Genomic DNA, 72,089 nt, shown 5'->3' with positions numbered 1-72,089 from the left:
TGAGGATAGTAATTTGAGTCCGACAAAGCTGAACTTGCAGAAATATTAAGATCCTATGCGCAAAAATTATCCGACCAATTGATGCAAATAAAACCGTTATGAGGCGCCCTTATAGGCTGAGTAACGATGAAATGTTGTTGCTGAGAAGAAAAATTCAGGAACTTTTAGCCTCAAACGTTATACGTCCAAGCTGCTCCCCATTTGCAAGTCCATTGCTGATAGTGAAGAAAATGGATGGTAGTGATCGTTTGTGCATAGACTACGGTGAACGGAATTCAAATACAATTTCCGATAAGTATCCTTTGCCCTTGATATCAGATCAAATTGATAGACTATTTGGAAGCAAGTATTTTTCTAGCCTTGATATCGCGAGCGGGTTCTATCATATACCAATAAAGCCAGAATCGATAGAGCGCACAGCCTTTATCACAACAGAAGGACAATATGAATTTGTAGCAATGACCTTTGGCTTGAAGAATGCTTCATCTGTGTTTCAGCGAGCTATATTGACAGCATTAGGTGGGGTGGCATATTCATATGCTGTTGTCTACATAGATGATGTTTTAGTCGTAGCTGACACAAAGGAGGAGGCTTTTGTTAGACTGAGGGACGTGCTGAACAGGTTATCTAGTGCGGGATTTTCGTTTAACATGAACAAATGCTCATTTCTAAAGACGAGTGTTGAATATCTTGGTTATAAAATTTAGAATGGCGAAATAAGGCCACACAAGATTCAAGTATTGGCTGCATTGCCGCCGCCACAAACAGTTACACAACTGAGATTGGTTTATCTTCATATTTTCGACAGTTTGTTTCTCGCTTTTCTGAGCTAATGAAACCATTATACTCACATACATCAAAAAATAGCCGATTTGAATGGCATGAAAGACATGAGCAGGTGCGTCAAGAGATAATATAAACTCTAGTTAGCGACAGCTTGCTAATTATACATATATGACCCACAGTACCCGGTTGAACTGCACACTAATGCTAGATCAAATGGTTATGGTGCCATATAGATCGAGGTGTAGAGTCGAGATACCACTCTTATGAGTTAGAAACACTGGCAGTAAAACATTTTCGCCGGTACCTACATGGCCGCCCGTTTGTGGTTTATACAGACTGCAACTCGCTTAAGACTAAACGCCATAAGGTCGATTTGTCACCAAGAGTCCATCGATGGTGGGCATATTTACAGTCGTATGAGTTTGAGATTGAATTTAGAAAAGGACAGAGTATGGCGCATGTAGACTTTCTGTCTAGAAACCCACTACCAGATCCTCATCTCTCTAACGTCGCTAAGGTAACTGAAGTTGGAGTAGAGTTGGCTGACATAACTGATAACTGGTTGCTTGCGGAACAGCGTAGAGATGAAGAAATTTCTGAACTAGTGACATAGCTACAAAACAACGAATTGCAACACGAATTAGCAGAGACATAGAAAAATACAGAGAAATGGCCGAAATAGGTGCCTGCCAGTAATACCACGCGCATTCAGTTGGTCCATAATAAACCATGTCCACGAAGCTGTAATGCATTTAGACTGGGAAAAGACCTTGGATAAGGTATACTCGTAGTATTGGTTTCAAAATATGCCCAAATATGTGAGAAAGTTTGTAGAGAATTGCATAACGTGCAAATTATCCAAGTCAACATCGGGCAAACCCCAGGAAGAATTGCACTTCATACCTAAAGTCTCCATAAAGTCTACCATGGCACACAGTGCATGTAGACATCGGTGGCAAATTATGTTGTAAAAATGACATCAAAGAATACGTGTAAAGTTCAAATAGATGCTTTCACTAAATATGTTCATGTGCATTACGCATTAAGCTTTGACACTAATAGCTTCATTGAGGCATTAAAGTCAACTATATCCATGTTTGGTGTGCCAAGTCGTTTGATAGATGATCAAGGTCGCAGTTTTACCAGTAATGATTTTAAATAGCTCTGTTTATTTCAAAAGATTAATTTACATTTAATTGCTACGGGAGCTAGCCGCGCAAACGGCGACGTAATGAGCACTTTAAAGGCTATGCTAACTGCTGTAGAGACGAGTAGTAAATCATGACAGGAAGCTTTAAAGGAAGTTGAGTTGGCTATGAACTACACAGCTAATCGAGTCACAAAGATTAGCCCTTTAGAACTATTGATTGGAAAGGAAGCGAGACCAATGGTCATGATGCCAATGATAGAAGAGGAAAAGATTGATGTAGAACATGTTAGGGATACGACCTTGCAGAATAAAAAGAAAAATGCTGAATATGACAAGCAAAGATTTAATGAGAATAAAGCTAAGATTGTTCGATTCAATGTAGGCGACCATATCTTGCTCAAGAGTGAAGAACGGCATCAAACAAAACTAGACCCAAGGGTCCATTTGTGAGAGCGGAAAAGCTTGACGGTGACCGATATGTGTTGAGATCTCCACGACCACGCCCAGTGCACTTAGATATAAAGGGAAGTGAACTGAGTTTAAGAACGGCATATCTGCAGCAAAGGCGAATGCATTCAAGGACCTGATTGCTTGCGTAGACGGCGACCCCTGGGAACTCGCTTACAAAGCCATAAAGAAAAAACTTAATGCCGCTGGTGCGGAGTTCCTGCACCCAGCCGCCCTGGCTAACATCGTGCCGGAGCTATTCCCAAGCCAACACACGTTATGGCAACCCGCATTTGACCCCCCTGCCTACGACTTCCTGTGTATCACAACATGTAAAGTCGTCGAAGCAGCAAAAAGAATCAGACCGAACAAAGCTCCAGGCATTGATGGTATCCCGGGCGTGATCGTCAAAGCAGCCGCCACCGCAAGACCTGAGGTCTTCAGGGACACATTCCAACAGTGTCTGCTGGAAGAAATCTTCCCCAAGCGCTGGAAAAAGATGAAGCTGGTCTTTCTGCCGAAAGGCAAGGGGCCAACAAATGCGCCTCGCAGCTACCGAGCTACTCCGGAAGGGGAAAAGTACGCTCGACGCTCTCACAGCCGTAACAGACGTTGCCAGGAAAGCACTCGACGGTAACCGATGGTTAGCCGTTGGTAAGGAGTACTGTGCCATCATCACGCTAGACGTCAAGAACGCATTTAATACAGCGAGATGGCCCAATATCCTCGGCGCTACGCTTAACTTGGGCATACCCGGTTACATACGAGGCGTAATTGGCAAATACTTCAGGGACCGTGTGTTATGGTATGTAACAGAAGCTGGTTCAAGAAGTCACCAAGTCTCCGCAGGTGTTCCCCAAGGGTCGGTACTAGGACCGATCTTGTGGAACATTATGTATGATGGAATACTGAGCATCAGTAAGCGCAGAGCTGCACTGCTTCGCCGACGACGTTGTGGTAACAGCGGTTGCCAAGCGGTTGCCGGAGCTCCAGGATAAAAGTAATGTGGCGATCAGGGCGGTCATAGAGTAGCTCGAGAAAGTCTTACTTGGAATAGCTGCGCATAAGACCGAAATAGTCCTGTTGAGCAGAAAGTTCCTGAGAAAGTCCGTTGAGTGTATGCAAATTAAAATTGTTACTCTTTATTTATTTAAAAAAATAAATTTTATTTTTTATTATTTAACATTTATTTGGTGATAAACTTTTTCACTTATACTATTACGAGACACTTGGTAACTTATGTTTAACTTCGAGCTGTTGACGATCTCGTCCCGATTCAGACTCCCGATTCAGACTGATCTTCAAATTCTAAGTCCTAATCCAATCAACCGCGGCCAGAAGCTTTTCTTTCGGAAAATGACCGAACTTTCGATAAAAGCTTTATGCTGGAAATTTTCCACTGCATTGTGAAGTTCAATTATGCTGATCGATGCAATTTTTGATTGATACGCAATAAGTCGGCCGTGGCTTGGTCTCCAAGCGGAAGCTGTGTTTACGTTAAGTTTGGGTTGCTTATGTTAGCGGGTAGCTGAGTGCTGGCAAAGGCAATGACAAAAACAAAGACAAGGGCGATTCCGACGAGATTGAGAATTGGAATTTGTTAATAAATTGTGGAAGGGAGCTATGTTCATGGGTTGGATAACTCTCCCCCTTCTAAAATGACGCGTCCCGCTTCATTATTAATTTCGTTCAAACGTTCATTTAATTCTGTTAAAAATTCTACATCATTATTTGGTTTTTCTGGTTCTGGCCGTTTTTGTTTGGTTACAAATATATAATACCTGATTTTTATTATTAATATAGTAATGAAATACAAAATGATTAAAATTAATAATATAAATGAAATTGAAATTTTCCAATTGTAAATTTCAATAAATGGGTTTAAAATATTAATGTTGTCAAGAGAAAGTTTTGAATTGTTGGATTTAATATATTCTGATATTTCTAGGTTTTTAAAGTGGTTGGTAGTTATGTACTCAAGTATTTTGTTTTCTGAATTGGTGTATGAAATATTATTTATTGTAGTTGTGCTGTTAAATGTTATTAAATATGACCCGTTTAAATGAGAATCGTTCACAATATTATTTCCATTTATTGGAATGGCACCTTCTTGAATGATATCTATATTCTTATTTTATTCTAGAATTTTAGTGCAAATTGATTTTTTTCCATTTAGTAAGCGGGTAAAACAAGTCTTATCTTTACATATAATACAATAGTTGTTAAAAAGTTCGTTCTTAAAATTAGATACTTCATAAAAGGTATTTTCGCATTTTGCGACCTGATTACTTATAAGTAATTTTCCATCATTATGTGAAATGGATCTGGCATAGTAAATTTCGCATCTGTTTGTTATAACGGGGTATTTTGTATAAATTATTAAGAGTTCTTTATGCAATACAATTTTGAATATGGCGATGTCCATTAAGTCTGCAATAAGTACAGGCTGTTGTTCGTGATCTAATATTTCTTTGATGTCTTCATTGTTTAAAATTTTTGTGTTGAATAAATCAATTTTGGCCAGTGTGATAGTATCAATAATGTTTTGTAAGTCAAATGTTAATAAACGTAGGCGATGTTTTCTTAATGGCAATTCTTGATCGATAAAAATGTTTTTAAAATGATCGGAAAGTGATTTTATCTCTTTAAACAATTTGGAATTAATAATAAATTGTTGGTTATTGTTTTCAATTAAATCATTTATTTTATTCTGTATTTTAATGAAATCATCGTGATCCGGAGTTCCAGCTAACCATTTCCAAACAGTGCCTAACTCATTTATTCCCCTTTTTGATCTAGTTGGTATCAGTTGTGACAAAATTAATTCTATTATCTGTATTTCGTAAGTAATTTCCCATTGTGTCCGTATATTTTTATCTTTTCTTACATATCCTGATTCTAGATTGATTATTTCTTTATAAAAACTTAAGTTAGTTACGTGGAATAAGTCAGCATATGATTCATAGGTAAGGACATCCTTTTTGTCTTTGAACAGGAAGAATTCGTGATTGGAGTAATCAATTATTTCTGAAGTGGTTATCATTACGAATGTTATTAAAAGTAATACGAAATGCATTTTCTGTAATTTAATAAAAAAAATATGGTATTTGTTAAAACTTAATGTTGTCTTTGTGAATAGTCCTGTTTCTATTATTGATTATAACTTTGTTAGGTAAGTTTTCCTTAACAACCTGTTTTTTGTATCTAGTTTTTAGCTTATTTCTTTCTCCGTGTTTCTTCTCATAAACAACTTGACCTACATGATATTCTTTTTCTCTGCGACCTTCATTGTGTGTTACTAACATTTTTTCTTGTGTGTTCTTTAGAATTCTTGAAATGTTTTCGTGATCAACTTTATTATATAGAATATCAAAAGGTTTTTGGTTTGTTGTAGAATGAATGCTTTGATTGAATTCTTTTGCGGCTCTAATAATTATTTCAGAATAGTCAGTGAGATTAAATTCTTCTTTTATACAACGAGCTAATTCAGTTAATGTTGAATGTGCTCTTTCTACTTGTCCGTTCGAGGTACTGTGTCTGGGGTCGGCGAAATGTAGAGTTAAACCACATCTTTGTGCAAAGGATTTAAATTGAGCAGAGGTGAAGCTCGGTTCATTATCTGTCATAATTACTTTGGCGTGGGGAATGTTGGAGTAATTCCATTACTTTATTCTCGATGTTTAGTTTATTTTGAATTTCTTTTACAACCAGGAATTTTGAATATGCGTCAATACAGGTTAAGAAAATAAGACTTTGCGCGTAAAAAATGTCGATGTGTAAATTCTCTCCTTCTTTAGTTGGAATAGGAGCTTCTCCAATAGGGATTTTAATAGGATGCCGGTTGTATTTATTTTCGTTGCAAATTGTACAACTTTTTATGTATTCCTTTAATTTGATATATAAATTTGGCCAATAAAATAATCTATTAATTTGTTTATAATTTTCGTCTAATCCTCTGTGAGCACGACTATGTGTTTCTTCTATTATGATAGCCTTATCTTCGTTATTTTCCACGTCTTGTAGAAATATTTTAGTATAAAGAAATTTGTTGTTAAAGTTATTTTTTAATGGTAATTGTATATGATAAAGATCTTCTAAAGTGCAATGAATTCCTACCGTTATGTTTGGTTTTAGATATTCCCTTAATATTTCTATTAAGTTTTCTGGCGTATCATATTCAATTATATGTCTTGTCTTATCAAAAACATTCAATGACTCATGTATTGTATATATTGTGGTACCTCCCCTTTGTTAATAACAGTTGTTGTTGAAACTGATTTAACGGTTTTCGGGTCTCTTGTATTACATTTTCAAAACTACTTTCGGCAGAATGCTGTGTATTTTGATCTGAGTTTGATTGTTCTAAGTCGCTGTTAGTAATATTATTTATTTTTATTCGAGATAATGCGTCGGCTACGACATTAGTTGTTCCGGGTTTATATATTATTTTCGGGGTGAAACTTTCTATAAAGGAGTACCATCTTTTCATTTCTACGTTCGGGTTTTTATCTGAGATTGTGAAAGATAAAGATTGAAGGTCTGTTTGTATTTCTATACCAATTACACCATATAAGTAATTCCTGAGATTTTTAAGAGCCCAAACTATTGCCAACAATTCTTTTTTATTTGTGGCATAAAGTTGTTCGGTTTTATTTAAAGTTTTGGATATGAAAGTAATTGGTTTATTATCCTGTGATAAAACTGCTCCGATAGCTACATCTGATGCGTCTGTTGTTAAAGTGAATTTTTTGTTATAATCTGGTTGAACTAATTCCACTTGTGCTATTAAATTATCTTTAAGTTCTTTAAAAGCTTTAACAGCTGGGTCGTCTAACTGTATTGTAATTTTTGTAGACATTCTCCTAGAAATTTGTCCATTATCTCCTCCTAGGTATTTGGTTAAAGGTTTGGCAATTTTTGCATAATTTCGGACAAATTTACGGTAATAGCCGGTGAGGCCTAGAAAACTACGAAGCTCTCTAATGTTTTGTGGGATTGGATACTTCATAATTGTGGAGATTTTCTCAGGATCTGTTTTAATTACATTGTGAGATACTATATAACCTAGAAATGCTGTTTCTAATTTAAAGAATTTGGATTTTTCTAGAGAAATTTTCATATTTGCTTGTTGTAAAATATTTATTATTTGAATTAAATCTGTGTAATGTTGTTCAATTGTATTAGAAAATATTATTATATCATCCATATAAACATGACAAGTTTTTCCGACTTGTTCTCTCAATATGTCATCCATTGCTCTTTGAAATATTCTAGGAAATTTTCCACTGCATTGTGAAGTTCAATTATGCTGATCGATGCAATTTTTGATTGATACGCAATAAGTCGGCCGTGGCTTGGTCTCCAAGCGGAAGCTGTGTTTACGTTAAGTTTGGGTTGCTTATGTAAATCTGTGTAATGTTGTTCAATTGTATTAGAAAATATTATTATATCATCCATATAAACATGACAAGTTTTTCCGACTTGTTCTCTCAATATGTCATCCATTGCTCTTTGAAATATTCTAGGGGCGTTTGTTAACCCAAATGGCATACGTAAGAATTCAAATTTTCCGTTATTTATAGAGAATGCTGTTTTTTCAATATCTGAATTTTTCATTAAAATTTGGTGGAATCCTGATTCCAGATCAATGGTTGAGAAATATTTTGACTTCTCTAAGTTAGATAATATTACAGACGGATCTTGCATCGGATATCTGTCAGGTATTGTGCCTTCATTTAATTTTTTGTAGTCAATAACTAATCGATGTTTTGGAGATCCATCTTCGTTTTGACCTCTTTTAGGCACTACTAAAACTGGTGAATTGTAGGGGCTTCTACTTGGTCTTATAATTTGTTCTTTTAACATTCTATCGATTTCATTATTAACGAAATCTGAGACCGACATGGCATAAGGATATTGTTTGCTATAAATTGCTCTGTCATTGACTGTATTTATTTCTCCTCGAATATCGGTACGAAAAGGAATTTGCGTATTTATTTTAGAATGCTCCTTTTCAATTTTATTCATAACTTTATTTTCAAATTCTTTTATTTGATTTGAAATAATATTTAGGTTATGAATTTTTTCTTTGTCGGAAAACTCAACGACTGCGTGCTCGGTATTTGTGGATTCCAAGCTATTTGATTTAAGACTGACGGAATTAACATCGTCGGCTTGTTCAGGATTTTTTAATCCCAAACTGATATATTTTTTATTAGCGGATAAATCTACGCTGGCGTGCTCAGGATTTTCAAATCCCGAACTATTAGTTTTATTAATGACGGATAATTCAACGTCGTTGTGCTCAGGATTTTTTGATCCCAAGCTATATAAACTGCCTTCAGCAATTACTGTTTCGGTTTTATATATCTTTTGCTCATCTAAATATTTTTTAATTATATATTCTTTTAATGGAAGAATATTTTTTTCCTCAATTAAACACAAATCGTTTTTATCCTCGTCAAAATATTGGAGTTTCTCTTTATTTCCCTTATACTCCATGATTCCTTTCTCGATATCTAATTTAGCTCCAATCTTTCTTAACAAATTGAATCCAATTAATAAATCAGATTCTAAACCCTCAATTTCATAGAATAAATGTTGTTCCCCAAATATATTTATCAAATGATAATATTTTATGATTGAATATCCATGAACTGTGGATACTCTTTTGTGTATTGATAATTCCCTTTTATTCTCATAAATACCCTTTTTTATATAACACGCGGTGGCTCCTGTGTCTATTAGTATTTTGAATTGTTTTTTAGTTTTTCTATCTACCCTTGTGATATGAGGCATCCCTCTGTAAGGTGCTGATCTAAAAAATGGCTCTCATTGATATTATTTACTCTCATTGTTTTTTGAGCTGGCTGGTTGACTGTTCCCGTTGATTCCCGTTTTATCGGGGGGTGTGTTTCGGACTGATTTACAAGACCTGCGCTTGTGTTGTGTTTTTGCGCTGGGTATTGATTATAATTATTTCTTTGGAAATTATTATTAAAATTGTATCGGTTATTATTATAATTCCACTGGTTGTTATTATTCCTAGGATGATTATAATTTTTATACGGACGATTTTGAACTCTTATGGAGTCGTCTACTTCCATAGGTTCTGGTGGTGTTTGAACTTTGGAATTATTATTAAAATTCCAATTGTTATTCGCTCCGAAGTTTCCGTTTTGCGGCCAATTATTATTTATCCTATTTGGTGTATTATTAATCTGTCTAGGGGCAAATCTAAAGTTGTTTCCTTGATTTCTGTTTTCACTCCTAAATCCATTATAACTATTTGCAAATTGAGCTCTAAAGTTGTTAGACTCTAATTCCTGAGACTTTGTCAAAGCATTTGGCAAATCTGGTGGGTTGAGAGAGAAGAGTGTTTCTGAGATTGAACCGTTTAATCCAGAAATAAAAATTCTTAGCGCGTTGCTCCTAATTGTTTTATTTGTTTCCTTGGTTATTAGGCTGTCCTTTCCATAAGTCATTATAGTTTTATTTATAAGTAACGTCATTTTCTTATTTACTTCGTTGTAGAATTCGGTAATGGTCATGCGTCCCTGTCTTAAGATGCTTAATTCTGATTCGAGTATATGGATTGGTCTTTTATCGCTATAGATAAAATACAATCTAGAAAGAATCGCTTGAAAGCATCATGTGCTGCTCCCATGATTTTATTACGTAAAATTGTTAAAGCGATAAAATATTGTTCACTTTCAATTTTATATAGACTCATTGCGGTTTCCGCCGCTTCTCTCCAGCCTACATATTGGGTTATTTCTCCTGTGAACTTTGGTAAGGATTTAATTACTTCTAATGTAGTTTCGCATTTTATGGTTCGGTCTATTGTTTGGATCTTATAGTCTTCTACCTCATTTTTGTTAGCGGCTAACTGCTCTTCTAACCCTTCAAGTTTTCTGGTTACTTCACTCAACTGTACATTTATTAATCTGTTTATTAATTCCATTGTCAGATTACTGGCGCTGGATATCCCGCCCGCAGAAAGGGTTGATACTGAACCTCCGGTTGCCATTGTTAAATTTAAATTATCAATACTATTTATCAAATCTTCCAGATTGTTTTAAATTAAATTGATATTGTAATATTTAATTTCAAAGTAGTATTCTCTGTATCTTAATCTTAATTTTTTTAAATTTTATTTAAAGACTTAGTGTTGTTTTTATCTGCTCACGATACTTTCCGTGGGAGTTCTTCCTTCAGCGTAGTTGGTGGAGGGTAGGGGTCTTCCTTCAATTGGTTGTTCCTTATAATTCTTTTTTGGTGTCTTCCTTCAATTGGTTGTTCTTAATAATTCTTTTTTGGAGTCTTCCTTCAATTGGGTCGTAATTATTTATTGGGGTCTTCCTTCAATTTTTTATATAGCCTTTTTATTTTTGAATTTGAATTTTGAAATTGAATTTGTTTGAATTTCTTTGGTTTCGTAGTTGAGTTCTGAATTTTTATTATTATGTTATATTTATGTTATGTTTATTATTATTATGTTCTCGTAATTTGTATTAAGTATTCAGTCCACTTTTTAATGTTAAATTCTTAATTGGATTGTTGCATTTATTGATTTCCAATTAAGTTTTTATCACGATCACTTTCACAGTAGTTAGGTGTCGTTGTATTGTTGTGGATGTTTTAATTTTTCCACTAAAAATATGGATTGTTGACGGCGCGAGTTCCGTTTTATTTTTAACTTATTATCGTTAATATTTATTTAGAACTTTTAAATACGCCGCCCCACGTTGGGCGCCAATTAAAATTGTTACTCTTTATTTATTTAAAAAAATAAATTTTATTTTTTATTATTTAACATTTATTTGGTGATAAACTTTTTCACTTATACTATTACGAGACACTTGGTAACTTATGTTTAACTTCGAGCTGTTGACGATCTCGTCCCGATTCAGACTCCCGATTCAGACTGATCTTCAAATTCTAAGTCCTAATCCAATCAACCGCGGCCAGAAGCTTTTCTTTCGGAAAATTACCGAACTTTCGATAAAAGCTTTATGCTGGAAATTTTCCACTGCATTGTGAAGTTCAATTATGCTGATCGATGCAATTTTTGATTGATACGCAATAAGTCGGCCGTGGCTTGGTCTCCAAGCGGAAGCTGTGTTTACGTTAAGTTTGGGTTGCTTATGTTAGCGGGTAGCTGAGTGCTGGCAAAGGCAATGACAAAAACAAAGACAAGGGCGATTCCGACGAGATTGAGAATTGGAATTTGTTTATAAATTGTGGAAGGGAGCTATGTTCATGGGTTGGATAACTTGCATGTGGAAGTCAAGGGACTTGAAATCGCCGCAGCAGAAACGCTGAAATACCTGGGAGTTCTAATAGACCAAAGGCTCTCGTTCAAGGCACTCATATGTATGCCAGCAAAAGCCTTGGCAAGAACCATGCCCAACGTGGGAGGGCCCAGATAGCCGGCTAGAAGACTGCTAGTGGCGGTTTCAAACGCAACGCTGCTATACGCTGCCCCTATCCACTATGGTTTTTTTTGCGTTTTTTTTGGCAGAAATTCGAAATGATGACCTATCTTCACCAAATTTGGTTTGTGATACTCTTTAGTTCCCCCAAGATGATTCACAAAGTTTCAAGTGATTTTGTCAACTTTCATATAGCTGCCATATAAACGATCTGGCCGATATGCCATAAAAATATTTACATTACCAAAAAAAAAAAAATTGTATCTATTTTTAATTATATTATATTATGATATTATATACAGAAAATTAAATAAAATAAAATCATATTAAGATGTATATGATGGTCCAAAACAGTTTGTCATGAAATTTAAAAATAAATTTATCATATGTCATTGTTATGCTATTATACTTACAAAATAATTAAACTTATTATTTATTAATTTAAAAAAACTCTTCGTCTGAGGCTATTACATCAAGTTCATGATCTTGCTGTAGAAGTTCTCTTTCATCGTCCTCCTCCCCCTCGTCGATGTCCTGGCAATCACCATGATCATCATGATCGCTTCCAACGCATGGTGATTTAAGTAGAGAAATTACCTCTTGCGGCATATTTTTGTTTTTATTTTTCCTTTTTCTTTCTTTTAGATAAATACTAGACAACAAAGGATCAGACGTATCTAGAGCTCTGTTAAAAATATCGGTCATAGTATCTAGGCGACTGCATTTTCTTGCATGTCTTCTCCGATCGCTCTTATAAAATTTGTTCCTCGATTCGGACGCATGCTCACCAAGACAGCCAACAGGCACCAAACAATTATCTATAATTTGATGCCCATGAACTAACACCTTGTGAACAGTAGGTGACATAGGATACCAAGGATATTTGTTGTGATAGGCCAAAAAAACATTTTTACAAAATGTTTTAAATTTTTCCGAGTCAATTTCGTATTCTGAGGAAATCGTTATTAAAATAATATAAAAGCTATAAAGAATGTCGTAATCAATATTTAATATTGACGACAGTAAGGCTGTATTAGAAAATGCCCTTCTGGCTGTATTGCCATCATTTGAATTTCCGCTTCCATTCGGTAACGGCTTGTCCACATTGAGACCCATTTTCTCCATCATTTGTTTTTGTATAAAATGCTTTCGTTCCACTAATTTAGGTTTATCAAAGTCCTTTACGTGCCAAGTTTTAAGATCAGCTCTGTATGCAAGTTTTAAAACAAATTCAAAGAAGCGAATCCACGCATGTAAAGGGCTTATTCCAAACTGAAGAGTTTGAAATTTAGCATCAAAAATATCTGAATTAAAATCATTCACATTCATTAAATGCGTTGGCTTTGCTCCGCAAATCGGGCAACATTGGCAAGAGTTACATCCTGTTAATATGTTTAAGACTTTACCGTCTATTAGTGTCATTTGACCGACATATTTTACAAATATTTTAATGTTGTTTATTTTATGCAAATATATGTACAGATTACGAATCTGGGTATCCAAGTCTTCTTTTTCTGCTAATATAAGCTCTCGAGTTTCCTTAATAAATTCAATTTTTAAAGGACGACAAAACCGTATAGATTGTGGCGATCTGTTGATCCAAATAATTTTTTGTTCATTGTCTACTAATTTTAATGGCACAATTGTAGTAACAAACAGCGATCCATCATATACAGCACCGATTTCCTCATAACGTTGCTTATAAATACTCTGACCAGTTGATCCATCATATCCATAGCTAAATATTAATTGGCATTCTATCGAGTTGGTATTTGCTTTGAAAGTTTCATACTGCATTTCAAGAATCCGCGAAGTTGTGTGGTTTAAGAGTTGTTGTAACTCAACTTGCGCTTTATTCTCCCATTTGGTGCCATTTGGTCTAAGCTTTAGTTTAGCGTTAAGAACATCAGGATATGATGGGTAAATATCAAAGCCGTGTACTTTTGTATTCCGTTTTAAATTGATGTATTGGCTTTTTGTAAATCCGTTTTCAAATAAAAAGGCTAATGCATTGTCGACGGACATTTGTGTGGGCTCAGAAGAGAACATTTTTCTTTTTATATTATTGATATTATCGCTGTTACCAGCTGCTTTTAATACAACTGCCATGTCCTTTTCATTTCCTTTTTTAGCCGAAACTGAAGCAGCATGCAAGAGTAATGGTACAGAATTATTATTTTCATCCGCAAGGTCCGAAGCTAATTTTCTTTTTAGTCTGTCACTAGCCTTTTCATAAACTAGTTTTGGACGACCAACTTTGTTTGGAGTTTTCCAATCAGCGATTATACAAATACTACATGCCAGCCATTTGAAGTGTTTTTTCTTCAACCTGTCCAGAGATCTATTGCAACCTGGCAAATGTTTCCTTATGTAATCAAAGAAGGACTTAACTTTTTTATTTATCAATGAAATACAACATTCATTTAAATTATTCTGACCAATTTTTTTTAATATATGCTGTCTAACTGCATCCTCAGAGCGACTATTGTTGCTCCAAATGTCTAGCAGCTCTGCATGCCCAAACCAGTATTCATCTACAAAAACGTAATTTTTTCAAAAAGGAACAAAAAGGTGCAAATGAAACCAGTTGTATAACACATGTTAGTTAATAACTTGCCGTTTAAATTCTTTTGCAGTGGTTTGCCATACAAAAGTTATATTCCACGAAACACAGCTACATTTGTTAAGTTGACTGTAAAAAAGGTACATAACAAAACACGATACAACTACACAAAAACATATAACATACACAAAAATTTTACTGAACTACAAATCTACATACCTGGCCTACTGTTTTCCATGACACCACCTTAAAATTTTTAATTCTCTGAGGAAATATTAACCACAAATGTTGCACAATGATTTGCCGCCAATTTTGTCTTACGCATGTTATCGACAATCAGCTGTCTTTGAGAGGTGGGCAATAAGGCAGTGTTGCAAAAAAAAGTAAAAATCGACTTTTTTTTTATCTAATTAGACTATCCTAAATATAAAAAAATAAAAATTTTTTTATTCCGTTCAAAAATTTTTTTGACTTTCTGCCAAAAAAAACGCATAAAAAACCATAGTGCTATCTGGGGCTGCGTTGCCACCAAAAAAACCTACCTGGATGGCGCCCGCGCAGTATTACGGACAATGGCTCTCAGACTAATCAGAGGCTTTAGAACCAAATCGGACGACGCAGCACACGCCCTTTCAGGAATTTCATCCACTGACCTGGACAGAAAGGGCAAATACCTAAAGAGAGAGGAGTTTACCCAGTTAGAGATCCGAGAGTGCATTCGAGGAGTTTGACAGACCAGGTGGCAAGAGTCGCAACGAGGACGCTGGACGTACGGAATGGGCTGATTGCGAGCACAAAACGGTGGACTACCACATGACCTATTTAGAATCCGCCACGTGGATACAGCCCAGTGCCTCTACTGCACAGACGCAGTGGAAACCGCAGAGCACATTCTACTGCACTGCTGCAGGTTCGTCGAGGAGAAGGCGCAACTTGAGGCGCTCGCTAGGTCACCTCTCAGCCCGAGAGGCCTGATTGCCGCTATGATGGCGGATAATGTCGTTTGGGATGGGTCTCACGTGATCATCGTCACCATGATGAAGCGTGTTCGTAAGGACGAGATGGCCAATCGAAACGATAGATGAGGAGTACTTCCGTGTGGTGGCGGGGCAAGAGTTCTACGACAGTACGCTCAGCTGGTCGTAAAAAGGCGACTAAAGAGACAAGGAAAGTGCGTCGCGCTGCTGTACATCGCAAAAGAAGATGGAGTGCGACTTGGCATCACATCGTGCTCACCGATGAAATACTTTGACTGGCAGTTTGACAAGGACAGGAGAGAGAGCGGAGGTTTTTGTTTAGTACGTAGGCATAGCCGGAGAGGCTGAGGGAGATTATTATTAACAATCGTGCATGCCATCTGCGGACCGTAGATGGTATCTCTAGAAGATTTCATTATATAAAATAATAATAAAAAAAAATATATAAAAAAACATAATACGTATCCCGCTTACTCTAGTGTTAGGATCGTGCTTAGGAACACTACTTCGTGTGGCCAAGAATGGAAAGAAATAAAAAGAATAAATAACTTTTCATTTGTGAAAAGAGAAGAGATCTGACGCATTTATCTCCTCCTACAAAAACAAGCGTAAGCTATTGCATTTTTCAGAGGTATTACAATTGGCTGTATTATAAAATGTTGACTAGAGTGCATAATTGGTAAATATTGTAACAAAAACCACCTTTCCTATCGTATGGACGGGATCGTGAACAACACACCTATCAAAAAATTCCACTCGGCTTTTCGTGCCGCAGTCGGTACACCCCAGGCCGACGAGGCGTTACAATATAGTTGCTGCAATATGGAATTGCACATTCGCCAACTAAACTTTCAATTCAGCAGAATATGCTTATGGTTCACGATATATCACGACTGACCGATTGAATTGTTATTTGATACTTCGTTTAACTGAGTAGCGTCCTGGATAAAAAGGCCTTCAATCAGAGTGATCAACTGGATGTAGGCTGAAAAAGGGGCGATAAGGGAGGTATCGGAGATTGCCTGGCATTCACTTGAGATTCGAAGTGACTTTGCTCACAGCGAAGTGCCAGTAGTCCTGCCCTGTTGGGTGACGGGTGCGTAGGTTATCTCACCAGCGATTAAATTCTGGTTGATTCCGCCCAGGGTCAGCTTTAGTTGGAGAGCTGCAGAAGGTGGTGTCCTCTAAAAGATACGCCGAAGAAGGACTCAATGTGGCACGGAACGCGGCCGAGAAGCCGAAGGTCGTCGCCTATGACGTCGACACAGCTATCGAAAGATATCGAAAGAATTCATGCAGGAGCTCCTTGAAAACAACTTCGATGATGAGATGACTCCATCGCAGTTTAAGAAGTCGGTGCACCTAGGGACCAATGCGTGGTCGGTGACTGACGGCGCCACGGTAAATGTGACGCTAAAAGTAGACGACCGGGCAATGGCGAAGCTGGATGTAGGTCTTGTGTACATCAAGTGATTTCGTTCCGATGCCGATCACAGGTGCCACAGATGCGTGGGTTTCGACCACAAGGTCAGCGAAAGCCGAAAAAAGTCAACGTCTGCTGCCAGTGCGGGCAACAAGGCTATACCGCGGCGAAGTGCCTAAACCTGGTGGACTGACGGAACTGACGGAACTCTCGTACGCATGATCGATATATGGCGCGGTGCTGGCGAGGGTACAAGCTAGATATTAATGTTTAGTTTCATTCAAGCCAACTGTGGGTGAGACCGACCTTCGAAAATCGAGCTCGGAGTCCGACTCAGGAGATCAGGAGATTCTGCAGGCCAGCAGAACCCCCGCCATGTTGGGCCTCGACGCGAATGCAGTGTCCTTCGTGACTCTCTAGTCATGCCAAGGGGCAAGCTAACTACACACGGGGTGAGCTGCTGTCAAAGTGGATGCTGGAGGCAAGAGTCCCCGCCAGTCAACAGACGTGTACACGTTCGATATCTACAGAGTTCGTAGTAATATTTACGTGACAATCGTCAACGAGGCAGCATGTACATATGTGGACCACATATGAGTGGACGAGTGGGAATTGAGTGACCACAACATCATTACTGTTGTGGCCGAATCAACTACCGAGAGCGCAGTTGTTCCGTCTTGGATCTTCTCCAATGCACGTTTGCAATTGTTCAAGGAGGAAATGGTGAGTAGAGCAGCCGAACTTCCGGAAATCTTCTTAGAATCGCCTTTGGACCAGCAAGTTTCGAACCTGCGCAGTAGAGTAAGTACACGTGTGTGCGATATTGCGCTGGGAAGAAAATCGTTTCGCCCAGCAGGATATCACGTTGGTGGAATGCCGACATCTGCGCTGCGAGGCGAGAAGTCCAGAGACTACTCCAAGATGGAAGGAGTCGTGATGACGGTGCTTCTGCAGAGCTCTTAGTGGACGAGCTGAGGCGTGCCTCAGCCAACTACAATAAGCTCATTATGGGGGCGAATATGGGTGACTGGAAAAGCTTCGTGGGAGATCATGACGATGACAAATGGAGGCGCGTCTACAAGATTTGCCGAGGCACGGAGATTGGGTGCCTCCTCGTGAATAGCGGGTTGATCACTGATTGGGGTGACTGTGCACAAGTGCTCAAGTGCAATTTTTTCAGTTGCGTAGGAAGAGGAGCGTTTAGCCAAACTTCTTCGCCGTGTGGTTGGCTAGCGAGAATACTACCACAGTCTGCTGTTCCTTGCTGTATGAGGCGACTAATACGGCAGTAGGATTCTCTAACCATGTTTGTCGGAGCAAAAGGAGGAGGCCAACAGAGCCTCTTTTTTCGACACCACGGGTTGAGGAGCTATCCCAGACTGATCATTAAGGTAGGCCCCCTGGTCGAAATGTACATAGCTATAGCTTCTAGTCAGATACGCTTGTCTGGCTTATCCAGACACATGCATCTATGCTCACTTTAGGTGTATAGGTTGTCGTGGTTGTAATCCCTTCAATGTGAAACTCGCCACGTAAAACAAGTTCGAAATGACCCGACATACCCCCACGCTGAATTCCACGCTGTCATGCGAAAGGATTAGCTCCTTACTCACCAAATTCGCTCCACCTCCGGGCATCCCTGGAGGAGCGTACTCACCGGGGCTGCATCTGGTGGGAATGCTGATGGGGATGCGGGTTTTAATGAGGGGGAGCCTGATGCAAGGGCTGTTGCTGCAACATTAAGCAGCACACGTTCTAGGCAATGCAGAGGCTTCATCGGCATGATGCGAGTCAGAGTCAATCTCAGATCTTTCATGTGGTGCAGGCAAGGACAAATTTTCCAGATGAAGTAGGAAGTTGCTGGAGTTGCACTGCCCCACTTGGTGTCCAGTCTTAGGGAAATTTCAACAATGAGCCAGTCTCTTCGCTTCTTGCAATCGACTTGCTGGCTTCAGGTTTTTAAAACTTTGGCAGTTATCAATTGAGTTCCCAAAATCCTTACAGAAGGCATGAGGCTTATGGCCAGAAGGGCGGACTTACGCAACTCAGGTGTACATCCCACCTGACTGCATGGCGCAAAGCTTGCCAAAACGAACTCCATGTTATCCAGCGTCCTGCATCGCTGCTCCAGAAACGCTAATCCGACAGTTCACTTAAGCACTCCGCACTGCCATTAGCCACAGAATTAAAGTAATGTGCCTCTCAGTAATGCCTGGAAAAATAAACTACGATTAGCAAATCTGCTTTGTAACAAATCTCCAAATGCTCCAAAATCCAAAATCCAAAGCATAGTTGCCATCTGATATTTCCGTGAGCGACTGGTTTCCAAGTTGATGCTGCAACTTTTCCATGTTTGTCAGGATGGCGACCTAAATATAGAATATAAGTCCATCCAGTTAGCATAGCCCTCCAGCGAATTCTTCCAAGCTCAAGAGGGGCAGCGTCGGTGCCATATGCCAGAGTGAACGCTGCTGATGGCCTCAATCACACGGAGAAAAATATTTGTGGGAGTTCAGTTGCGAGACGCTCTTTAAGATCTCCTCCCGAATAGAGGATATAAACGTTACGAGAATGTCCTCAAATCTCTCAGCCAAATCACTTTCGATTTCATTCAAATCAAGTTCTTGGAGCTCGTTAAAAATTGTTCTAAATGTTTGTTTGGGCTCAACGATCAGCTCCAACTTCACAAGAAGATCAAACTCATTACACAAAATAAACGCAGAACTTGACAAACAATCCGCTAATCTTTCCACTCGATTATTATTTGCAGACGCCATTAAAATGTCATCCTAAATTTTCAGCAGCCATGGCAACAGCAACAACAACAAAACGGCAGAAACAGCGACTTGAAATTCAGTTCAAGCGGGAAGATGAGTGCAAAGAAGAATTAGCGGCAGCTTCCTATACTTGGCTATGTACGCGCACAAATATTCTTTATGTATATTTAATCTTGCGTAACCAACGGAGTTACTTCCAATGGTCACTGCCTTTAACTTTGCCTTAATATTGCAGACACAAAATGACACAAAAACGCATACAGCAACAACCGTGAATTATTTAAAGTTAAAGCTTAAAAAGCTTTGTATCACGTCGTGGTCACCTAATGTTGATCTAATAAGATTTTTTGTTAGCTATTTTAAGCAATCAGGGACAATGTTTTTGTATAGAGATTTCGAACGATATACTTTATTGGTGATATACTTTATGATTCGAAAGCGAGGGATCCGAAAGTCATACACTATTCAAAGATAGGATAATGATAACAAACCCCTTAAGGCATATTGTGTGTATTGGATAAACATTTTGGTAAAACCAATGGCAACTAAACTGCTAAAGACATTGTTGACGTTACACGCTTTTTTTTTAGCTATTTTAAAGCAATTAAAAAGCGAGGTTATGTAGCGATTTCAAACGATATGTTTTTATTGATTTTAGTGAGTGAGATTCTGCATCGATGTTATATGTACAAGTAACGAAAGCGAATGACGACTTAATTACAGAACGAAAACCTGAACGCTAAGCGAGAATACCAGCGCGAGAGAACAAATGAATTTAGGTCTTGCTGGCTGAGTGACCCGAATAATATGTTTCCTTCACTAAAATGGAGAACTTCACCGGAAAACTGGAAAGGATACGAGGACTTTACGGTTGAATATCGAAGATTCGGACACATGAAACCAACCAGTGGTTTCAAGGCCAATTCGTTTTGAAAACTATTCATCCAACTTCATTCTGTGCATTACAACAAATCATAAAACGACATGTTGCATGCCAATTCCACTGTCCAAAATTAACTGTTTGCAATCATGCTCCGCATCCGAACGAACAAATACATGATCACATTGAAAATGTATCGAAATACGTACGTCGATCACCATTTTTATCGGGGAAAAAGAAAAAACCATCTTTTGGTCTCTGGTGCGGAAATGATGCAAAAAAAATTGCTCACGGAAATTCTCGATACAGAAATAGTCAAACAAGTCAACTAATAGTGACAGTGTTCCGACCTTAGATTTGTCTGGATGACACAAAAGGATCAGTTATAAGTTGGGACCGTCCATCCCAGAAAATTAAAACGTCAAATCCGCCCAGATATTTGATCTATACGGGCATTTTACCCCGTAGTAGTATGTGGGTGGGATCGACTGTTTGAGCTACAGCGCTGATCTGCAAACTTTAAATGCAATACATTTTCATAGGCTCATATCAAAAACTAAAACAAAAAAGGCACACATTCGTGAATGCATCCGAGGAAGCGTACGGATTAGCATTACGAATTAAAGCCAAGTACCATAAAGTTTTATAAAAAATTTCAAACATTAAAATATGTATATACCTCAGGAAGCAAATATGATCAATACAATAATTTATATTTGGCACTACTTTTACAATAGATTTTAAAATTTACTTGCTAAAATTAAAAAAGGTGAGGGGCAGAATACAAGTACACAATTTTAATGTGTTTATTTTAAATGGCCGATTAAATCTACGAAGTTTTTTTAATTTGTTTTGCTATTTGAAATTTTAATAAAACCATTTGTATTATTAAAACTGGGATATTCTTATTTTATTTATTAAATTATGTGATTAGTGCTCTAAATATTTTTTTAATATGATATTTTACAATTAAGTTGAGTAAATTTAGCAAAACCAATTTTGCTATTGGAATATAAGTTAATATTATTTAAACTTTGAATTCATTTATATATTTTTAAATACTTTAATAATAAAAAAACAACCAATTTTATAGTTGTTTTCTAACCATTTCGGAAAGCATTGCAGATTCATTAGACATAACGGCACCACTGGAATCGTTAGCACCATATAATGTGCTTGTTCCGCGTTGAATGGTTCTGTCCTCATAGCGAGTACGTCCCTGTGAAGCCATCGGTCTATTAAGTGTATTGTTTACGTTATTCGGTGAACTTGGTGGAGTATTATGTGCAGTAAAATGTTTACTAACAAAATCTTGCTCTTTCCATCCATTTTTTTTATAAACGTCTCGCAATTCATTATGTTGCCACATGGTGTATAAAACTTGACTTGCAAATTTCAACACACAAGAGGTATATTTTTCTTTCCGTTTTGTTATGTTCATAAGTCTATCTATCCCACCCGAATCCAATAGGGAACGGGAAAACTCTGGATTTTTTTTTATAACCTCATTAATTGTTGCTAATACAGCTGTGATTGTATCATCTGATGTATTTTGGTCATGTTGTACATTTCCAGATGGAAGTTTCTGAACTAAGTCGCGCATTGCGTACTTTCCAATTAGTTCTTTGTTGCGTTGATCTATAGCTAAATTGCGGAGTGCTGTGGCGACTGCACAAACTACGCGATCCACTTCCATCCTAAGAAGCTCAACAAGTATCGGTAGACCTTTCTCTTTACGCACTGTTGCGCGAATATCAATACTGGGTTGCCAATAGCATGCAGACAAATTTTGAATAGCTCCAGCAGCGGCTTCAAGTGTTTCTGGATTAGAACAACTTTGCAATAATGACAAATAGTATTGAACTACTTCAGGTTGCCATAATTGTTCATATCCCTTGTTTAACTTGTTATATGTTACAGAACTTTTAGAATAGTCAGCGGAAATGTTGTATTCGTTGAGAGCATCGGAATTATTAGCTTCTTTTTTTTTTTTATTTGTTCCAAAACAGCCCAAATTTTCTCCTAAAAATAAATAGGAAATATTTATATTTCAATAATATTATATTTAATAATATAATATAATATAATAATAATATATATAATATAATAATAATATAATATAATAATAATATATAATAATATAATATAATAATAATATATAATAATATAATATTTCAATAATTTTATGTAAGGAGTACAATTTTAAAATTGTATCATTTTTTATTTTGTAATTGTACATTTTTTATTTGTCAACCATTCACCATTTTTCTTATAGGTAAAAGCGACAAGCACTTAAAGATTGAAAGGTTAAACATGGAAAGGTTTCAGTTTTTGGGACGAAAGATGGTTATACCCGTTACTCGTAAAACAAAAGAGTACAGTAGTTTCTTTGTATGTAACAGGTAGAAGGAATCGTTTCGGACATCAAAACATATATTATATTGATCATATATTATTGATCAGGATCAACTGCCCTTTCCGTATGTCTGTCCGTCCATTTGAACGTCGAGTTTTCAGGAACTATAAAAGCTAGAAGGTTAAGATTAAGAATACAGATTCTAGAGACAAGCAAGCGCAAGTTTTTTGACACATGTTGCCACGCCCACAAACTGCCTAAAACTGCCAAGCCCAAAATTTTTGCAAAATGTTTTGATATTTTTTCATATTTTCATCGATTTTACATTTCCTTCATACGTTTCAACCAATCTTGGATACTGTTTTACTCTACGATTAACGAGAATACTTTTCCACCATTGCGGACGTGACAGCTTAGTCCGGCTTGCGGACGTTGTACTCGGACGTTGATACAGATTAGGACTATAAATACTTATATGGAGACAAATATCTCCTTTACTGCGCTGCCATTTCTGACTTAACCAAGCAAAAAGATAAGATATTTTTTTAAATATTTTTATTAGTCTTGTAAGTTTCTATTGATTTCATAAAAAAAACTTTTTGTCACTCTAACGCCCACAAGCCGCCCGTTTTTTGTCATTATATTCTCCAATATCTCCTGAAATATAAAATTTTGTGTTCTCACTTCCACTAGCTGAGTAACTACTAATCGGGGAACTTGACTATAGCATTCTCTATTGTTTTTCATTATTGACATGAAGTATCTATATTTTTCGCAAATTCGATTCATACATGAGTAACAGGCGGGAAATATAAACAAAAATAAACTTTTTTTATTTATTTACCTTTAGATGATGATGGAATAACTTTTTCTGGTGTTATAAAGGGATGTTTGTCGTAATTGGGATCATCAACTTCTTGACATCGGTATGAAAGATTCCGAAGTATACATACGCAATTTTCTACAGTTTTATTTCCAATATTATTTTTCTCAATTGATGTTCGCACAACATAAAGAAGGCATTCAACTAAGTGCTCACAATTTCGAAGACATCCTCTTGCATGTTCTCCAGCTGAACTGACATTTCGTAAAACTCCAGAAGCATTTCGAAATACTGTAGAAAAGCATGTTTCTCCACAACAAACTGCATCCCAACCAGAATGTGGCTTAATAACGCTACAAACTACAGCAATGAGCGCTTCATCAATAATTGACCGTTTCAAGTCTTCACAGGAAGACATATTCCACAAAACGCCAGTCACCAATTCTTTTACTTCTGTTTCTTGTGACCGACATAAAAGATGTACCAAAGCTGCTATTCCACCAGCGTTCTTTATTCCACGTTTGTTTTCATCATTTTGTCTTCCGTAAGATAAATTACGTAAAGCACCGCAGGCATTTCTGAAACAAAAAAAAAAAGTCTTAACTTCCGACATATATGAAAATTATAAACGTAATTTAAAACAATATAAAATCGACAATGTTTGACAATCTAAAATCGATAATCTTTTTCTAAAGTAAAAAAAATCGAACAATGTTTGTTGTTTCCCTACGTTGAGCTAATAAACTTCTTTATTAGCGATTTTAAAGCATTAAAAATACGAGATTTATTTAGCGATTTAAATGTTTTTATTGGTTTTAGCGAACGAGATTCTGCGTCGATGAGATATGTACAAGATAACTACAGCGAATGATACAGCGCGACTTAATTGCAGAGCGAACAGCAGAATGCTAAGCCAAAGGTGTAGGCGCGAGAGTACTAGAAAGAGAGCGAGAGGGGGGAGCTTAGATAAGGAAAGATATTGCTGCACAGCTGAGGTGCGGCAGAGTTTATCTATCTCCAAAGATGGCATATTTACAAAGTATAAAGTAAGGTATTGCTAGCGGCTGCGTGACCTGACATACTCCATCCGTTGAATGCGTGTCTTTCAACAGAAGTCTTGAGGGGTAGCATATGCAGCAGATCAGATCGCTGGGAGATAAACTTGATCCACAGGGCACGTCCGACTTCGTATGCCGCTTTCTTCTGTACAAGAGAGGCGTGGTGGGTTCCACTCTGACTTTACCAGCAGCGCTCCACCTCCGGGCATTCTTACAGGACCGTATCCACCGGGGGCTGTTTGATTGGTGCTGCGGGTCCTGATTGGAATAAGGGTGTTGAAGCGAGGGAGGCTACTGCTGCAAGGCTGTTGCTGCATTTCCTATCCGGGATCGGCGGTAGCTTTTGAGAGTCGCTGAGTGGTCCCTGGCCACTTGTTGACCCACAACACCTTAAAGGTGGCGGTGGCATTGCGTAAGGTGGTTTAACCATTTCACCGGGTCCTACTTGTGGCGCCATAATCTCAGGGGCATGCGCCTGGAGAACTAAACGTCAGCATAGTTGCCATCGGAAATTTCCAGTGAGGGAATGGTTTCCAGCGCAGTGTCCCACATCATGTCTGTCGTAGATGCTGCAGCTTTTTTATGTTGGTGAGGTCAGGAGGGCTATCTATTATCGCCGTAAACATGAAAAAAGTTCAGCCAGTTAGCAAAGCCAGTTGCAAGCTCAAGAGGGGGCAGCGATGGTGCGTTATTTCGGAGTGAACGCAGCTAAAGTCCACAATCACACGGACAAATGGCGTCAGTAAAGGCATTTGTTGCGCGGCGCACTTTAAAATCTCCCCCCGAACTGAGGACTAAAGCGTTAAAAGAAGATTAACAAATTTATCACTCAAATTAGTTTCAATTTCATCTAAATCAAGTTTTTCAAGTTCGCTCATCAGCCCCAACCTCTTAAGAAGAACAGAATGGTCAAACGAAGCTAACGTTCTGCATTGACAAAGAATCCGCTAGTCGTTCCACTATTTAATATATTGCAGTTGCCTTGCGCTTTAATAATGTCACCCTGTTTGCATCAGCGATAACGTTTCCAGAATGGAGACAGCAGCCAATGGAGACAACAACGAAACGGCAAAGACAGCGATTTGAAATTCGGTTCAAGCACGAAGATATGCGCAAAGCCGAATTAACGGAAGCTTCCGTTGATTGGCTATGAAAGCGTAGCCAACGGGTTTACTTCTAATGTTCACTGCCTTTAATTTTGTCTGAATATTACATACAGCAAAACGGCGAATTAATTAATCAGCTTTGCATGTACATTGTTTATGCATAAATCAGGTCGGAGTCACCAAGTGTTGAACTAATAAGCATTTAATTAGCTATTTTTGAGCAATGAAAAGATTTTTATGTGGCGATTTCAAACGGTTTTTGATTATTGATTTCAGCATACAAGATTCTGCATCGATGCGTATACGCATCAGGGACTAGAATTGAATTAATTGCAAAGCGAGCAGAAGAACGGTAAGCCAAAGGTGTAGGTGCGAGAGTACTAGAACGATAGCGAGAGAGGACAGCTTAGATAACGAAAGATATTGCTCAGGTGCCGCAGAGCTTAACTCCAAAGTTGGCATGTAAACGAATACTAAATTTAGGAATTGCTGGCCTTACCGCCAAGGTAATGTCTCTACCATTATTGAACATGGTATCATAATTTGAGAGCGTGAGAGGGCGTTGTCAAAATATTTATTCTCATCGATGTTTATTGGAAAAGAAAATATTTTTTTATTTGGGCAACCAATTAGGCGTCAGTTAATAGAATTTTTTATTTGCTACTTTCGGAGTTATATAAAAGCGATTTAGTGCACAACGATATTGAAGGTTTATTTGTTGTTTAATCGAGATGATACGCAACTTAATTATAAAGTGAAAGCTAATGTGGCAGCATATAAGCAATGAATTTAGGAACTATTAGCGGCAGCGAGGCCCCACAAAATCTATAATTTGGAACTATCGCTGCGAATATGGTTTCATGGGAGCAAGATACCCTGTTTTTCCACTCTTCATCTACCTTGAAAAATTCGTTAATTTCTTTGCGTTGATTATCGCATAATATCCACTCATTGTCACATGTATCGTTTCATACGTACACTGCGAGCTTTCCTTGTACTTTCCACGATTTAGCGAACTGGATCTTGCCCCCCGGCTTGAATTTTGAAAATTAAAGAAGCTCTGTTTTAAATGCCGCAGTCCCACGTATATGGTATCGTAAGCATTGCACGCTGGTTCATGGCTCAACGCATCCAAGAAAAGGGCTAATTATGTTTAAGGCATATAGCTGCTACTGCCTTTCAAATTCAGGAGGTAAATTTTCATATAAACCCAGAGGACTTTGTAGGGGTATAATAAGCCCTCTAATTTAAATAACACAGGAACACAGGATTTAGCCTCTTCAGTTTATTCGGTACTTTTCATTTCCAGCTTTAGCATTCGACTGACTCCCTCTCCGTTAGCGATCTGCATCTATGCTTGTTGCTACAGAGCCGATGTTGCGAAACAGAGAGAATGCCACCCGAAAGCGAACCATGACTTAATGTTTATACACTTAATGTTTATATACTATGTTGCTATACTACACTCTATACATGTACCTCTAGCCTACTACAATTCGACCATCCTGACATTTAAGATCACCTGATATTGTCGAAATTTTGAACTTATACTTATTACATTGTTCTTAGTCGCTATTTTTTTACTTTTCTTATCTTTAATTATACAAATTTACTTTCTACTCCCTATCCAATGTTTAATATTTTAATATTTTGACTACTCCAGACACCTTGATATGGATTGCGCGCCAATTGAAAACCTTCAACATCTTTAATTAAAAACCTATCATTTTTCAATACCTTCTCTATTACATATGGACCCTTATGTTTAGGTATTAGCTTTCTAGCAACTCCTCCTGTACTATCGAAATTCTTAACCATAATGTAATCTCCTACTTTGTACTGCGTACTTTCTTTTTTCTTATTATTATATCTTTTTTCATTATACCTCTGTGCTTTTAATTGCGATTCCGATCCTTTTCTTCTAATTTCTTTCAGGTCTCTAATTTCACTAACATTATCTAACTCTTCTAATTTTTGTCTTAATTCATCAACAACTTTTCCCTTTTGTTCAATTCCAAACAACATCTTGCTGGGAGATTCCGCTACACTTCTTTGTTTGGTATTATTCAGAGAAAATTCTACGTCTTCAATAACTGCATCCCAATGCAATCCCTTTTCAATGTCTGTTAATTTAGCTATCATAGGCCCTACTATTCTATTGACTCTTTCTACCTGTCCATTGGCCTGGGGTGAACCTGTCGCTATCTTTATGTGTTTAATATTATACTCTTCCATACATTTTGCAAAATCTTCGGATGTAAAACAGGTCCCCCTATCTGATACTATAACTTTCGGCCTGCTATATGATCTAAAATAATCCTTTAAAGCTAGAATTACTTCCTTTGTGTTCGTTGTTTTTGTTGCGTATAACCTAACATATTTTGTGAATCCATCTATTATTACAAACAGATGTTTCTTTATTCTACCGTTATCTACCGGTCCATAATGATCGATATGTATTATCTCAAACGGCACGTTTCCTTTTGGGATGCTATGCAGCATTCCTTCTTCTTTTCCCGACTTCGGTGAAAATGCCACATATCTCAAACAATTTCCTATATGCCTAACAACTTTTTCTTTCATATTCGAAAACCAATAAGTCTTAACAATAGCATCGATAACCTTATCTCTCCCTAAGTGACCTAATTCATTGTGATATTTATATAAAAATTTTTCTTCCATTTCTTCTGGTACACAAAACAACAATCTTCCACCATTTGCCTTCCTATAAAGTACACCATTTCTCATTTCAAAAATTTTATCTTCCGTTTTCTCTAACTTTTTCCTAATATCTTTCAACTTTTCATCTTTTGCTTGACAAATAATTAAATTATCTTCAAAACTATTAGTTTCTATCACTAATATGTTCGTATTTCTGCTCAATGCATCCACATGCTTTCCTGCTTTATGAACTAACTCAAAATCGTACTCTAATAGTTCTAATGCCCACCTTGCAATCCTAGGATTTAATTCTACTCTATTTAACGTTAGAGTTAATGCGTTGCAATCCGTAACAATTTTAAATCTCTTTCCCTGTACATAGAATCTAAATCTTCTTAATGCATACAGGATGGCCAATGTTTCAAGTTCAAAACTATGATATTTGGCCTCATCCTTTGTTTTGGCTTTCGAGTAATAAAATATAGGGTGCCATTTCATATCCTCTTTTTTTTTGCAATAACACTGCACCAAAGCCTTGTGCACTTGCATCTGTATGTAACTCTATTTCATCCTTATTACAATCAGAGAACTGCAAGGGTGGCACTTTTTTACCACTCGACTCACACCCTACAATTTTGTGTGCGGGTGCTACCCGCCACGCACATCGCGGGTACTTACAAACACACAGTATAAATCTGAACATGCAGACAAGACACCCCGTTGTGCGCGCACCCGAATCAATACGGTGCTCTGCGTCGCGGGTGCCGATCACACACTGCCTAAAAAGGGATGAGTGAGAAAAACACTTATGGGTTTACCGTTAAACACATGGGTGTTTCCAAAAATACTCGGGTGTTTCCAAAAATACTCGAGTGGTCTCGTAGGTAGTCGAGTCACAGACAAGATGCGTAACTCCATACGTTTTACACTCCATACGTTTACACACTATACTTTCGGCGTGGCTCTAGACTTTGTCGAATACTTTGTAAAATATGCCCTTCATCTTATTATTATATATTATTATAATTATATATTTTATTATATTTTATTATATTATATATTATTAATATATATATATATATATGTAATTTAATTATTATATATATATATTATTATATATTATATATATTTTATTAAATATTATTATATATTATTAACGTTATTATTATTTAAATATAGATTATAGTAAAAATAATAGTAATAGTAATAATGCTAATAGCCGAATCTATGTACATAATGTCACAAAATTCATTTCAAAAAAGACTTTATGTAAGAATATTTATCATTAGAGTATTCAGCTAGCGACGTTTGAAAAATTAATAAGCCCGTTCGAAACGGGTGGCACCCATTGAGTCCATCAAAGAGCAAAGACATGAGCACAAAAATTTTCTTGGGTATTCCCTTTTACCCTTCATTTCTTATACCCGTCACGCTTCCTCCCATACAAATTTTAGGCGTACAAAAAATGACCAGAGAACTGCAGCCCGCATACAAAAAATGACGTGCGGCCGATCGTTGACTGTGCGTCCACTCACCCAAATGGTTATTGCGCAGCAGGCCTCGGGTGGTTTTTTTACTCGTAACAATAACACCACGTTGGTAAAACACTCGAGTATTTTGTGTTGCCGCAAGTAGGGTGTCAAAAAACACGGGGTGCCTAGAGTACCGAGTGTTTATCGGGTGGACGTAGAGTGCGAGTGGCGGGCTGCAGTTCTCTGATTACAATATAACCCTAACACTGGAGCTTCCACTAACTTTTTCTTAAGTGTCTCAAAACATTCTAACTCTTTTTCTTCAAACGAAAATTCTTTGTCTTTCTTCAATAAGTCATATAAAGGTTTTGCTATCGTTGAAAAACCCTTAATGAATCTTCTAAAATATGAACACAATCCTAAAAAGCTTCTGACATCATGCACCTTATCTGGTACTGGAAAATCTCTAATTGCTTCTATTCCCTTGTCATTGGCCTGTATTCCCTTACTTGTTATTAAAAATCCTAAATATTGTACACTCGATTGCAGAAACTCACATTTATCCATTCTCAGCTCTAATTTGTTCCTCGTCAACCTGTCAAAAACTTCTCTAAGTACTTCCATATGTTCCTTAATTCCTTTGCTAGCTATCATAATGTCATCCATATATATAATAACTTTATCCTGCCTTATCATATCCTCAAAAATTCTATTAATAAATCTCTGAAAGACCGCCGGTGCATTTTTCAGCCCCATTGGCATCTTTAAAAATTCAAACTGTCCTAAGGGCGTCATAAAAGATTTTATATTTCATCGATTCCTTATTAACAAAAACATGAAAGTAGCCATGTTTAAGATCTAACTTCGAGAATATCGTTTTATTTACTAATCTATCCAACAAATCATCAATCAATGGTAAAGGATAATTATCTTTGACCATTGTTTTGTTAAGTTTTCTGTAATCAACACATAATCTTAGGTCTCCTGTTTTCTTTTTCACTAACACTATCGGAGATGCATACTCTGAATCACTCGGTTTAATAATTCCGTTTTTTAGATACTCATCTAAGATAATCTGCAGCTTTTCTTTATCAGTATATGCTAATCTTCTAGGAAAACAACTAAACGGTTTCGGGTCATTTAATCTTAATTGTATTTCACACCGAATCTCCGGTTCATTCGGTCTTTCTTTATTAACATAACAGTTTTCTACCAACTCAATAAATTGACATTTCATATTATGATCCACATGATCACCTATTTTGTAATCAATTGAGTCATCTATTACATTAATTTCAAGCATTTCCCTCTCCGCTGTGCTTATTTCAGCATTGACAGCTTTCTCTAATTTATTTTTAACCTTGTCACTAATCATTTGACTTTTACTACTACCTTGACTAACACTATCGCTAACTGTTTTACTATTGTTGTACATATTTGTTTCTTCTAGCATTTTATCCCTTTTCTTGTTACATCGACTTCCAATTTTATCCACTGTAATCATTTTCAAGGTGTCCAGATTCAAGCATAAGTTGCATGCTTCCATAAAGTCTCTTCCCAATACTACATCATGACTCATAGACTCGTTTGCCACTATTATTAGATTAAAGTGTATTTTATTCAAATTTTTCATAACGTAACACAATATTTTTCCATATGTTTTCAAGGAACTTTTGATTAATCCGTAAAATGAACTTAAAACTGGTACTTCAATAACATCTTTAGGTACTTTACTAATTTTGATGAACGAAATGGGGCTTCCCGTGTCTATGAGGCATGCTGTAATAAGTTTTGATTTAGAATTGTTCATAAAATTAATTTCAAAATATCTTACGTAATTGTTTTCATCCCCATTCTTGTTTTTCAGGCACTTTGCTGCAAAGTGCCCCATCTCACCACAGGCATAGCATGACCCTTTTTCGCGCTTTGGCTTCCTGCACTCTTTGGCCCAGTGTCCCTTCGAATTGCAATTGAAACAACGCAAGAGTGTGCTGTTATTATTGTTCACCGATGCCACCTTCTTGTCTGCTTCATCCATTTTCGGTAGTTTCACTTCCGCAAATGCCCGCTTTATGTGCTGAATATCTTCAAAGCATTGGATACGGGCTTGGTTACGTAGCATTTGATTCGGAATACCTTCAATGAGGAGCGCCACCAATTCTTCATCATCCATTTTTATTCCATGTGCAAGCATCACCTTATCGTCTGCATAAGCAACAAAGCTTTCGCCCGCTGTCCATTTTCGTTCCTCAAATTTTCGCCTTGCTTCTAACTTCGACTTCCTCTCACCAAACATTGATATAAGCTCAGCCGACAACTGCTCAGTTGGTAGCAATACACGTTCTGGATCTGCATGTAACCACATGCATGCTTTTCCTTTTATCTTACTGACGATCAAAATCTTTATATACGGTTCATGTATTCCATAAACGCTGGCTATATTTTTCACCTGTAAAATCCATTTGCGTGCACATGTATCTCCCGAAAATTCATTTACTGCATCGGTTGCCATACGCAATAATAAATCCATATTTTGCACAGCTTGTCCCACTGTATTTCGTTTATTCTCGCCAAATTCTTTGTTGCTGTTCTCACCGCTGCCATCTTTGTCGCCGTCTTCGCTGCCGCCAACTTCGTTTTCGTCGCTATTCCCGTCGCCTCTGTTTTTGTTGCGGGCGCCGTCTGCACTGTTGTTCTTGTAACTGCGTACCGCACTTCTGTCGTCATGTTCGCCGTTACTTTTGTTGCTGCGCACAGTGTTCTTCTCATCGCCGTCTTCGTTGCTATCTCCAGCTTCGCCGTCACTTTCGTCGTCTTTATGCTCTCCGTCTTTTGCGTTATTTCTTTTTCCTTTTTGAACATTATTATTGCTTCTTCCGTAGAAATCTTCTTCCTCGCTTTTTAATAATAATTTCAATTGATTTCGCTTTTCGTTTGTTAAATTATTCAAACGCAAAATCAATTCTCTTTTTGTTCCCGTGGTCGGTTCTTTTATTTCACTTAACCACCTTTTTAACTGCTCCGTCGATGCATTGCTTATATTCATTTTTTTTCTTTGGCTCGTGATCGGCCCACTTCTGATATTGTAGGGGTATAATAAGCCCTCTAATTTAAATAACACAGGAACACAGGATTTAGCCTCTTCAGTTTATTCGGTACTTTTCATTTCCAGCTTTAGCATTCGACTGACTCCCTCTCCGTTAGCGATCTGCATCTATGCTTGTTGCTACAGAGCCGATGTTGCGAAACAGAGAGAATGCCACCCGAAAGCGAACCATGACTTAATGTTTATACACTTAATGTTTATATACTATGTTGCTATACTACACTTATGTACCTCTAGCCTACTACAACTTTCCTATTGCTCTCAAGACAATTTTTGGTTGGGGGAAGTTGAAGGTTCGAACCCGCTTGTGATGCTCACCCTGTTTCAGCGGTTACTCATCAAGTGGAATTTGACATTCTGGCTCGGTCATTTATGACGATGGCCAGCATTGCCGAGGTCCGCGCCATTATAAAGGACTTCAAGGTGTCAGTCGTCGAATCCGCGCTGGTGAAGACGCAGGAGCTTTCCGCGGCTATCGCTACACACAAGGTGAAGGTACGAGCATTCGGCGAAGCTTCGCTGGGCACCAAACAGCCGTATTTAGCCTGCCCGTCCCCAAAGGGGAGACAGTCTCAAAACCCAGCGGCATTAAATTCTCTGTGCCGGATCCGCGAGATGAGTGTCCCGCCACGATGCTATAGCTGCCTAGAGATGGGCTGCATTGCAAGTGAATGCAAGAGCCCAACAGGCAGGAGTGTTAGGTGCAAATATTCGGTACACAAGACTTCAGGGTGCTCCAAGAAGCCCAGTTGCTTTGTTTTCGTCGCTTTCGACAAAAAGAACACGAAGCATAAAGCAGGTGGCAAATAATGCCCCTCGGAATGCGGGTACTCGCAGAAACCGTCTTCATGCAACTAATTAAATTTACATGAATCATTTCGGGGTGGTGCAGGAGCTGCTCACCTAGACCGTCTGCAATCTAAAGGCAGAGGTGGCTCTTCTTAGCGCGAGGTACAGGGTTAACCCTTGTGGCAAGTGGGTTTCAGACCGAAAAGGCAAAGCACCCATATGTGTATGCGGGGAGGTCGCAACGAAGGTAGTCTAAGTAATGGCAGATTTGTCTGTGAAAAGGCAGGATCTGGATCTATAGCTGCTACCTGGAACCAAGCCTCTGCCTTAATGCGCTCAACAGCGTCATGGACGACCAGCTGCAATATACGAGGACGCAGTAACGTCGTAGTCGGAGGGGACTTCAACGTGTGGGCACTGGAGTGAGGCTCACCACACACAACTCCTAGAGGCATCAATCCATAAAGCATTCGCTACGCTGAACGTTCCTGACCGAGGAATGTGACGAGGAAGACGTACCGAAGGCACCACACCGCCGTTTTCTGGTGGAGGGACGAGATTGCCGTATAGAGCATCATCTGCCTACGCGCTAGGACACTCGTCTCGTGGCACCTCTCGCCAGGTCACGAGGAGTATAAGGTCGTGAAAAGGGCATTCAAGAAGGCGATTAGAGCCAGCAAGCGCGAATGCTGTCTACAACTTGGTGAAGGGGGACGTGTCAAGTGGAGACGAATTGCGGCCGGTCACGGAGCCCGATGTCCTGGCGGTTGCGAGGAACCTTAAAGCCAAGGTACCAGTTCCTGATCGGATCCCAAACAAGGCAACCAAGCTGTTGTCAATACACTCATACAAGCGAGGGAAAGTTTCCCAAAGGATAGAAACTCCTAACCCCGGACAAGCCAGGCAAGCCCCCGGTAGAACCATATTCGTACAGACCCATTTGTCTGCTGAACACGATTGACAAGGTCTTTGAGAAGGCGATTGCGGCGTGGCTTGAGCAATAGCGGCAGCGGGGGGACTTCCTCCGAGCCAGTACGGATTCCGGAAGGGATAGTCGACGCTAGACGCGATCTCCACGGCTGTGAGCGGTGAGGACAGCCTTTGCCTTTCGCACAATATCGGACGATGCTGCTATAGTCATCGCTGGGCATGTTTACCTTGGAGAACTAGTGCGGGAAGCCAAGAGCTTCACCCACAAAGGACAGCGCCCCATAACGCAAAATCTGAGGCAAAAAAGGCCACTAGGCGTAGCCTAGACAACCGGCAAAACGCTTGGGACAACTCTTCCAAAGGACCATGGACCCACAGGCTGATCCCAAAAGTGGAGCCCTGGGTTAACAGGAAGCACGGCCAGATTGACTTCTACTTTACTTTAAGTGCTGAGTAGACACTGCTGCTTTCGGGGTACCTTAAACGCTTCGAGATGACGGCTGTCCGGAGTGCGGCGAAGGAATTGTATAGGATGCCTATCACGTCATCTTTGAATGTCATCGTTTTCACCACGAGCGGCTAGCGCTGGAGGCGGTTGCGGATAAGTGCCGAATCCCTAATTCTAAAAAACCTGGGGACAAGGGAGGCAGCTACCAAATAAGCAGCGACCGTTATTAATGTTTAAATAAAGGAATACAAAAAAAAAAAAAAAAAAACATAATAGGGGTCCAGTACGAGGGTTTTTTGGGCGACTATCTACACCGGGGCCATAAAGAACAGCTTACACCAGATCAGATACAGCAAGGTGGGACCGGATCCTAGAAGCATTAATTAGCTTCGGGGTGCCAGCCTACCTAGTCAGGATTATTCGCAGCTACTTCTCGGAACGGGTCCTACTCTGCGAGACGTCAGGAGTCTTCAGGCATCAGATCACCGGTGGAGTCCCGCAAGGCTCGGTTTTTGGCCCGCTTCTACGGAACGCCATGTATGACGGGACGCCATGTATGACGACGAGATCGTAGGCTTCGAGGACGACGTGGCTTTGCTCGTTGTTGACAAGCATCCCGGTAAGACTGAGGAAACGTGCAAAAAAAAAAACATCAGGGCCATTGAACAGTGGCTCAGCTCAATAGGGCAATTAGGTACCTGGGAGTCATGATAAACACCAGGCTTTCGTTCCGAGAACACCTAGCCTACTCTAGTTTGAAAGCAGCAGGAGTAAATCGGGCGTTATCAACCATAATGTTGAACACCCGAGGCCCAAAACAGGCGAGTAGACGGCTGCTGACGAGCGCCGGCCGCGCTACTATGCTATATGCCGACCTGGTGTGGGCAAAAGCGCTTGAAATAAATAGCTACGCTTAGGGCCTTCGGGTAACATTTAACCCATAGATTGACGGCACTACGTATCTGCTGCGCATTCAGAACAGTTTCCAAAGAGGTGGAATTGGTGATCACAGGAATACCGCCTCTAGACCTATTAGCGCAGGAAAACAAGCCTCTCCTTCTGCGCCAAGAGGTCAATACGAGCAGAAGCAAGGCAGCGCACTCTCGAGACATGCAGCACAGGTGGGGCAACGGTCTAAAGGGTCGCTGGACGCAGCAGTTTCTAATTCTCAAGCCGTGGATAGAACGAAATAACGTCCCATTTAACGCAGCTGATCAGTGGGCACGGTTCCTTTCGCAGCTATCTGCAGCGGTTTGGACACGATGAGGCGGTTGATTCCCCATGGTGCGGAAGTGGACGGAGTAAAACCCCAGGGCACAATCTCTTCTCGTGCGAAAAATATGCAAGCGAAAGGAGATCCCTGTAAACCGTACTTGGCAGCAGACTGAATGCGGATAATCTAGTCCTATTCATGCTGCAGGAGGAGGTGGAATAGCAAGCGGTGAAAAGCTTCGCCGCAGCGGTAACAACCGAGCTCAGCCGAGTGAGCCAGAAGGGTCCATGATTGAGCAAATCTTGATCGTCCGCGCGAAGCAATGCTTCAGGGCCATACCGTGGGGGGTTCTGTATTTGCCCTTCAAATTGTTATTCTGTTTACTTTTGTTCTAATAAATGTTAAACGTCTAATAAAAGAATTAAAAAAAAAACACCAGCTCAGATAGAGGAAAGCCCAGTTTTCTAATATTTTTTATTACACTAACCTTCAACGCATTGTTTGGCGCAAGAACGAGACCGACCCACTGCTTCATTTTCGCCTGTTGCCGTTCCCATTTCTGGCGGTTAGAGTTTTAAAACTACTGGCCGAGGACCGAATCATTCTCGGGAGGTGCTATTCTTGGGAAGAATCATTCTCCGGGGGGCTATTCTTGGGAAGTGTCATTCTCCGGAGGTGCTATTCTCGGGAGAATACCGTCTTAAGAGCTTTGAGAGATTTTGTCGTCAAGAGTCCAGAGAACCCAGAGAGGAGAGAGGATCTAATCCTGCGCAAAAGCCCAGGATTCCAAAATCATGGACTGGAAAGATCAGGGGCACGAAAAAGGGCTTCCCGTAAAGGAAGACCCACTCTTTTAAACGAACAGACAGGAAGTCAAGAGTGCGCCTCGTGAGAAAAGGCCTACAATCAAAAGGAATTTAAACAAATTCCCAAGCAGCAAGGGGTCCAAGGCCTCCGAGAATACAGCCAATATGATCAACACCGTGAAAGTAATCGACCACAAAAACGAGATCCTAGGTGTACTCAAAAGCCAATGTCATGAAACGATTTAATGAATTGCCCCTGGGCAGATAAATAAAGAAATATACATTTAAAACAAGAGAGAATACTATAGTCAAGTTCCCCGATACTCAGCTAGTGTGAATGTAATCGCTAAATTTCATATCCCAGTTTTCTGGGATATCGATGAGTATTGGGGAATAAAATGAGAAAACATTTAAAAATTGTTGAAAGAATGGGCGTGACCGGTTTGACAGCTTTATGGCTTTAGTGTGGACGTGGCAAAGATTTTTAACAAATCGATAAAAATTTACAAGACTAATCAAATTATGAAAAAATGTCGAAAAAATTTTTTAAAATGTGGGCGTGGCACTTTTGGGAAGTTTAGGGCGTTAGAGTGGGCGTGGGAACATTGGTCAACAAACTTTCGCAGCGTCTATATTTCTATCCGAGATCGAAACGTTCATACGGACAGACGGGCGAACGGACGGACAGATGGACATAGCCATATCGACTCGGCTATTAATCCTGATCGAGAATTTATAAAGATTATATAGTCGAAAACGCTTCCTTCTACCTGTTATATCCTTTTCAACGGGTATAATTACATAGCGGACGCTCTATCCCACCACTTGAGGAGACATACTTGAGTGAATAAGTTTTTATTTATTTATTTTATTATTATAACACATCACTTAAATCTATAACGATATTATGAGCAGAGAAAAAGCTGAACAATATTTGATAGACCGTTTTTGCGGAAAAAAAAGAGCGTTGTATATCGAGAGTGAAATCACCCGCACGCACACAAACTAACCATAAACACCAAATAAACAAACATTTTATGAAACTCGATTTTGTTGAAAAACATAACCAATTGTACAGAAAAATTGATCTTGACACAGAAATCTACAAAGCTTTTCAGGGAGACTTACTAGTTCTCTAATAGCCGGCTACTTATCCAGAGTATAAATGCAGTATTTGGAATCCGTCAAAAACAGAGCATATCCATTCTACACTCACAACTCCCCAACCATACACACTATTGTAAACAATCACACACACACATTAATGGCTAAGTACAAAATGTAATCAAAGACCGAGAGCCCTTCGAGCATCATGTTCCAAAGTCTAGACTCTGTGGCGAGACAACTTCCCCTAAACATCCGATACTTTGGCGAGCCAATTGAAATAACAATAACTTCCGCCCACACAATCGTCTCAGAATTCTCCAATTACTCCTATTTTTCGGGAGCTCCTATCTTTACGGGAGAATAGACTCCTCTCTTTTCGGGAGAATAGACGTTGATAACTTTATTCTCTTAAACTTCGCTCTTAAGCTATCCCAATCTGCCTATATAAGCCCAAACATGTCCCCATACAGTAGTTCAATTCTGAGTACGTTATCAATCGCGATAACCCTGCAAAGTTCACTTCAACTTCGAAGTCCATTATCCAACCTAGTGATAATCCAAAGGCTCTAGTTCTTCCTTTATTGAAATGAATATAAACTTTTAATAATACATAAAAAACCCAACTGTGTTCTTTTTTTATTAAACTCTCGGTCTGAATTCGTAAATGGCGCAGTCGGTAGCATAAATAGGAAAAATTGTGCGAGTTGTTTACAAATATAAATCTAGTGACAAAAGATCCTTGTACGACCAAGCGTATCTTTTAAGATTGAACCACGCGAATCGGCGCTAAAGTGAACATAAAATCGTAATACAATTAATTCTTTTTATCCGCAAAAGAACTACGTATAATCGGTGGTTGACACACAATAGTCAAACCTACTGAATACGGTTAATAAAAGTGTAAAAACAAAAATAAAAATAAAATCATCAACCATGGCAACTGAGCAAGTCAAACTGTTATCGAAATCCCATCTGAATCAATCCTTAAGCCAAATTAGGCACATACCAACATTCAGCGGTAATACCCAAGAACTCAGTGCCTTTTTCCGAAGGATCGAGTTCATACTTCAGCTCTATCCATCAACGGACACCAGGCAAAGGAATGTATTCTTCAGAGAAATTGAGTTGCAACTTGCAGGAGATGCTCAACGAGTATCCCACTTATCCGGAGCAACAACCTGGCCAACCCTAATGAATGCGCTCATCAGCGAATAAAAAACCCAAACACCATTTGAAGAATTACTCCGTCGTCTTTACAACACACTCTTCAGCGGAAGTATCCGTAAGATCGTCGAAGAGTTAGAAATGAAATCGTTCACAATATCGAATAAATTTATGCTAGAAAATGATATCAACAATACCGTATTATACACAAATGCATTAAATAATACAATCTAAGATGTAATCATGAGAAAATTGCCCGATAGGTTATTTATGACTCTTGCTAGATTTGACATTACGACAGTATCTAAACGCAAACAAAAGAAGGTGTATACGAAATAACTTTCAATGACAGAACAAGACCCCAAAATAATTCCAATTCTAACAAAATCCAACCCCAAACCTATAAGAATAAGGGAAACTATCCAAATTTCGTGAACAATGCTATGCATAACACAATTAAGTCAAATCCAAGCACTACTCCGAGACCCTGCGAACCAAATCCAAGGTTAGCAAGAGAGCTCGAACAAAAATTAAATACAGGTAGAGTCCAGAATCCATTAAATTTTCAACACAGAATTAATAGTGCCCCAAACCCTCCCGTCAAAAGACAGAGAGAAAATGATAGTGCCCAATACAGAATGGATACAGGATGCGAACATTTTCTTCAACCAGCCTCGGAATCAGAAAGCGATTCAGAGGAGGAGGAAACCCATTCTTAAAAATTACAATATAATATTACATTTAAATGCTTAGTAGACACTGGTTCGAAACAAAATTTCTTTAATTTCCCAATTAAGCCTTCTAAAGTAAATGTCCACACTATTAATGGCATTATAACATTGAACCAAAGCGTTTCATTGCAGTCAAGCAAACTTTGTTCCATTAAAAAAACATTCTATATTCACAACTTTTCAGAAAAATATGACTTACTTACTTTATGACTATTAGGCAGAAACTATTTAGAACCAACTAACACTCAAATTAATTATTCAACACAAACAGTATAAATGGCTACACATTTAAAATGCAGTACGACCACATCCAAACAGATGAGTCCAAGACTACCCATGAGTGTCCCAAGACTTCTAAATCTGAGGAAAATTCTCTTATTACCCCATACATAGAAGAAGCCCTTCTAGTAACATCCTCTAACTACGCCTTAGATGACGAGTTAAGAGAATCTAACGTATTCAGATTATAACATCTAAATACAGAAGAAAAAAGCAACTTTCCCACGTTTTGCTTGAATACCGTAATATTCAGTACAAAGATGATGAAACTTAGACCCTTACAAGTACGATTAAACATTATATTCATATAAAACACGAAGACCCTATCTATAAAAAACTATACAAATACCCCCAAGCGTTTGATCAAGAAGACAATGAGAAAATCAACAAAATGTTGTTCTCCAATTCGGATTGTGCCAAAGAAAAATGATGCTTCTGGTAAACCAAAATTTCGATTAGTCATAGACTATCGTAGTCTCAATGAAATAACCATTGACGACAAATTCCCTATTCCAGTAATGGACGAAATATTAGACAATCTTGGACGCTGTCAATACTTCACAACCATTGATCTAGCTAAAGGTTTCCATCAAATTCAAATGGACCAGCAATCAATATCCAAAACAGCATTTTCAACAAAACATGGACATTACGAACTCGTATGCCTTTTGGTCTGAAAAATGAACCAGCAACATTTCAACGCTGCATGAACAATCTCCTAGAAGACTTAATTTATAAAGCTTGTTTAGTTTATTTAGATGATATTATCATTTATTCCACTTCATTGGAAGAACAAATAATGTCACTAAAAAAGGTATTTGATAAGCTACAATCAGCTAATCTTAAATTGCAACTTGATAAATGTGAATTTCTGAAGTAAGAAACACAATTTCTCGGTCACATTATCACAACAGACGGTATAAAACCAAAACCTAACAAAAAAAAGCAATTATTAATTTTCCTATTCCTAAAACCACAAAAGGAATAAAATCATTCCTTGCACTCTGCGGTAACAAAATATTTCAGGTCCAACCTATTCGGTAGAAAGTTCGACATATTAAGCGAATAGGCCACTTGTATGGCTAAGTAACATAAAAGACCCCAATATGAAATTACAGAGATGGAAGATAAAACTTAACGAATACGATTATAATATTCAATATCTACCCGGTAAAGAAAACCATGTAGCTGACGCTCTATCTAGAGTTCAAATTAAAAAACTTCCTAGGAGAAGATGACCCAGCTTCCCTGTTCACAACAGCTACTGTGCATAGTGCACAAGAAGACAACCAAAATCACATTTCAATAACAGAAAGACCTCTTAATTACGACGTCCAAATAATAAAATATTTTCATAAAACCAGAATTAAAATCAATTATAAAGAAATGACTGATACCCTTGCAAAGATATCATTAAATAATACTTCTGCACTAAGAAAAGTGTTATTTACTTCCCTAATGAAATCGACCTTCAAATATTTCAAAATGCGTATATTCAAATAACAAGTCCCGACAGTTTCACTAAAACTATGAAAACCAGTAGTAAACTAATAGACATTTAAACATATGCCAAATTCAAGGAAATCATTCTCAAAACACATAAAGAATTATTACATCCTGGTATAGAAACACTTACACTTCAGTTCAAAGAATTTTACTATTACCCTGATTATCAAAAACTTATCCAAAACATCATAAACGAATGTGAAATCTGTAACATCGCTAAAACTGAACAAAAAAACACAAAATTAACCCCTGAAACAACCCCAGAAACATTTAGTCCCAGAGACAAGTATTTCAAGGATTTTTACTTTGTAAACAATAAACAATTCCTATAATATATTGACATTTATTCTAAATAGCCTCCCTGATAGAAGTTAGCAGTAGAGAGCATGATACTCATGTTATGCCTACTATCGACAATTAGCACACAATACCTAGACGTAACCCCTATCCAGGCCAAAAACGGCTACTTAATCTTAATCTTTCAAACCGGATCAATAGATTTACCGATAAAGCACGAATATCATTACTTATCTATTAACTTAACTAAAGCCGAAAATACTTATGAAAAACTTAATAAATTAACTCAACCTTTTAATACCTCACCATTAATACAGTATCTAGTAGAAAAACTTAACAAAGAAATGAACGGTATACGAATTGTAAAACGTAGTAAACGCGATCTTGTTAACTTTATGGGAACAATTTACAAATGCTTATTCGGTACTTTAGATCAAGAAGATAAAGAAGAATTATAACAAAAAATAGCCGACATCTCTAAAAATAATGTACCATCAAGCGAACTTAACCACGTAATAGATGTCATTAACCAAGGAATCGAATTGACCATTAATTTAAATAATAACTTTGAAGGAGAACAAATGATAAATTTAATCATTTTCAACTTACAACAAGTCACTGAATACATGGAAGACATAGGGCTTGGTTTGCAACTGACACGCTTAGGTATCTTTAATCCAAAACTTTTAAAACACGATTCATTAATCCACATCAATTCTGAAAAACTTCTTAATATTAAAACTTCAGCTTGGCTTAAATCTGATACGAACGAAATTCTGATAATATCCCACATTCCAAGAGAAATAACCAAAACACCCGTTTTTAAAATAATACCCTACCCAGACGGAAAAAGTAACATACTAACCGAAACAATACATGACAAATATTTTTCACACAATAATCAAAATTACACTGCAAGTTCTCAAAGCTTAGTTGTAAATAAATATATAACTGGTATACTAAACCAGGTCCCAACGCAATCTAGATACAGTAGAACATATTCTAATTTTGAAATAAAATATGTAGAACCTAATATAATCACAACTTGGAACCTTCCCAAGACTATCCTAAACCAAAACTGTAACAATGGAGAAACTATAATATAAGGCAATAACATGATAAAAATTTTATCTTAATTGTAAAATTTTAAAATCAAACCCTAAAAAATGAAAATCTTATAAGTCTTGAAACAGACAATACTGCACCCCCAATACCCCCGTATTGTACCCTAATCTAAACGCCTGAGGACAGGCTTTTTCTTAAGGATGGGGAAGTAACATATCCATTCTACACCCACAACTCCCCAACCACACACACTATTGTAAACAATGACACACACACATCAATGTCTAAGTACGAGATGTAATCAAAGATCGAGAGCCCTTCGATTAAGCTTAGCTTTCATTTACGCACAGCAAAGTGCAAAAGTCCGAAATCTAGACTCTGTGGCGAGCCAACGTCCACGTCCCCTAAACATTCGATCACTTGGCGAGGCGACTGAAATAACAAAAACTTCCACCCACACAATCGTCTCAGGATTCTCAAATTACTCCTATTTTTCGGGAGCTCCTCTCTTAACGGGAGAATATACACCTCTCTTTACGGGAGAATAGACGTTGATAACTTTATTCTCTTAAGCTTCGCTCTTAACCTATCCCAATCTGCCTATATAAACTGAAACATCTCCATAAAGTAGTTCAGTTCTGAGTACGCTATCAATTGCGAAATCCCAGCTAAGTCCACTTTAATTTCGAAGTCTATTCCTAGTGATAATCCAAAGGCTCTGAATTCGTATATATAGTAGCATAATATGCTTCACATATTACGCTTACATAAGCATTGTACATAAAATCTTGCACCGCACATACAATGCATAAACACACGAAACAAGAAACCAATTCACATTTTTGCTTACACCTAAGCGCATGATTTGTTGTGCAACCATATCGTTCTTTTTGTACACATATAAAAAAACCAAACCCCACAAATATGCTGACTAGACATTTCCGTTTCTCACAACTCACTTCGAGCCGATCAAAACTCTGTACATTTAGTCTTAAGCTGAGATTTCTTAAATAAAGACGTTCACCGAAATTGTTCGTGTTTTCGATTTAAAGTTGGTTCAGCGTTGATCTTTGTCTTTGTTATTGACGGATCATTTATTCGACTGACAAATTAATAACTACGTAAGTATATATATATTAGAGAAAAATCAAAAGTTGTAACATAGCCGTATTTTTGGAGTCTTCTTGTTGTAAGATCTCACACCCGCAATTAAAATAAATCTTTCCTTAATCATCACAAGACAATAATATTTATATAATATCATTTTTTAAAAGTTAATGGTGAAGTATTATATACATAACTTCTTGTTAGAAAGACCATTTTATATTGCTGTAATCATGACTGCGGACAACAACTTACAAATGCTCTAAATTGATAGTCAGGAAAAACTTCTATGAATTTTTAAGACAGTGATATTTATTACATTTCTTGTATTTAAAGATTTGTACTTACTTATGTATTTCTGGAGAATCATAAGATAGCAGTCGAACTAATGGTGGTATACCTCCCAAAGATCTTGTACGTTGCTTGTTTGGATCATCCATGTAGCACAAATGCTGTAGATAGGCTGCTGCATTAGCTTTTATAGCACTACTCGGGTTGCTTAAAAAGCTTATTACTTCTGAAAGATTTGGATCCCGCCATCTCATTGTAGAACAAATATCATTTTCTGATCCTTCTATGTAATCACCCTTTTCTTCCAATCTCTGCGGCACAGTATTTATAGAGCTCATGGCGAATTGAGGTAATTTAAATTCAGCTGAACTTTTAAAGGTTCTACATTGGGTGTCCGCAACAGCTTCTGCTCCATTTAGGTTATCATTAAAAGGCCTTCCAGAAAATGGTTTAATATTTGAAGTCGTGTTTTGAATTCCTGTATAGTTTGCATCCGACGTATAGCAGTAAGGTACGACAGCTTCAGCGGTGTACTCAGAGTCTATTCCACAAGTTAAACCAGCTACACCATATTCGGATGTATCCTCATATTGACCACCTTGTACATATCTCACTGTTGTAGCTAATGGATGGTTCTCTATGTCTGGAATGGAATTGTCTGTAGAGGTCGTCTCAATCTTATTTTGAGAGCAGTGCGGCGGAACTTTTGTTATTGCACCTATTCCTGTGGGCTTTGTTATATATAACGGAGTGCTTGAATATCCTGATGCCGAAAATTGATCATAATTTGGAAAAGACGCAAATTGGGATTGCATGTTTGCAGACTCATGCGTCAATGAAAGGTCCATGTTTATGTGAGTTGAATTCATATTTAAACTGAAAAGGGAGTTAAATTTCATTAATATACGAACTCTTGGCATATTTAAAGACTGTCAGTACAATCTAGATGTAATTTCGATTGGTTCGGAGTTCAAACCAAATGATTACCTGCCAGTACTTACAATATGAATTGCAAAATTTTTTTGTACTGGCTACAGATCTGGCTCCAGGCTCTCTCAAATTTTTGTTCAAAAGCCAAAGAGCGGAGAGCTCTACAACCAGGAACAGACTCCTGGTCATGTATGTAGTCCCACGGGAAACGGACTTCAGGGGGATCTTTGATTCATGAAGGGGTAGTACAATAGATCCGACTGGGTCGCAGTACACCTACAAACCCATTAAATAATAATAAATTAAAAAAATTTAATGAACCTTCTGCATCTTTTAACCTTCTTCCCTGATTATAACACCGCTTTAAATTCGAATAAGTGAATATCCGATTATGGCTTATTTTAAACAACTTTGATTTGGATTTATAAAAAATTTGTCTTATCAATGAAATACGTACATATTTAGAGAATTTCATACAAGACGCGGAACAGGGACTTTATTTTTTGACTTAGATAAATCGTATACCTGAACATTTTAAAAGACATTTTGAGATAATACTGCTTTTAAAACAACTGAACAAATGAGGAACTTAAACGAACAATGTATAATTAGCGCAGCCGCACCAGAATTAATTTATTTAAAGATGCTTTGTATTGGCAAAACACGAAAATGCAGTTCCTAAGATTTATGTGTGCAAGTTATCCAACCCAACAACGTAAATATAGGACTCTGCCCCAGTTGATAATTGCAAACTCCAATCTCAGCAGTATCTCAATTATCCAACCCGTTAATATACCAATCTGAAATCCGGAGATCGCGAACAGTTTCAAATCAAAGATAAGCTATTAAAAAGTGCCTTGTAATAGTATAAGTGAAAAAGTCTATCACCGATGAAATACTAAATAACAATAAAAAAAAAAATATTTTTTAAATAATTATATTGTTACAATTTTAACTGACGCCCAACGTCAAATATTAATAAATAAAATATATTAATAAGTTAAATATAAAACGGAATTCGCGCCGCCTAGAGCTCACATTTGTAGTGGAAAAATTAAAACATCCACATTAATCCAACGACATCTAACTACTGTAACAGTGATCGTGGAAAAACGTAATTGGAAATTAATTAATGCAATAATCCAATTAAGAAATGAATATTTAAAAAGGTGGACTGAATACTTAATACAAATAACAAGAACACAAGAATAATAAATATCAGACTCAACAAGAAACACAAATAAAACCAAACCAAAATCTATAACCAAAAATAAAAAAAAATCAATACCAAGGAGGAAGGAATAACTGAGGGCAATCCCTCGCTACAAAAGGACTCCAACGGAAAATATCATGAACAGAAAATAATATTAAGTCTTTAAAAGATATTAATAAAATAAGAGCAAGATACAGGGAATACTATAAAGTTTAAAATTAAACATTATAACATCAATTTTAACAATTAATTAAAGAAAACAATCTAAAAAACTTAATAAATAGTTTTGAAAATTTAAATTTAACAATGGCAACCGGAGGTTCAGCACCAACCTTTTCTGCGGGCGGGCGCTGGATACCACCAATCTAAAAATTAAATTTATTAACTGTAATATGTTAACAATATTTGAAACCAAACATCTATGTTATGGAATAGAAGGTTTAGAATCCGACTTATTAATTGAGTACAATATATTAAGGAAAATTGGAGCTTTGATATTGGATATATGCAGAAAAAAGTATCATGGAATATAATGGGAAAAAAGAAAGCTGGAATATTATGACAATGAGTTGTTTGGTTATGCATCCCGCAGCCATCAGCAGCTCATCATAAATTTTAGTTATTTTATTTTATCGCTCTTATACATTTCTCTGTGCAGCAATGTGTCTTGCATTCCCCATTGTGCTACGTTCCTCTCTCTTTCAATATAGAGCGAGCACAACTGTTTAAATCTTTATTCTGTAAAACTAATTTCTTTGCTGACCTCCTGATCACTGATTTGGGTAAATTTTCAAGGTTGCGGTAATCTGAAAGTTTGGTTATACACCCGCAGCCAGCAGCAGCTCATTATTTGAGTTATTTTATTTAGACGTGATATGTAACATTTCTTTATCATGAACTCAAAAACAGTTTAATTAATTTCGGTGCACTTTTGTGTGTACATAAGTGGCTGCACTTTTCGCCGTAGCTACTTTTCGCTTATCGCAAGCTTTTTCGCATAGCGGCACATCATTGCTATTGTGCGTGCAGTTTGGGTGCCGGTGTAAATACGCTCGGCCGTGGTTTCGGTTTCTTCTTTGAATGCCGCCAAAGTCGTGTCGTTTTGGCTGTGCATAAACACACAACAAATTTTTTATATTCATTAGTTTATTTTTTCATTAGTTTATTTTATATTATTATTATTTAAGATTAAGATTAATTAAAGTGATAACAATGTAACAGTAAGGAGGGCAAAACCAGAACCCCCCGCGGTATGGCCGTGCCATTACTTAAATTTTGCTCAAGATTTGCTCACTCGTGGACCCTCCTGGCTCTCTCAGCTCCTCTGAGCTCGGTAGATTATCGCTGCGGCGAAACTGTTGACCGCTTGCCATTCCGCCTCCCCTAGATTATCCACATTCAGTCCGCTGCCAAGTACGGTTTCCAGAGAGCTCCGTTCCCTTACATATTTTTCGCACGAGAAGAGAACGTGCTGTGGGGCACCATGGGCAATCATCCGCCTCCTCATATCCGAAGTCTTTTAGATAGCTGCGAAAGCAACCGTCCCCACTGATCAGCTGCGTTAGATGGAACGTTGTTTCGCAATGCGTCCGTTCTATCCACGGCTTGAGATTAGGAATCAGCTGCTGCGTCCAGCGACCCTTTAGACCCTGTGCTACCATGTCTCCAGGGTATGCTGCCTTGCTTCTGCTCGTATTGACCTCTTGGCGCAGGGGGAGAGGCTTTTACCGTATGTTTGTTCCTAGGCTAATAGGTCTAGAGGCGGTGTGCCAGCGATCACCAATGCCGCCTCGTTGGACACTGTTCTGAAGGCGTAGCAGATACGTAGTGCCGAAAGTCTATGGGTAGCATTGTAGCCTGAGCGTAGCTTTCTGTTTCAAGCGCTTTTGCTTACACCGGTACGGCATACAGCATGGTCGCGCGGGTGACGCTCGTCAGCAGCCGCCTACTCGCCTCTTTTGGGCCTCGGGTGTTCAACATTATGGTTGATATCAGAGGCTTCGTTCAACTTGGCTCACGATTCCCTGGAGGCACTGCGTCAAGATCCAGGAACTGAATGGTCTTCTGGTTCTCTTTTTCGACAACCTAATGTGCCTGACCTGAAGCTACCAACCTCTAGTGGAAATTTACTGTATACACAGATTTTATGTCGATGTTTTCCACTGTCATCGATAAAAACCCAAAAAGCTGAGTGAACTGTCCGACCAAATTAATTTGCGTTTATGGGCACTTCACAAAATGGGCACCCCTGTGGAAATATCCGAGTGTATTCTCATTTATTGTCTTCTCCAAAAGGTCGACCGTGAAACACAGCTATTATGTGAGGATGCTGCTTCCACTGAAAGGCTTCCAATATATAATGAATTTGTTAAGTTTTTGGAGACAAGATGTCAGAAGGTTGAAAACATCGAACGTACCAATTTTGCACTTGGAATCATGCCAAAGGTTGTAAAACCTAGGAAAGCCATCCACAACTATAGAAATTCATTTGTCGCCACTACCCCAGCTTGCTGCTCTGTCTGCAATTCTGTAGACCACATCATTTTTGATTGCTCAAAATTCAAAAAACTGTCGCTTCAAAATCGCTAACAGGCGGCAAAAAGGTTGGCTTTATGCCAAAACTGCCTTAAAGATGGACATCACCTACGACATTGTAATGCCGATCGATGTCGTATTCGTGGAAGTAAGCACAACAAATTACTACATTTTGGCTCAAGGTCTTCGTCATCTCTCTCCCAGCCTGCTCAACCTCAGCTAGCTTCTGATGCTTATTCCAACGGATTGTAAGTACTTGCACTGTAATCATCACCTGGTCAATCTTCTTCCTTAGTGGCTTAAAACCGTTCTTCATCACCGTTATTCAGGCCCAAAAAAATTGACTTGCTGATAGGCGCTAGTCTTTTCTTTGATCTGCTGTGTGTAGGCCAAATTCTCGAAAAAACTCGTTTTGGATGGATTGACACTGGTGGTGGCTAACAAGACTTCATTATTGGCCGTTCAATCAAGTGCGCCTCAAATGCCTAATGAGGGCATCTGTCTGTGGAAACTGGTGCGCAAATTTTGGGAGACAGAAACCATTGCAAATATTATTTGCCGCATCACTGCGTTTTAAAGGAAACAAGGGTCGAAGGTCGCCAGGCCATCAGCCAGGGGGGGCAGTAAGTAGAATTAATCTTCCACTACTGGAAACTCTTAAACTCTTCTTCCAAACAGCTTATGTATGGAAAGCATATCGATAGAATTGGAGGCAGATTGACTAAGAGAATAAGAACAGTACATAGTGTAAATAAACAACGGGAAGTTACGTGATAGGCGGCAAATTATGAAATTTCTCGATCATTCCTTTAAGGAACCGGACAGCTAATTACAATGCATTTTGTGACACAACCCAGGAAAAAGTACGTATTTAAGCTTGATACTGTCACCTACGCAACAAAGCCAGCTTCATTTCTATCTGTCAGCGCCATGCAGCAGCTAGCAGAAGACGAAAAAACGTCGTTTCCAATAACTCAACCGAAAAAGTCTTGGAGATCATGCCACAGACCATGGGATTCCTGGATAAAGGTCCTTTTAAATTAAGAAAATGGTGCTCAAATGATCCAGATTCCCGATTCAGAAAAGAATTTCTTTCTTAAATTTTATGATGGCAGCGACAATCTCGGATATTCTGCTATTCTGCACATCGCCCATGAAAGCAGTTCTAAAATCCTGCAAGCGCTCTGTCCTGCCTACAATTGCTCGCTTTTACGACCCTCTTGGCTCAACTATTGCGGGAAGTCCTGGAGCTTGGCTTAATTTCATGCCCTGTTTATTACTGGTCAGATTCTGCTGTGTTGCTGTCCTGGATTCAAGATGAGTCTTCACGCTTTCAAACTTTTATTTCTAATCGCATCTCTTTAATCTAGTCTGTCAAATGCCATAGAATGGCATTATGTTTCTACTGCCTGCAAATCCATCGGACATACTTTCCAGAGAGGCACTTCCTAGTGAGCTGATCGAGTCCAGTCTTTGGTCGCACGGTCCTGACTATCTTCAAGAAGACAAATCGCACTGGCCAGAATCTTGTCTCGCTCCAAAGGTTCTCCCTGAGCTAAGGAAGAAGGCCCTCATCACTCTCAAGACCCCTGCCGACATCGACATCCCAACTAGTTGTAAATTTGTCAACTCCTGGCAAAAATTGAAGCATGTTTTTGGATACATCTTCAAATTTTGTTATCGTACCCCCGGCCTAACTGTTAATCATCTCACCGGAGGCATGAAGGTTATCATTCGTTCCATGCAGATGGCACACCATACCGAGGACTATATTGCCCTGCTCAACAGTCGACAAGTAAAATCATCGAGCTCAATTTCATCCCTCGCACCCATCATTGACAACTCTGGACTTATGAGAGTTGGTGGCAGACTGAAGCACTCATCGTTGGACTATGACACACAGCATCCATTAATATTACCACGTCAGCACCCAGTCACTCGTGCCATTATACTCGACTATAATCGTCGCAATCTGCATTCTAGCACAACTCGCTTCCATTCGACTGCAGTTCTGGGCCATTGGCGGTCGCAAGACCACTGCATGTGCAGTCAGCAAATGCATAATATGTTTTCGAGTCAAGCCACACATAGGGTTGATTTTCCTGAGGACCGCGTAACAGCTTCACATTCCTTCAAGGTCACTGATCTGGACTTTGCGGCACATTTTATTACAAAAATCCTGTTCGGAACAAAGCACCCATCAAGTTCTATATCGAAATCTTTATCTTCTTTTCTACAAAGTCTGTTCACCTTGAGCTGGTTCAGGATCTGTCCACTTCTGCATTTCTTAATGCATTGCGTCGATTTATACTGGCTCGTGGAAAGCCTGCACACATATGGTTGAACAACGCCACAAATTTTGTCGGCGCTCGGAATTAGCTGATGGATCTTAAGCGTTTGTTCCTAAACACATCATATCAAACTGCAGTACATGAATTCTGCATGACTGATAGCATTGAATGGCGACTCATCCCTCCTCGATCGCCGCATTTTGGAGGCCTCTGGGAGGCGGCTGTCAAAACAGCAAAGCATAATTTTTACCGAGCTGTTGGCCCTGCCGTTTTGCCCGCTGATGACCTACGCTCATTTGCCACATTGCGGCAATAATTAATTCAAGACTTTTTGTTCCTCTTTCAGAACACCCTGACGACCTTGATGTACTAACGCCAGCGCACTTCTTAGGCACGGCCCCCTTTGCCTTGTTTGCTAAGCCTGATCTAACAAAATTAAATCTCAACCGATTGGATCGCTGGCAGCGAATCACCTACTACCATCAAATATTCTGGAGCCGGTGGAGACGTGAACATCTAACGCTCATCAGCAACGTTCCAAATAGCGAACACAGAAGACGTTCAAATCGATGATGTCGTTTTAGTAAAAGACGAAAACCTGACACTTCTCAAATGTCCACTAGATCGAGTAATCAATCTGATCCCTAGACCCGATGGCGTCGCACGAGTTGCTGTTCTTAAAACTGCCACTAGAATCTTCAATAGAGCTGTCGCTAAACTTTGCGTTCTACCCAAACAGGTTGATGTTGTCAACCCGTGTCCTCCAACGAGGGGAGGATGTTTGGTTATGCAGCCAGCAGCAGTTCATCATTATTTTTGAGTTATTTTATTTTATCACTCATATACATTGCTCTGTGTAGCAATATATTTTGCATTCCCCTTTGTGCCATGTTCCTCTCTCTCTCTCAATAGAGAGCGAGCACAACTGTTTAAATCTTTGTTTTGTGAAACTTGCTCATTTGCCTTCTGCATAGCAAAGTCAGTTACAAATCGCACCGGTACTGCTGTGATGCACTTTAACTCTTAATCGGTTCGGTACGGGCACTTCAGCCGTTCGTTTTATACCTTACAGTCCTGCGTGGCAAAATATATTGAAATAAAACTGAAATATTAATTGAAACATTAACTTTACCGTGTTTATAAATTGCCTCAGCACTTCTCCTAGTCCATGAAAAAGCTCATTGCCTCAAAAAACGATTTGTGTTTAATTGGGAAAGAAAAGGCTCTTCCATTAAAAGATTATATTATAAAAAAAATACTTTGATGAACAAACAGTATTTCAAACAGAAACGGTAATGGGTGAAGGAAGTTTATGAGCACGCCGACGTTGAATTTTCTGACAAAGAAAAAAATTCATAATCTAAAAATAATTTCAAATCAAATTCAAGAATTCGAAAATAAAATGATGAATATAATTGAAAAGGAGCATTCTAAAAGAAATATGCAACTTTCTTTTCGAACATATACTCGAAGAGAAATAAATACTGCGTAATTTTTACCAAACAATATCCATATGCTATGTCAATCTCTGATTTCGTTAATAATGAAATCGATAAAATGCTAAAGGAACAAATTATAAGACCAAGAAGCCCTTATAATTCACCAGTCCTTGTAGTACCCAAAAAGGGTCAAAATGATGATAAATTTCTAAAACATCGACTAGTTATTGACTATACAAAATTAAACGAAAACACAATACCGGACAGATAATCGATGCAAGACCCGTCCATAATATTATCTAACTTAGAAAATTCAAAATATTTCTCAACAATTTATTAGGAATCAGGATTTCACCAAATTTTAATGAAAGAGTCGTATATTGAAAAAACCGCTATTTGGGTTAACAAACGCACATAGAATATTCCAAAGAGCAATGGATGCTATACTAAGAAAACAAGTCGGAAAAACTGGCCGCGCTATATTTCACAACAAGCTAATATGAAAATCCAAATACTTTAAATTAGAAACAGCGTTCCTTGGTTATGTTTCTCACAATAATTAAAACAGATCCTGAAAAAATTCCACAATTATGAAGTATCCGACTCCATTATACATTAGAGAGCTTCGAAGTTGTTTAGGCCTCACTGGATATTACCGAAAATTTTTCCAAAATTGTGCAAAAATTGCCAAACCTATAACCAAAGAAGATAATGCTTTTTTTTAAATTAATTTATTTATTAAGACATACGGGGAAGTCTTTAAGCCCCTTTATGTCCTTCTTATCTATTAATTCAGCCCATTTGGGCTCGCCGGCTAACTATAGTTAGCTTTTTCAAATTTACACTAATTTTACTACAATTACATAACAATCACATATAACAAATAGGATTTATGATAAGCGTCAGCTTCTGCTGACCCTTGTCAAAGGAGATCGGGTAATGAGATCCCTCGGTTGCCTTCTATTGAGCCTCCTTGGTGGGCGAGATCTGTTTAGAGCGCTGGCCAGCCGATTTCTGTGATTTTCATATCATATTTCATATTATTTTCATATCTAAAACTTTAAATAAAACCGAACAACTTTACGCCACAAAAAAAACCCCGAACGTAGAAATGAAAAGATGGTATTCTTTCATAGAAAGTTTCACTCTAAAAATAATATATAAGCCCGAAACATCAAATGTCGTAGCTGACGCATTATCTCGAAAAAAAAAAACTTGCGGTGCGTCTTTGTTTCTAGAATTTGTATCCTAAATCGCAACCCTTAGTTACTTTAGCTTAAATAATTCCTGAGATCTCGACGTTCATACGGACAGATGGACATGGCTATATCGACTCGGATATTGATCCTGATCAAAAATATATATATACTTTGTATAGTCGGAAAGGCTTACTTTTGCCTGTCACATACGAATCTAGTATACCCTTTTAATCTCCGAGTAACGGGTATTATGACTGTATTGGATTTATTGTTATAAGAGTATTCAGCTTGCGACGTGTGAAAAATTGAAGAAGACAATGATTCTTAGGTGCCTATTTTCGCACGTCGTGCCTCAAGAAACTAATTTTGCAATGAACAGGTCATTTTTTTATTTGAATTTTTTTAGTTATTTGAAAGCAACATTTTTGGTGATAAATACTGATGAACTATAGTTGAAGTTTAAAAAATATTTAGAAACATGTATTTGCAGCCATTGAATAAAAATCATAGTGAGCACAAATCTCATCAGGATTGCGGATAATTGCTGTAGTTGTCCTATCATAGTTCTACAACAATAGCGCTTAAAATAGATCAGGAGTAAATGGGATGATTAAGAACGAATCACTTGTTCTCAGACAAATTTTCCATATGCCTCAAGCTATCGCGGCTAGCATACGAATTTCTCCCGAACAAGGAATCCTTTACGATAAACAAGGGGACTAACATACAAACTCAAATTTCCATTGGAATGTTCATAAATTGCTGACTGGTGATGGTAAAATAATAGTATGTATACAGAATATTATATATATATTATATGTATATAAATTAAAAATATATAATATATATAATTTTGTTATATATTCTCTTAATGGAAGGCATGTGTGGATAGACAAAAAACTATATTGTGATATTTTTCAAATAAATCATGGGAACATTATTGTAATTCTTTCGGAATTATGGGCGAAACTGTAAGCCACTTTAATACCGAGCCACTCCCTCATAGTTATGTATTCAAAGGAGTCTGGTATATAATTTTTTGTTATTGTTATTGGAAAATATTATTGGTAATGCATATTCGCTTGCATATTAATTTATATGTCATGTATACACACACTAATTCCTTCTTTTTTCATACAGTGATTGATTAGTCCGAATTGAATTATCGGTTTTTCTTGTTTTATTATGTTACACAAAATTAAAAAATTAAAATATTTTTTTGATTTCATTAAAACGAGCATTCCTGTAATTTTGTTAACACCCTTTTTGCTCTTCTTAAATGCGAATTCCAACATACGTACGTTTAAATAAATATCACATACCCGATTAGGCTGTGTTTGAGAGATCGCGCTTCAATAGGTGTCCAACTACATATTCACAAAACTCGAATCAAATCCGTTTTTCAAGATATTAAAGCCTATGGTACAACATCATACACAAAAAAAGAAAATTCTGTAATGGTTGTGACAAAAGAACTAGTTCATTATTAAGTTGTTCGATAATGTAAGCACAATCGAATACTTTATGTGAAAACAAGATATACTTAATACATTCAGGTATGCTCCGGCAATCGTAATTTGTTTTCAATTTCGATTTGGGCAAAATCTTTCGATTTCGTTTTTAGGTGCACTGGTTTTCTCAAAATTTTTAGTTGAAGCTGTTTTCAAGACAATAGAGTGGCCACCTTATTCACAGTTTAAATTCTGATGTTAGCAATGGTTTTTTCACCGCACTTTGTCCATTTAAGTAATTAAATGAAATACCATTATTAACGAACAACACTTTTTGTTAAAAAATTTACCAAATATTAATAAATATTTTATATTTTATAAGTATTTATACCTGCCTGTTTCGTTTCGCCAACAGAATGGCACCCTTTGCGATAACTTTTGGGGACTTATTTATCGACCCCTTGCCAAATCGACAATTTTTTTGCAGACGACTGTGTCTGCTATATCTGAGGTGGGGTCAGAAATTTTTTTATAAAATAACAGAGTAACATAATGATCTTGTGGTGCTGTGAAATAAACAACTATGTTATTCCCTTAGTAAAAGATCTGTTTTGATATAAAATAGGCATTGACTTTTCAGTTCCGCCAGACGAAAGTGAACGTTTTACAATTCGAAAAATCGAAAATTCGAAAACCCGAGAAATGATATCGATTTTTCAAATTGAAAAATTATTTACGAATTCAATTACCTGAGCCTGCCTGAATATAACGAACTAAGAAAATACGCCTTTTTATTAGAAATAATAGAAAAGATAATATTTAAAATTAATATATTTGAAATAAATTAATATCTTTACACCAAAATTTTTGAAATGTAACTTGGTAACAATTACCTTTGCTGTTCAAAACGGCTAAAAGTCATGTGATTTCATTTTATATTACATTCTGAGCGATAACGTATAATATATCGTTTAGACATAATATTTTTTCGACCTAACTAAACATTTAAAAATTTGTACAAGGAAATATAAATGCAAATAGTAACAATGATAATAATTTTTGTATAATACTGGTTACTTGTAAATTACCGCTGGACATTTATTATTTTTAATATGCCTAATTTTATTAATATTGATTTCCAAAAACCTTAGTCCTGTTTAACCTAAAAAGTATTTGTATAACAAAGAAAAAAATTTATTTGAACTATTTACATAAATACATGATTTACATAATATAAAATTACATATTTTACATGAAATAGTAAATACTTTATTTATTTTCTTAAATACTGATACTAAAATTCACGACAGCGTCTATCTAAAATCTTATTTCTTTACAAAAAAAATTAATGTCTTTCATAAAACTGGTCATTACATAACATAAATTTAATGAAATTGAATAACAAGATGCGTACGGCCTTACATTGGTTATTGTTTATTCAGCATAATTAAAATTTAGAGCGTACAAATCTAGAAGTAGAATGCGCATGCTTGTGTAAGTTTTAATTGAAATCAATCTATACCCAAAGAACGAACTTGCACTTTTAGAGTCTTGGCCAATTTTCTCGTTATATGATCTAATCTAATATTATATAAAAATGTATTCCCTGTAATTATTAAAATATTTTTCATATTCATATGAATTTGAAATTTTTTAATGTTAAACAATATTCTATGTTTCCCATTGAGAGTAATGGATCTACATTCTTTTATGCACTGTTGATTTTTATTATTCTTAAAAATATTTTATAAAAGTGTAATGTGTATGCGGGGCTTAAAATGTATTTTACTGATATAAAACCGAGTCAAACGAGTAGTTTTTTCAAGCTTCTTTTGATACGAGTATCAATTATCTGCCCTTATCGCAACTGGGTCCTTAACAATATACATATGTACATATCTATTGAATTATCTGCTCGAAGTTAGTTCAATATGTTCATATGTACATAGTACATCATTGCACATATTATGGTGATAGTACCTCTCGTTTGCCTCTGCACAAGTGTGACTAAAATCTAAGTTTCTAAAATGCCAGTTATTCCCGTTATGGATTCCATGATGTAACTCTTGGACCTCTTTAACGGCATCAAAATCAACTGGTCCGTCAGGGGTCCGTCAGAAGATGATTCCGTATTGACTTGAAAGGATGCGGAATTTCATAAAGTATTTAATGTTTTTATTATTAAAGGTAACGTATGGTTTCTCATTGCTGAATCCCGACATACTTCCTTCGATGGAACCGTGGCATTCAACATGATATCTAAGGTGCAGCAGACGCAGCTCATCCTCTGCTCGCTTCGTCGATCCTGCAGCTGTATGAATCTTCGGACCGATGATCTCGTTTCGGCCACTGAATCCAACGAAGACTTCTCCAGATGACCATATACTGGACGAGGGCCATCTTGATCAACAAAGGGTGAAAGCTAGGCAGGTGATCAGATTGGTGTTCCAGTCTTCTAGTGTACGAAGATTTTCCAAGCAAGACTTCGACGAAATTCCTGTACTGGCATCTGCGTTAATGCTGTAGGTTGCCAATCAGTTATGGTGTTCGTGCTATCCAAGCGACTGCAACCTCCAGAAACAACCAAGCCTAACCGAGTCTTTTGCATTAGGGGCAATCCTAATGCAACTTGGCCGACGCACAGCAGTTCCTAAAAAAGACTGGCGGCCACTAATATATCTATGGAATGAAAACAATGAAAATCTGGGTCCGCAAGCTTAAGATTTTGGGGAGTCGAGAAGGGCATGCCAAGCCACAAAGGTTCCTGAACAATTTTTTACTAGAACGGTGGCATTGGCTAGGAGCACAACGTGTTGACTAAGATGCTGCGTAAGAAGCGCATTACACTTTCCAGGCAATACAGAGGGTTCTACCAAAGACACTAGAATAACAAGATGCGTAACGGCCATACATTCGTTTGGCACTATGCAGCCACTTTTTTGGTGAAGGCCAAATTAGCTCTCTTTCCGCTCGCTCACGTTGAGAGCGTAAGAAATATAAAAATAGAATTTGCTTGCTTGTGTGAGTAAAAACAAGAGACGAGAACGCAAATATATGTGTGCGTGTTGTGCTAGAAGACGATTTTCGGACCGAAATCAATTCTGATCGAAGAAACGAATTTACATATTTGGAGTTGTGGCCAATTTCGTAGCAATATGATGAAATAAAATAAAAATTCCCTGACTATTATAATAATTATTATAATAATAATTAAAGCAAATACAAAGGAAATTATTATAACTACTGTAATTTGAAACATAAATTTTCCAAAAAGAAGACATAACATTGAGAAATAAATATTTCATAAAAATAATAATTATTTTTTAATTTCATAAAAAAATAATAATTTTTTTAATAAATAATAAAAATAATAATTTTATTAATAAATAATAAAAATAATAATATTTCATAATAATATTTCATAAAAAATAATAATACGTAGTAGAAAATAAAAATTAATAAAATAAATAAAAATATGAAAACAGTTCGTTGCAAAAGTCATATCGTCAGGCACGAAGTGCGGACACAAGCACTCAACAATCATTGTCTTATTAATTTTTCTCACGCCGCAAGCTGAATACCCTAATGACAAGTATTCTAATATAAAGTCATTTTCGAAATTTATTTTGTGATGTACATAGATCCGGCTATTACTATTTCTAAGCTTTATTTAAAAATTAATAACGTTAAGGCAATGCAAAACAAGAATTTTTCGCATGGTGCCAATTGTTAAAAAATAATATAGATTTAAAGTCAACAAACTTCTAAGGTGAAGGGCATATTTTGTCAAATTTACAATACATGAGCATACGTGTGCACACATACAGTTGTATGCTATCACTGTATGCGTAGAAAAGAGCTGTTTGCTGTAGCGCTCTCCGCTCTTTCTCTCTCGAACAAAAACTCAAGAGAGCCTGGAGCCACCTCTAGAGCCACGGCCAAAAAATCGCGTGCCAAAAATTTGTATGGCCGTTACGCATCTTGTTATTCTAGTGTCTTTGGTTCTACCAAATACGTTACAAGAACAAGATGCGTAACGGCCATAAATTGGATTTGCACTATGCAGCCACTATTTTGGTGACGGCCAAAATTGACCTCTCTTCGCTCGCCTAAAATTAAAATTGAGAGCGTATGCGATGTCGAAAATAGCATGCATGCTCACATTTAGTTAAAAAGTCCTATCACAATTAAACTGGTTAACAACATAAGTTCACTAAAAAATATGTTCACTAATAAAAATGACTATCGATTACAATTATCGATCCGTGACATCCCCGACCCCATAATGATCCTCGATAGGATAGATAATAGGAGTGATTGCCTTGGGTTTTTTTTTGACAAATTTTGAAAAAAGGAGTTGCATTAAAGGTTTTAATTGAATTTGTTCCAAACGAAGACCAAAAATTCTATAGTCATGGGTCGCGGAAAGCATTGTACCGTCGAAAAAAGACATTCGATTCAAAACATGATCTCTGAAGGTAAAACCTACGCTGAAATTGTTCGTATTGTCGGTTGTTCAGACAAAATGATCCGCAACGCACTGCTGTTTGTCGAAAGGAATGAAACACATTGAAGAAAGCCCTCAATGTCCAACGTGGAGATCAAGCGCTTGGTTCGTCAAAGCAAAAAGGAGCCTTTTAAGCCGGCGACGGAACTGAAGAAATACCTTCAGATAGCAAGCGTGAAAACAGTTCGCAAACGCTTAAGACATATCAACCTTGATGCGTGCAGTCCCAGAAAAGTCCCGCTTTTGACTGTGAAGCATGGGGCAAAGCGAATCGAATATGCCAAGATTTCTGTATTTCTGGCGGTAACAAAGTTTGTAGTTTGTAAACTCAAAACTTAATAAAAAAATAAAAAAAAGAATTCAACAAATGGATTATATCTTAAGAACTATGTTTAATGAATATTAATATTTGGTTGAGTGACCTTTGTTGGCAATGACATCTGCGCATCGTCTTTGCATGGAGTCCACCAAGTCCTGGCACCGTTTTTGAGGAAAGTTCCTCGTTATTATTTGGTTTGGCTTCAGAAACCTTTTTTTTCACGTCCGCCCAAAGGTTTTCGATTGGATTTAAGTCGGGTGACTGAGCAGGCCATTTCATTACTCGGATCGATTTCTGCTCAAACCACTTTCGAGCATTCTTGCTCGTGTGTTTTGGGTCATTATCCTGTTGAAATGTCCAAACCAACGGCATTTCATCTTCGGCATATGGCAGCATCACATTTTCCAGGATATCTGTGTAAATGTGCTGATCCATGATGCCTTGAATACAATGGATCGGACCTACTCCATAGTATGAAAAGCACGCACATACCATATTGTTTGATCGCCCGGACTTTACCGTCTTAAAGGTGAAGTGTGGATTATATTCAGTTCGTGGTGGACGCCGAACATAATACCGAGAGCCTTTCCCACCACACAACACAATTTGGTTCTCATCTGACCACATAATGTTGCGCCACTTCTCCACAGGACAGTCCTTGTGTAAGTTATTGCCCTACAATCGATTCTCTCACATCTTGTGTTTCTAAACACAAGTGCCCAAAATGTTGACCAGAGGTCTGCATAGTCTCCGCTGCCATCAACGCCAACGAACGGTTAAGCGCGACATCAACACTTCTCCGCAGCGCCGCTGCCGACGCCCGCTGCGACGCTGCCGACGACTTCACTTGATTGCTAGAGACTTAGGTAAACATTTTGTATGTTAGATTTAGTTTCAAATGATGAATTACAATAAACGGTCGCTTGCGATCTACAAAATAAAAACAAATTAACTGTAATTATTAACTGGCGCCCGAACAGGGACCAGCGAATAAACGCGAACGAAAAACAAAACTTCTAAGTCGTGGAGCAAAATCAAAATTTTTCTAAAAAAAATTCGTTGGTTAAATTGTGCCGAAGAAACTCCCGTGAGTTATTAAAAAACAAAATTCACGGTCGGCTATAAAATAAAACTGTTTAAAAAAAAAACAGATTTTCCGGAAGAGGAAAATACTCATCGGTAATAGCATTAGTAGCCCAGGCAAAAAGGTTACTATCACCCAGCCAGGAGGAGTGACCGCAACAATTTTATGTTAATTAAACGCAAAACGAAGAACAGCAATTTCGCCGAAAAGAAGAAGGAAAAGTAACAGTAGATCGCCGAGAACTAACGGAACTACAGAACAGCAGCACGGATAAGTGTTAACAGTGCAATCCAAAACGGTGAAACGACGAAGTGACGACACACGTAAAGTAAAATCTGAAAAGTAAAAGCAAAAGTAAAGGCAAAAGTAAATAAGTAAATAAGGTCGGCTGCATGCAAATGAGCCGAGAATCCGAGCACATTGTTACAAAAATGTACAGAGAAAAAGCTCTGGATACTTTTATTAGAGGCCTTCGAGGAGATTTACCTCGCCTTTTGGCAATAAAAGAGCCAGCTGATCTCCCCTCAGCTTTACATTATTGCCTTAAACTTGAAAATCAAAATTTCAGGTCAAACCATGCGGCAAATAACAACAGTCGAGTTTCAGAGGAAACGATAAACCCATACCGGCACCCGCAATTTTCAGCCGTCGAATGCCTTTGGCCATCGACAGCCTCCACCGGTCCCTCCACGAAATCCCATGAAGAGACCTCCACAATATTTAGGCCAGCCATTCCCGGCGCCAAGGCAACATGTGTCTAACTTCAGTAATGCACCGTTCATCGCACCCCGACAAAACTATCAACAGCAATGGCAACAATATAATGCCCCACCCCGTCCCTTTGCGACCAAACCACAACCAAGACCAAAACCAATGGACGTGGACAGCAGTGTACAGACGCGAAACGTTAATTATATGAATAGACCACACTCGGACATAAACAAGCGACAAAGGAACTACAACATCCAAGCAATAGACATGAGACAGCCAAGTATTGAAATAACTGGGTCCAGTTCAAGCATGGCAGGCTATCAAAGGTCGATACAAGAATATGAAACCCAAAACGATATAAACGGCACCCTAAATGAATACTGTGATGGCCAAATAGACAATTTGGACAGCGAACAACGAGACCACGAGTTGCATTTTTTAGAGTAGAAGACTCCTCACTACCATACTTCGAATGTAGAGTGGGGAGTGGAAAGGTTTTAAGAGGGTTGATTGACACAGGCTCTAAAAAAATTACATCCAGCCCAATTTGGTGTCGAACGCGATACCAAATAACAAGCCTTTCATAGCTGATACTCCAGGCGGTGATGTAAAAATATTGCATTACAAAAAAGGTTATCAAACCTTTTCGATTTCGAAATAAAATTTTTTTATTATCATCGCTAAGGACTTTTGACGCCATACTTGGCAAAGACACAATGGGAGCGCAAATTGATTTAAAGAACCTAACCATGACACTGGAAAACGGGAAAAGAGTCGTTCTCAAAGAAAAACAGTTCGAGGCTGTAAGCACAATTAGTCCGAGAATAAAACACTTACAGGTATAACAGAGAAAGAAATTAAATAAAATAATTGATTCTTATCCAGGTCTCTTCGCAAACCCCAATCAGAAACTAACCTACACAACAAAGGTGAGGGCAGCAATCCGAACTATATCGGATACACCGGTGTACTAAAAATTCTATCAGTACCCAATGTCTCTTAAAGACGAGGTACACAAAAAAATATCAGAACTTTTACACGATGGAATCATTCGACCCTCAAGGTCACCATACAATTCAACAGTGTGGATTGAACCAAAAAATCTCGGCTCCTCTGGCAAGAAAAAATACAGGGTGGTAATTGACTACCGGAAACTTAATATGGTAACGGTAGCGGACATATACCCTGACATTAATGAAGTGTTGGCCCAATTGGGAGACAACAAGATTTTCTCAGTGCTCGATCTGATAAGTGGGTTTCATCAGAGGCTGATGGAATCTGATATTGAAAAGACCGCCTTCTCCATCAATAATGGAAAATACGAGTTTACACGACTCCCATTCGGTCTGAAAAATGCATCGTCAATATTCCAGCGCGCACAACCTTCACGAACATATCGGTAAGATATGTTTTATTTATATTGACGACATCATCATCTTTAGTAAAGATGATGAAACACACTACCAGAACCTTGGCACCATTTTCAGAACTCTTCAGCAAGCCAACATGAAATGTCAGTTGGATAAATGCGAGTTCATGAAGAGAAAAGTGGAGTTCCTAGGCTTCATCATGTCCGACAAGGGCATTGAAACCAGCCCAACCAAGGTACAGGCAATCTCAGACTTTCCAATTCCAAGAACACTCAAAGAACTGAGATCATTCTTGGGATTATCCGGATATTACAGGAGATTTATTCCTAACTACGCTAAGTTAGCAAAACCACTTAGTTCGCTTTTGAGAGGGGAGGATGGTCGAATTTCCAAGACATTATCGTCAAAAAGTCCGTCTCCCTTAATAGCGAGGCAATAGAAGCCTTCAAGAAATTGAAGAGCAGCTTGGTTTCTCCAGATGTAATACTCCACTACCCGGACTTTAAAAAAGAATTTCACCTAACAACGGACGCTTCCAATTTCGCAGTAGGCGCTGTTTTTTCACAAGAGAACAGACCCATCTCATTTTTATCGAGAACAATCTCGAAGGCGGAAGAAAATTATGCCACGAATGAGAAGGATATGTTAGCCATTATCTGGGCTCTAAAAAAGCTAAAAATTTACCTTTACGGTAAAGCAAAGGTGAAAATCTTTACTGACCATCAGCCTTTGACCCATTCTCTCAGTAGTTGGAACGGGAATGCGAGGATTAAAAGGTGGAAAGCATACCTTGAGGAATATGACTACGAGATTTTCTATAAACCAGGCAGAGAAAATACTGTAGCCGACGCTCTGTCCAGAGGACCAGTCGAACAGATTATCACAGTAGCCTCAACAATGCACAGCTCCGACAGTTCGAGCCATGGGCTGATACGTAGCGTCGAAGCCCCGATAAATGCATTTAAAAATCAAATTTTCTTCAGGAAGTCTGAGTCAGGGAATTACTCATTTAGCACTCCATTCCCGAGAATCCATAGGCATTTAATAGATCGTAAATTGTTCACACCTGATAGTCTCTAATCAGATTTGAAGGAATATATAAACCCATCCGTGATTAATGGAATTTTCACATCTGAGGATGTAATGGGGAAAATACAAATTCTCTACCCCATCCATTTTCAGGGTTTCAAGATTATATTCTGTCAAACTAAAGTCAAAGACCTTGTTAACGAAGCCGAACAAGAGGAAGAAATACTTAGGACACATAACAGAGCACACAGAAATGCTGTGGAAAATAAAGCTCAGTTGTCCGAAAGAGTATACTTTCCTGAAATGAGGAAAAAAGTTTCGGCTATCATGAGTCAGTGTTTGGTGTGTAAGACTGCTAAATATGACAGACATCCCACGCATCCAGAAATAAAAGAAACTCCCTTTCCAGAATATCCCGGACAAATTATTCATATTAACATCTACTCGACAGAACGACATCTGGTGCTCACGGCGATTGATAAATTTTCCAAACTGGCCATGGGAAGAGTTATTAAATCCAAAGCTGTAGAAGACATTAGGAAAGCCTTAAGAGATATCGTGTTTTATTATGGAGTGCCCAAATTAATAGTAATGGACAATGAAAAGTCCCTCAACTCAGCCTCTATCAAATTCATGTTGACAGACCAGTTGGGTATTGAGCTCTATAAAGCACCTCCGTATAAGAGTACGGTAAATGGACAGATAGAAAGATTTCACTCTCTCTGAAATAATGAGATGTTTGAAAGGAGATGGAACACACAGGGGCTTCGAGGAACTTCTCGATAGAGCCATCTATGAATATAACTACACTGTCCATTCTGTCACAAAAAAATTACCTCTAGACCAACATAAGAAAAAACAGGAAACTGACATAGAATACCACAACCGGACAAGAAAGCCCATAAAGACCTATATCAAAGGGCAAGAAATTTTCGTTAGGGTTAATACAAGATTAGGTTCTAAGCTATCAAGTAGATTTAGGAAGGAACTAGTTAAGGAAGACCGAAGTACTACAGTATTAACAGAATCAGGGAAATTAGTACATAAAAGTAACATTAGATCATTATTGCTTTCAGGATAATTACTATTGCCACATCAATAGACAAGTAGAACATAGAATGAAGATAATGACTAACGTAACCACGAGAACACAGAATTCAATTGGAAATGATTCGACTTTGACAGATGAGTTGCAGGTTTGCAGAATTAGATTGGACTCGTGAAAGAAGAGATAGCGTTGTGAATGCGTTTCTGCTGAGCGAGTTTAAATTGAATGAGCTCAGTAGCCTACTTAAGAACAATAATATGCCGATTTCTGCCTTGACGGTCGAATAAATGTTAAAACTTTCAGACGTTCTCGCCTTACACAACGGAACTACAATTTGTATGTCATTAAAATCTCCATATTGGATCAGTTAATTCCTTATTTCTTATATTTCAAAACAAGATCAGTAAAGAAAAATAATAAAAATAAATAAATAATAATTTAATTTAAATAATAATAAAATTACCAATTAAAGAAAGACGAAATGTACGAAATTAATGCAAAGGTTCCAATAGTCTAAAAGTATGTAAATGTAAATTCATTAGTAATTTAGGCAAAACCAGAACTTACCAGCAATAGAGGAGATAGACGACGGGCTGATATTGTTTAACGACTTCAATGGCACGGTGGACTGGAGGGACATCGAGAGACGATCGAGCGACACTTATGTTCCTGAACGAGACCCAACAAAACCTGCACCAACACTGTTACAGTGACTCCATACGAGAAGCACTCGATCTGCAACTTCATCCGAATAACACATCCGAGTTGTTTACATTGTTGGAGTTGTTACATTGAGGGAGTAAAAATTTCTTGCTCAGAAAGACAACATATGCAATCGGATTAAAAAAAAAATAGCAGTAGTGCTATTATTTTAACCGCAGCTGTATATAAGTGCTTCTGTCCGCCGATCCTCAAATATGTGAATTGGCGCCACAACTTACAGTTATTACATACATAAGTACAAATTTAGTTTTAATATGGATGGGAAAACGTTAAAAACGAATTTTGAAGGATGCGCAAACGTTAAAATCTAATTTCGAAGGATGGGCAAACGTTAAAATCTAATTTTGAAGGATGGGCAAACGAAATTTTTTAGTTTTAAGAGTGGGAAAACCAAAAAAAACTAATTATGAAGGATGGGCAAACGTTAAAATCTAATTTTAAAGGATATGCAAACGAAAAAAACTAATTTTAAAGGACGGGGAAACGAAATTATTAATTTTTAGGAGTGGGCAAACGAGATAATTTATTTTACAAGGGTGGGAAAACGTTTTTTATTGAAAATTTTTATTTTAAAGGGGTGGGCAAAATTTTTAAGTGTGGGCAATCAAAAAAACTAATAATAATGGTTGGGCAAACGTGTTTTATTAATAATATTTCGTTTTAATAGATAGTCAAACGCTTTATTCTCTGAGTAGACAGAGGTAAACTTGAATGTTTTATATGGTAGAAAAAAACTAATTGGTCGGCAAACATGGGCAAAAAATGGGCAAACGATTCCAGCTTTTTTTTTTTTTTTTGTCGCACTGGTCCCACGGCCACACCTCCCGCTCAACCGACCGAGGGGCGCTGCCGTGTATCGTACGGCTTGATTCGCGAGAAGATATAGACGCGATATAAAAAAGAGATTAGGTATGAGGAAAAGAATATAATGTAAAATAACTATGGTTAAATATTAGTGTTAGTAGGATCTAATTATGTAATAGAAAAGATAAAATCGATTGCTTTAATAGCGGCAGAGAGTCAAGATTACAGATAATAGGATAAAGTCTATTATAGTCAGAACATAAAACTCTGTAAGAGTCATGCAACTCATAATTAGATCTACAATGATTTAAGATAAGGGGTATATAGTTTCTAGTGAATCTACTTGCAACCGAGAAGTTAAGCCGACTAATCAAGTCGGGACGCTCAACATCCCCACGAATAAGCTCACAACTAAAGACTGTTCCAAGCATAGTTCTACGGTTAGCTAGGGACGGTAAATTAATTAAAAGTAGTCTACTGAAATAAGGAGGTAATATACGGCTTAGACCACCTTTTTATAAAACCAAGCACACCCCTGGCCTTATTGACAATAGACGAAATATGGTCAGAAAATTTTAGTTTTGGGTCCAGAAGAACACCAAGATCATCAACTAGTGTTATTCTGTCCAAAGAGCACACACTTAGAGTGTAAGTAGTGCATATTGGGTTGACACGACAAAAGGTTTCAATGCGGTTATTTTTATTTATTTTTTAGTTATTTTGGGTCCAGAAGAACACCAAGATCATCAACTAGTGTTATTCTGTCCAAAGAGCACCCACTTAGAGTGTAAGTAGTGCGTATTGGGTTGGCACGACAAAAGGTCATAACTTTACACTTGGAGCCATTTAAGTCTAATATGTTATCACGGCACCATATTTGAAAACGGTCTAGGTCGGACCTGCCCTGTACTGGAGACATAATTTAACATCGTCTGCGTACATAAGTACACGCGAATGTTTTATTATTAAGGGGAGGTCGTTAATGAATAAGGTAAAAAGAAGCGGACCAAGATGGCTCCCTTGTGGGACACCGGATGTGACTCGCAGAATAGAAGATTAAGAATTTTTAAAGAGGACTTGTTGTGTCCTGCCATTCAGATAGCTTGAAATCCAATTTAGAAGATCAACAAGGAAACCTATAAGATCAAGTTTTCTTATTAGAAGGTAATGATTAACAGAGTCAAATGCTTTACTAAAATCAATGTAGATGACATCTGTTTGAAGATTATTTTTGAAACCCTGTATTACGAAAGAAGTTAGCTCCAAGAGGTTAGTGGTTGTAGATCTGCGTTTCATAAAACCGTGTTGACACGGTGGTATTTTTTTTTTTTTTTTTTTTTTTTTTTTAATTCGTTTATTGAATTCTTATGATAAACTATATACAATACAACATAATAACATTTAGGAGGGCAAATCCAGGACTCCCCGCGGTATGGCCGTGAAGCATTGCTTCGCGAGGACGATCAGGATTTGCTCACTCGTGGACCCTCCTGGCTCTCTCGGCTCTTCTGAGCTCGGTGGTTATCGCTGCGGCGAAGCTGTTGACCGCTTGCCATTCCGCCTCCCCCTGCAGCATGAATGGGACTAGGTTGTCCGCATTCAGTCTGCCGCCAAGTACGGTTTCCAGAGAGCTCCGTTCCCTAGCGTATTTAACGCACGAGAAGAGAACGTGCTCAGCTGTTTCGCTCCGACCACCTCCGCACCATGGACAATCATCCGCATCCTCGTGTCCAAAGCGCATCAGGTAGCTGCGAAAGCAACCGTGCCCGCTGATCAGCTGCGTTAGGTGGAACGTAATATCGCCGTGCTTCCGCTCTAGCCACGGCTTGAGGTTGGGTATCAGCTGCTGCGTCCAGCGACCCTTGGGCTCGTTGGTCCACCTGTGCTGCCATGTCTCCAGGGTGTGCTGCCTTGCTTCAGCTCGTATTGCCTTCTTGGCGCCGGGGGAGAGTCTTCGACCGTGGGTTTGGTTGAAGACCACTTCGTTTTCCTTCGCTAACAGGTCCAGAGGCGGTATCCCTGCGATCACCAATGCCGCCGCGTTGGACACTGTTCTGAAGGCGCAGCAGACACGTAAGGCCGAATGTCTGTGGATAGCATTTAGGCCCTGGGCGTAGCTTTCGGTACCAAGCGCTTTTGCCCACACCGGGGCGGCATATAGCATGGTCGCTCGGGTGACGCTCGTCAGCAGCCTTCTGCTCGCCTGTTTTGGGCCTCGGGAGTTCAACATTATGTTTGAAAGCGCCCGATTTACTCCTGCTGCTTTAGAGTTAGCGTAGGCAAGGTGTTCTCGGAACGTAAGTCTGGTGTCTATCATGACTCCCAGGTACTTGATTGCCCGAGAGGAGGACACCTTGGTACAGCCTACTTCGACAGTGGCCGTCTCCACCGCTTTCCTTGAGCTAATCAGGACAGCCTCGGTCTTCTCCGGCGCCAGCTCTAGCCCCATTGAACTGAGCCAATGTTCGATGGCCCTGATGTTTTGGTTGCAGCTTTCTTCGGCCTTGCCGGGATACTTGTCGACAACGAGCAAGGCCACGTCGTCCGCGAAGCCTACGATCTCGCTCCTCCCGACCAGCGGTAGACGAAGTATCCCGTCGTACATGGTGTTCCACAGAAGCGGGCCGAGGACCGAGCCTTGCGGGACTCCACCGGTGACCTGGTGCCTGAAGACGCCTTCCGACGACTCGCACAGTAAGACCCGATCAGAAAAATAGCTGCGTATGATCCTGACTAGGTAGGCTGGGACGCTGAAGCCAATTAGTGCTTCTAGGATCCGGTCCCATCTCGCTGTGTTGAAGGCGTTCCTGATGTCTAGAGTGACCAAGAGGCAGTACTCTTTGCTGCCACCCTTCCATCGGGTGCCGTCGATTGCTTGGGCCGCTACTTCGACCACTCTGTTGACAGCGTCTACGGTGGACCGCGCTTTCCTGAATCCAAACTGGGACCGTGAGAGGTCACCCGCGTCGGCGATAGCCCTCTCAAGCCGAGTGCACACCAGTTTCTCCAGGAGCTTGCCAGTTCCATCGATGAGGCATATTGGCCGGAACGATGAAGGCTCCTCGGGTGGTTTCCCTGGTTTTGGGAGGAGAAGCAGCTTTTGGATTTTCCAGCAACTCGGGAAAACTCCTTCCTCCAGGCACTTGGTGAGTGCCTTCGCAAACGAGTCTGGCTGCAGGTGGAGAGCAAGCCGAAGCGCCCTGTTCGGGATGCCGTCGGGTCCGGGGGCCTTGCCGTCCTTCAGCAGTTTTGCCAGCTCCAGGATCTCGTCACTGCTGACCGTGGCGTCGGAGTCGACGTGGTCCCCTGTGGCTGGGTCGGCTGGGCGTAACCCATCCATCACAGGGAACAGGTGTTCCGCTACACTGCGGAGCATCGCTGGGTCCAGTAGCTTTGGAGTCCTAGTGTACGCCTTCTTGACCACCACCTTGTAGGCACTTCCTCATGGGTCGCTGTCGGCAGAATCGCATAGGTCGAGGAAGCATTTGCGCTTGCTCTCCCTTATTGCTATCTTAAGCGTTTTCCTGCGGGCTCTGTACTCGGATTGGCGTTCGGCAAAGGACTCCGCACCTCTCGCGCGTTGGTAGCGACGTCTGGCGGAGAGGCACTCACGACGAGCCGACTCTATCTCCTGGTTCCACCAGTAGACAGGGGCTCTTTGTCGGCTGTGCGACCTGCTCGATTGCATGCTGGCATCGCACGCGGCCTTCAGCCGCCTCATCAGCTCCACTGCCGTCAGCTCGGCTCCTTGTCTGCTCGCCATGGGTAGGAACTGCTCTCGAAACACCTGCGTGTCCAGAGAGTCCGTCTTGTATTTAATCCTGGCCTGGGCTGGTGTCTGGGCTTGGGACGAGGGTGGGCTTCCCAGGTCGCAGATGATGGCCAGGTGGTCGCTGCCAGTGTAGTCCTCGCTGAGTCTCCACCTCGCTAGCCTGTACGACGAGCCGCTAGTGAAGGTGAGGTCCACCACAGAGCCCAGTCCGGCGCGCCTGAACGTGTGCCGGTTTCCATGGTTAAGAAGAGCCAGGTCCAACGTCGCGAATGCCTCCAGCACCATCCTGCCTCTCGCATTGGTGGTTGAGCTGCCCCAGCTCTCTGACCATGCGTTGAAGTCGCCCGCTATTAGGACCTGGGTGCGGCCTCTAGCATCCGCTGCCAGTCTGTCCAGGGCCCGGCTGAATGCGATTAGGGTCAGGCTGGGAGCTAGGTATACGCTGTACACCCACCATCTGCCTACCCTGGCCCTAACAAATCCGATGTCCGAAAGAACTTCGGTTATTTGCTGGGTTTCTCTGCTGCACCTCCAGATCGCTGCTTTCTTGGTGCGGTCGAAAGCCCAGTCTGGGCTAGCCGCCGTTCTGTAGGGCTCGCTAAGTAGCGCGAGCTCCACTCTGCGTTCACGCACCGTCTGCACTAGCAGGTCTTGGGCTGCCGTGCAGTGATTCAGGTTTAGCTGAATCAGCCGCATTATTGCAGTGCCTTGACACGGTGGTATGATTGATCTACAAAGGTGCTGCAAATGAGGAGTGATAACATTTTCGAAAAGTTTTGGGATAGCCGACAATTTAGAGATTCCTCTGTAATTGCTTGCATCCTTTTTTGTGAAGAGGAATCACAAAGGACTCCTTCCATATATGAGGGAATTGTGAAGATGCCAAAGATAAGGTAAACAGTAACAGAAGAGGCT

General features: G+C 38.7%; 1 protein-coding gene across 1 annotated transcript; it reads right to left on the bottom strand.

Moving 5' to 3' along the window:
* Nucleotides 1-23,629: 23,629 nt before the first annotated feature.
* LOC117138439 (armadillo repeat protein deleted in velo-cardio-facial syndrome homolog) lies at nucleotides 23,630-55,824 on the bottom strand. The gene is made up of 3 exons (XM_033300549.1): nucleotides 55,679-55,824; nucleotides 44,807-45,625; nucleotides 23,630-24,194 (listed from the first exon to the last, which is right to left on the bottom strand). The coding sequence occupies exons 2-3, from the start codon at nucleotides 45,616-45,618 to the stop codon at nucleotides 23,630-23,632; spliced, it is 1,377 nt and encodes a 458-aa protein (XP_033156440.1). The 5' UTR covers nucleotides 45,619-45,625; nucleotides 55,679-55,824.
* Nucleotides 55,825-72,089: the final 16,265 nt, after the last annotated feature.

This window comes from Drosophila mauritiana, chromosome 2R, assembly GCF_004382145.1.
Source record: "Drosophila mauritiana strain mau12 chromosome 2R, ASM438214v1, whole genome shotgun sequence".
NCBI lineage: Eukaryota > Metazoa > Arthropoda > Insecta > Diptera > Drosophilidae > Drosophila > Drosophila mauritiana.
Note: the sequence above shows the minus strand (reverse complement) of the source record. Positions and strands in the feature narration are given on the sequence as shown.

What these genes read in the sequence shown, in the direction of transcription:
- LOC117138439 (XM_033300549.1), bottom strand. Translation starts at nt 45,618, where the DNA reads ATGAATTCAACTCACATAAACATGGACCTTTCATTGACGCATGAGTCT. An exon ending in GATTCTCCAGAAATACATAA is followed by an intron (nt 24,195 to 44,806) that starts GTAAGTACAAAT and finishes TTTTTGTTTCAG; the next exon opens with AAATGCCTGCGGTGCTTTAC.